Source organism: Engystomops pustulosus, chromosome 4, assembly GCF_040894005.1.
Source record: "Engystomops pustulosus chromosome 4, aEngPut4.maternal, whole genome shotgun sequence".
Classification (NCBI taxonomy): Eukaryota; Metazoa; Chordata; class Amphibia; order Anura; family Leptodactylidae; genus Engystomops; species Engystomops pustulosus.
The window spans coordinates 192,261,931-192,322,878 of NC_092414.1; the positions used below are offsets into that span (position 1 = coordinate 192,261,931).

General features: G+C 45.1%; 3 protein-coding genes across 7 annotated transcripts in view; 1 reads left to right on the plus strand and 2 right to left on the minus strand.

Moving 5' to 3' along the window:
* The window catches only part of LOC140125737 (CD209 antigen-like protein C), a 14,648-nt gene extending 952 nt beyond the window's left edge, over positions 1-13,696 (minus strand). Inside the window, exons 1-11 of one of the 2 annotated variants that reach the window (XM_072144593.1) lie at positions 13,371-13,696; positions 9,963-10,079; positions 9,271-9,321; positions 8,203-8,241; positions 8,022-8,072; positions 5,297-5,416; positions 4,776-4,817; positions 4,613-4,690; positions 2,129-2,182; positions 1,386-1,534; positions 935-1,038 (exon numbers count right to left, since the gene is read on the minus strand). In XM_072144593.1, the coding sequence (XP_072000694.1) occupies positions 935-1,038; positions 1,386-1,534; positions 2,129-2,182; positions 4,613-4,690; positions 4,776-4,817; positions 5,297-5,416; positions 8,022-8,072; positions 8,203-8,241; positions 9,271-9,321; positions 9,963-10,079; positions 13,371-13,404 (839 nt within the window). In that variant the 5' untranslated portion in view covers positions 13,405-13,696. Of the gene's footprint in view, positions 1-934; positions 1,039-1,385; positions 1,535-2,128; positions 2,183-4,612; positions 4,691-4,775; positions 4,818-5,296; positions 5,417-8,021; positions 8,073-8,202; positions 8,242-8,468; positions 8,540-9,270; positions 9,322-9,962; positions 10,080-13,370 lie in introns of those variants that run through there. The other variant, XM_072144594.1, reaches the window with a different exon arrangement.
* A 7,805-nt stretch (positions 13,697-21,501) lies between these two features.
* On the plus strand, positions 21,502-50,639 carry EVI5L (ecotropic viral integration site 5 like). 4 transcript variants are annotated; one of them, XM_072149105.1, is made up of 20 exons: positions 21,503-21,655; positions 27,485-27,645; positions 30,963-31,128; positions 32,461-32,685; positions 33,260-33,334; positions 33,418-33,543; positions 36,342-36,485; positions 36,574-36,663; positions 37,399-37,496; positions 37,576-37,636; positions 39,775-39,828; positions 40,180-40,212; positions 41,185-41,325; positions 41,588-41,716; positions 42,164-42,304; positions 42,391-42,528; positions 43,946-44,092; positions 44,272-44,367; positions 44,451-44,546; positions 46,102-50,639. In XM_072149105.1, the coding sequence occupies exons 2-20, from the start codon at positions 27,485-27,487 to the stop codon at positions 46,387-46,389; spliced, it is 2,409 nt and encodes an 802-aa protein (XP_072005206.1). In that variant the 5' UTR covers positions 21,503-21,655; the 3' UTR covers positions 46,390-50,639. The 4 variants fall into 4 exon arrangements, with proteins under 4 accessions (XP_072005208.1, XP_072005206.1, XP_072005205.1 ...); XM_072149104.1 differs by having other exon boundaries at positions 21,504-21,655; positions 42,391-42,549; XM_072149107.1 differs by lacking the exon at positions 42,391-42,528 and having other exon boundaries at positions 21,502-21,655.
* A 452-nt stretch (positions 50,640-51,091) lies between these two features.
* On the minus strand, positions 51,092-58,678 carry TGFBR3L (transforming growth factor beta receptor 3 like). The gene is made up of 8 exons (XM_072149108.1): positions 58,396-58,678; positions 56,745-56,884; positions 56,118-56,246; positions 53,805-54,110; positions 52,674-52,812; positions 52,566-52,598; positions 51,303-51,413; positions 51,092-51,224 (listed from the first exon to the last, which is right to left on the minus strand). Exons 1-8 carry the CDS (start codon positions 58,514-58,516, stop codon positions 51,193-51,195), a joined length of 1,011 nt encoding a protein of 336 aa, XP_072005209.1. The 5' UTR covers positions 58,517-58,678; the 3' UTR covers positions 51,092-51,192.
* Between the last annotated feature and the right edge of the window lie 2,270 nt (positions 58,679-60,948).

A 60,948-nucleotide genomic window follows, 5' to 3' on the forward strand; every position in this document is an offset into this window, starting at 1 on the left:
TCCATCAGGCCAGCCCTAAGATTACTGCTAAAGCAGTTTCTACCCTCCCCAGCCCCAAGTTCCTGAATCTAGGCTGTGAGGTTCTGAACCCAACTGCATTCAACCAGCTACCTGAAACGTAGGCGGATAGGACCACTACCTCAGCCTGTTATAGTTGCTGCGTTAAAGTCTTGAAATAAAACAACTGTAAGTTTGATATTTTACATCTTGTCTCCACATGTGATTTCTGGCTGCTGTTAACATCATGAGCCTCCCCTTTACCATCTACCTGGGGATCCCTAACTCACACATCCACCAGGAGTTCCCCAGGGGTGAGCTATCCACCACCACCACAATCTAGCTACTGATTTCTCACACCTTCTATGATCACGATACATGAACTGCATCAAGGATTTAAAGGAAATGTACCATCAGGAATCAGAAGTAGATCTGATGATAGATTCCTCCTGCCAGCCTCAGCCCTAATCTGTATTTGACTAGTCCAGAAACCTTATGTAACTGCATAAAAACTTTGGGCTACATTTATCACAGCTTGTACAACTAAAAACAAGTCAACAAAATAGTTGACGGTGTTTTTTTTTATATACAGGTGGTCCCCTACTTAAGGACACCCGACTTACAGACGACCCATAGTTAAAGACAGACCCCTCTGCCCCCTCAGGTGAAGCTCGTTGGATGCCTTAGTATAGTCCCAGACTGCAATGATCAGCTGTAAGGTGTCTGTAATGAAGCTTTATTGATAATCCCTGGTCCAATTACAGCAAAAAATTTTAAAACTCCAATTGTCACTGAGGCAAAAAAAAATTTTGGTCTGGATCTACCATTATAAAATATACAGTTTCGACTTAAATACAAATTCAACTTAAGAACAAACCTACGGACCCTATCTTGACCCTATATGTATGATATATAAATCCACACATTTATCACTCACGTGAACACTGGGACTGTTCCATCCACCCAAATCCAGGGATATCTATTGTCCTTCCTGAGCCCAATCCAAAATCTCTTATTCCCAATTAATGGCCGGAGAGCATCCTGGGAAACAGAAAAGGTGATAAACATAAATGAGACAAATTATGAAGCCTAAACATTTTGTTCAAGCAGCTGACGGGTGTGGGAGTAAGATGCCACCACCACCTCCACCATCCATCTATTGACTAATAAATCTGTTATATGAAAATGGGGGAACCTATTAGATACTCCTCTCCACCCACCCAGTGGACAATGCACCTGATACACTCAAAGGCTTGAGCTCCTGGCATAGAATTTTGCTGTAGCATTTGCCAGGTTGCGGCACAAATTGGATAACTGACATAAAAGCCATGATAAATGCCACCTAATCTGTATAGATAGATCTCCGAATAAGTCTTTTTAGAAATTACCAATTCCTTCTTGCTAGTCAGGATAAGGAGAGAAGAACTCATCTTTCTACACTCCTTCTGTGAGTTCTCCCAAGTTTGATGAGATGAAGAGAAAAAATAGCAACTTGAATCAATTCGGGTCCACTCAGCCGGACAGGATGTACAGAGACCTAGGGATCAGATTGAGAAGATGAAATCACAATAAATCTAGTAACACAATACAGAAAACAGAGAAGAGGATAATGCAGGTCATCCCCTATGTAAGCTCTGCTCTGCAATGTATAGCACCTCCAGAAATGGTCACTGAGGTGCGGCCTCAACACTCCCTATAGCTATTACTAGTACACAATGTGACTGTCCCATGGTGTGAGAAGTATAAATGTATATACAGGCAGTCCCCTACTTAAGGACACTTGACTTACAGACGACATCTAGTTAAAGACGGACCCATCTGCCCCCTATGACCTCTGGTGAAGCTCTCTGGATGTTACTATAGTCCTAGATTGCAATAATCAGCTGTAAAGTGTCTGTAATGAAGCTTTATTAATAATCCTTGGTCCCATTACAGCAAAAAAATTTGAACCTCCAATTGTCACTGGTCTAGAACTACAATTATAAAATATACAGTTCCGACTTAAATACAAATTCAGCTTAAGAACAAACCTATGGACCCTATCTTGTATGTAACCCAGGGACTGCCTGTATTAAATATAGTGAACGGAATAAGAGAAAGGAAGAACATGATGACCTCTTTGTGGACTCACCCAAGGATCTTTTAATGGATTGTACTTCTGACTTCAGGGAAGCGATTTCATTCACTGTAATATACAAGAACAATTTGGAAAAAAGGATGGGCTAGTTGAAATCCAACATCTACTGTGGAGGAAGTTTGAGAGGTTTGTACAAAGGGGTGTCTACCACCATCTCAAGTATAATGTTTTTCTGGCAATATCCCCCACCGGGGCCTAGCCTTTTCTGGGGCCCTGGTGGCAGCCAGGGACCAGAATACCGGAGTGGCTGGAGGTTGCGTCCTGGGCACGCTGATGTCATGGTGCTTGGTATGGAGACCAGAGGGCTCTCCTGAAGCCTGGCAGGTCTCCAGCAGGTGGTGTGCAAGAAATTATATAGAGGGAGAGGCTGGATAGATAGATGGGGGCGCCCTTGATGGTGATACAGCCGTAGCAGGGACCAGACGGAGGCAATGTTGTGCATAAAAGTAACTTATAGTTCTTTATTCGAACCAACAGCAGCAACAGGCTAAACGATTCTTTACAAGTGCAGGTTACCGGAGTGATCTTGGAGAGGAACCTCAGGAGTTTGGTCACCAGCCTGGTAGAAGGTGCATACTTCAATAAATAATAGGAATTTCACAGCACTCCTTGTATAGTAGATAGTGCCAAACTAGGGTCCCAGCCCCATTCATGTATAAAGGATGGAAGATGGCACTCAATCAATTTTGATGAATGAATGCTTTTATTTTTGTACAAATCCACTGAAAAAATTGACGTTTCGGTCAGAAATAACCCTCTCCAGATGCGGATTGTACTCGTGCAGAGAAAGGAGTGAGAGGAAAGGAGCGGTATCCGTCGCTCTGGACCTAAGCTGTGCGGCAGCCACGATCTGGTCTCAGTGTCATGGTAGTAGATGCAGGCTGGGATGTAGCTGTGTCCAATGCTGGAAGCTGCAGCTTTGTCCTGGTAGTTCTGTGTCACTCAGTGTAGAGTTGTTGAGGCCTAGGAGGCCTGTAGCGAGAGCTTGTGCTCTGAGATGGTGCTTCTCTGTCAAGAGCTGGGCCTAAGAGAGCCAACTCCTCCCCTGACTAAGGGTTTTGTTAATCCCTGGTATCACTCTCCAATCCCACTCCAGTTACAATAGTAGAACATCACTAGATGATAAACATTAAATATTATTAAGCCTTGCCTATTCAGGTAGTATCTACCGCTGCACAATTACCTCTGTACATGTATAGTGTCCTGCAGAGGAGCTGATCAGACTTTCTACTAGGGGAACACACATATTAGGGGCTTATTCACAACAACTCCTCTGCCTTGCATTGGCAGGGGTGTTGCATACTTCATCATAAAAAATATTTTTATGGCCATTTATGAGAAATTCTCATTGTAATCTGTATGCAAATGGGGCAGTTGGTTCCCCAGGTCATCTCCTTAACACCTGGAGCACTGCTATTCCTGCTTGGTCCACTCTCCATCAGATGAGCAGGAGATTTGTGAGAAGCAGAAGGTGACACGGAGAGAAGGAGCTAGTAAGATGGGAATAGCAGTGCTTCAGAGGTGCCCCAAATGTATATCTACCCACAAATTTTACAGTTTGGTGGTGGTGCATGGACTCTCTTTAAAGCAAGTTAGTTAACATTTTTGGATCTCTTTGGAAATGTAGGAGGAAACCAGAGCACCCAGAGGAAAAGTTTGATTATGTGATCATCACGTAAGTCTGAAACATGTTAAAATGGAAAATTATGGATTACCAATAAATAACTGAACTAGTCCTTGATCCTTATTGCTTTCTGAAGCTTTAACTAATGTGGATTAAGCCACCACTTGGTTATGGCCACAGTATAAGTCATGGCCACCACTGTGAGGTGCTTCACAGTCAATCAGGGAAGTTGGCCCTCACTTTACTCTCAATAGCTCTTGATAATGGGGTAATAGACTCTTTAAAGGAAATCTACCATTTGTTTTTATGCATTGTGAAGCAAACATACCTTGAAAATGCTGTAGCTACACTGATGCAGAAATATATCTTGTTTAATCCCTGAACTGAGGGGTTTTGCTTAAAAAACTATTATAAAATTCATGGCCTTGGGAAAGCTGGGTGCCCTGGCTGCCGTACATAAACACATTACTTCCACATACACAGGAGCAGCCTGAACTGTCCAGACAGGACTAAGCAATCTGAGCTGGATGACTCATGCACAGCAGCTTGGGGATGGTGCAGCTATTGATTACTTCTGCCTGTCAAGGAAAACACAGTGCTGGGCTTATGCAGGGCAGGGCAAGGCTGGAGCAGTCCATAATTAGGGTAGGGCAGCCACAGGAGCGACAGAGCCTCAATATCATAATTTTATAATTTTTTTATAGTTTTTTTTAAGCAAAACCACTCAGTTCAGGGATTAAACAAGATATGTTTCTGCATCAGTGTAGCTACAGCATTCTCAAGGTATGTTTGCTTCATAATGCATAAAAACAGTAGGTTTCCTTTAGGTCAGACAGATGAAAAGTTCCACTTGCCCAGTGAGCGATTGACCATTGTCAAGTCTTCTTTCCAAGTTTCTCTTTCCTTCTTGGTTGAGTCCTGGATCTGGGAAGCTGCGTGGGAACCAGAAACAGGTAAGTCTCAGTGACTTATACACAGGTACATATAACATACAATTAGCAGATAAGTGCTAGTCACCATTCTTTTTCAGCTCATTCATTTGATTGAAGATGTTGGAATCTGAAATTGATGAATTATTTGCTATGTTATATATTTGCTATAACATGTCTATTAGGATTTGTATAGAACATGACTTCATCTTACACAATGACATATGATACATTTGACTACCTTGTAAGAATCATAGGGAACATGTAGAATGTAGAACAGCCCAAGTCTACCTCACCTCACAACAAACTTTGCAATAATCAGTAGTGCAGTGTGTACACGCTCTTGTGTCATTGTGTTACTTTCTTTTAACCCTTATCATTTCTGCAGTCTGTGTCTGTGCATTTGCAGATGTCTCAGAGCTATTGGGTGGAGACCTAGCAGCTGTCACTCACTTCTCCCCCTACCCTCTCCATAGACTTCAGCATAATCCGACACTTCTGTAAGCATCTAGGAACGGAAAATCCCCTAAACCTATTTGGAATAAAGTCCTCCATCCTACTCTCCAGCAGAGGTGAGTTAAGAGATCCTCAGTCCCAGAAAATACTCACAATAGATAAACATGATGCTGACCAGAACAATCCACAAGAGAAACATGAGAACCAGGTAGAACATCAGAACCATGTTTTTTGTGCAGTGCCATGTGTGCTTCTTCTCTGTGGTTTGCTCCACTGAAATACAACAAAAGGTCAACCGAAGTCATTAGAAGGATAAAACAGGGCTCTCTTGGTGGCAAAAAAATAGTACTTACCTCTGTCCTGCAGCTCCAGTACCATCACTACTGGTTCCTGCTGCTTTGCCCTTCCTAAATGTCTCGCACCCCACAGACATTAGTAGGGGAGGTCAGCCAGACAATCACTGGTGACTGCACTGCCTCTCCTGGTGATCAGTGATAGATGCAGGAGGTAAGTACTGTTTTATCAAGTCACTGATCTCTTGGACTGTTCTCTTGAAATTTAGGCTACCTGCACACGATCATTGTTTTTCAAGGGGGTATGAAAGGTAACGAGTATTGGAAACCAGTGCTTTCTATAATAAATGAACTCAAGGAGCAACCAAATCAACTGCCCATCCCTTATCCCCCCACCCACCCCAAACACAAAAGTTGCCCTCCCAAGCCATACTGTACTCTTATTTCATGTGTTTACGTCTGCGTTCCTGCCTATTGCTATATTCACACTGCCGTGAGCCCGCCTCACCGTAGCACGGCGGGCACACGGCAGTGCGGGGAGAGGAGGAGGAGGTGAGCGCAGCTCACCCGGGCCCCGCCCCTCTCCATAGCGATTTATGGCCGCTGCGCCATAATACAGGAAAAGATAGGACATGGCACCATACCGCTCCCGTAGGGCGCCGCGCGCCCATAGAAGTGTATGGGGGACGTATATCGGACGTATATACGTCCCCCATACTGTAGTGTGAATGTAAGTGAATGTAGTGTGAATTATAACAGTCACTGTCAAAATCTTCGGCTTTATTCAGACAGAAATGGTCAGGCTCTGAATCCCACAGTGTGGTGGCTGGATTTCACGTAATGATGCACAATGCAGGGATCGGACTCCAAGCATCATTGTAATATATGATACAGGGAGTCCCTGCATGGGACAATAGCACCCATTCCCATGGAACAATAGAACCAAATTGTTATCAGGGTTATAGTACGGCACAGTTGTCCGTAGGCTTCTTTTAGCACTCCCCCAATTCCCACAGAGCATAGGACATACACTGCCAAAGTGTTTTTGTATAAAAAATAGGTTTTGCATAAAATAGATATGTTATATAGTACCTTTCAATACCATGTGCTGTGTGACTAGGCACTCGTCAGCTGGGAGTGGCTGGAAAGCGGCATTGTTGTCCGCCCCCCACCCTTAGGCAACTGTTCCTCCATGTGTCCTTTTCAAATAAATGAATAACTCCCCACACTCGAGATTGGCTGTAGAGGAGCAGGGGGCGTCGCTAAGCCAGGTGATGGGAGTTATTCATTTATCTGAAAAGGACACATGGAGGAGCAGTTTCCCAAGGGGGGGGGGGGAATGTTCCTCTATAGCCACTCCCAGGGGATGAGTGCCTAGTCACACAGCACATGGCATGGAAAGGTACAATATAACATATCTTTGTTTCTGCAAAACCTATTTTTTATACAAAAACACTTTGGCAGTGTATGTCTTATGCTCTGTGGGAACTGGGGGAGTGCTAAAAATAAAACTCCTGGTGACAGGTTCCCATTAACGTGTTTCGCTCCTCAAGAAACTCAGGCAATAACTCCCAAATGTTTAGTATTGAGTTTGATGCATAAACAGTATATGTTGAGCTCGTGAGCTCCACCTATTGGTGGCTGCAGGTTAGCAGACCTTTAGCATTTAGAGAAGTTGTCCAGTAACTGTAGAAATGGCATACTAACAACACACAATCACAATCACTAGCTGTATCTATGACTTATTAACAGCAATCAGGTCACTGATATGGTCTGTGACTAATGATACAAGCCAGGGATCAGGAAAGAAGCAGCACAGGAGTAACAGCATCTCTAGATAGGACCTGTTGACATTTTTAGGGTGACCTCTGATTCACATGTGATTCACATTTGTTAAATATGCAGGTTTTAATATGGAAATGCAGTGGAATTTGCGCAGATCTGCATCAAAACATATACATGCAACTTTGAAAAAAAAGTTTTTATGGATTCTATACAAAGAAATTTGCATATTTTATTTTATATAAAAAAATTTTAAGATTTCTACGGACAGTATTGGCTTACAGGCGGTCCCCTTCTTAAGAACACCCGACTTACAGACGACCCCTAGTTACAAACGGACCTCTGGATGTTGGTAATTTATTGTACTTTAGTCCCAGGCTACAATGATCTGCTCTAAGTGTCATCAAAGCTGTCTGCAACTAAGATTTATTGTTAATCCTGGTTCTTATAACAACCCAAAAGTTTAAAAATCCAATTGTCATTGAGACTAAAAAAATTTGTCTGGGGTTACAACAATAAAATATACAGTTCCGACTTACATACAAATTCAACTTAAGAACAAACCATCAGAACCTATCTTGTATGTAACCCAGGGACTGCCTTTATTGATGTCCCTCAAACAAGAATAAAAATAGTTATATTTTCCACATTTTATAAGAAGCAGAAGCCTTAATACAGATGTGGGAGTTCCCCCCGGATGTACGTGCTTCACACCAATCTTTCACACGCTGACTATCACACTATGTAAATTGGGAATAGTTCCTCTTTTAGTAGGTCACATTCCGGTTCCTGTGGCTCCTCACCTGTCTGCTCTCTGAATGCTGCATTTACCGCTGCTGAGCTGAAGTCAAGACCTAAAAGAAGATTGTTAGGAAGAGGAAATATATGCCTTTAAAAAATATATTAAAAAGTTTGTCTTATGTATGAAAAGAAAAGTTTAGCTTGGCGAATATTATTGTTTCACCTCTAAAGGTGTTTTCTTACCTATATTCGGCGGCTGGAAGGACATAGCTGTTCTTGATCCTGACAATGAAGAGCAAAGACCACACAGTGATATCAATATAGACAAGGAATGAAAATGTTATCAATTGGTTTCCCATGATATCAGAGACCACCACTAATCCCATTGACAATTTTATCCAGAGAGAGATAACTTAAAGGGGTTGTCCACATTTATCACATAAATAATATGGTTTTCGTAAGGAAAAGTTATGCAATTTTCCAATATACTTTCTGTGTAAATTTCTCACGGTTTTCTAGATCTCTGCTTGCTGTCATTCTATAGAAAGCTTCTATGTTTATTCCAGTGGATAGAAACCTGTCCATGGTCATGTGATGTCACACAGGTGCACAAGCTAGTTAGTATCACACGGCTCTGATTACTCTCAGTGATAATAACGAGCGGTGCACCTGTGTGACATCACATGACCATGGTCAGATTTCTATCCACTGTAGGTAAACATAGAAGCTTCCTATAGTTGGACAGCAGGGATAACTTTTCCTTACACAAATCATATCAATTACTTGCTGAACATGGACATCCCCTTTCAGTTTAAAGGACATCTATCAAAAGCAAGCATGATAAACCAGGCACTGTGTCTAAGGTGATCTTCTTATATTTATTATTTATGGCCTCCTCCCATCTAAAATAAACTTTTCAAATTATGCTAATGAGCCCCTGATGAGGGGATGTTACAAGAGCCCCTCTATGCTGTAGCTTCACAGTCTGTTACACTGTCTCCCCTTTTCCCTCACACAGTGGGATGGGTAAGTGCTCCTGTGCAGCTACAGCATAGAGAGGCTCTGGTAACACCCTGCCAGAGCCATTCCGATATATTAGCATAATTTAAAAGTTGGTTTTAGAAGGAAGGATGTATATATAATATTATATATAATATATAATCTAATATATTATATATAAGATTATTACAGTCCCGGTGCCTGCATCTATGAGTAAATGTCCCTGGTTTATCAGGATGGATTTTTATGGTAGATTTAAGAGCAATATCACTAAATCTACTAAATAGTAGATCACTGTCCCTGTATTCTTACCATGAGTTTTGGTTTTTGGTCCATCCAAAGAGTTTGCAGATTTGTCCATACCTGAAGGGTATAATTTGGCAATAATTCGGGTGAACATTAGTGGTTCTTGGCTCAATTAAAAATATACTACCCCCACCACCACCACCCCTGATGTTTCCGATCCCTACATCTCTGTAAATAACTATTATACATGCTCAAGGGTGGAGTAGGACCACTACCCCCTACAAGTCTGCAGTCAGTTCCTACATATGGTACTAGAATCAGCTTCTTGGGGAATAGAGGATTTGTCGCTTTTGTCTGCTTTCAATGTGCAGTTTCAGGACCTTTAGAGGACCTTCAAAGGTCCTGAAATGGCTCTTCTGTACACGTGTATTAAAAGCATGAACAGATCTATGAGGATTTTATAGGTGAAGTCCCTTCTGAGTATAAAATTTGGTGGGTGGTTTAGGTGACCATGGGCCCCGGTCGACCGCTGAAATTGCCCATATTATAATCCACAGCTATAGATGCTTAGATGTTATCCCTTTCCATAGATGCAGGAAATGATGGCCCTATAAAATAAATTACTTATAATAACAGTTGTCAGAAAAATATGAAATGTATCATCCAGGTACAGAAGAATCACACTGTACTGTGCATGTGTGTGTCATGTGTGATATATAGAGAATTCATACATTTATTGTATATTTGTACATTGTTACATTTTAGCTGCAGGTCTTCTCCTATGCCTTTGGCTTTGTTTCCTCCCTTGGATCTTTCGGGAATAGCCGGCACTTTCCTGTTGTCAATCACATTCTCATAGTCATCATCATCATCTCCTATTCCACATTTCAAGGATAAGAAGACACGGAGAAACATTATCAAATCTGATGAAGTATTGAGGTCAGATGATTACAATCAGCCACGTCCCCACGTGCAGTGCAATACCTGGAGCTGCCATGAAGCTAGTACAGTATATAGGGGCTCATTTACTAAATGTAGCGCACGCACTTTTCTCAGACTGTGCACCTTTTTCGGGGCTAAAACGGCTTGGACAGGTATTTAACCCCTTAAGGGCACAGGGTATTTTCGCTCATTTCTTGCTCTCCATCTTCAAAAATCCATAACTTTTTCATTTTTCCGTGTACACAGCTGTGTGAGGGCTTATTTTGTACGTAACTAATTTTACTTTCCCATGACTAAGTTGATTAGACGAAACGCATAGGTCTGTGCTATGTTGTCCATGTTGCTGTATGTGTTGCCTTGCATTTTTAATGAAGATGAGCCGCTGGCTCATTGTAACGAATCTGCAGAAGCCGTGCAGTTTGGGGTCAGGCTACCATGGCAACCGATCGTCCCCCCCCCTCCCCCCCCGATGATGTTCGGGGGAGCGACGATCGCAGGTAACATGGCGACTTTGCCAGCGGCAGGGAACAGGTTAACGCCCGCGATCGGTGCAAGCACTGACCGCGGGTAATAGCGATTGGTCTTTGCTGCAATATGCAGCAAAGTCCATCTCTGTATGAAGAGGGCTCAGCCCGTGAGCCCTCTTCATACACCCTGCATAGCTCCGTGTGAAGGGGTTAATAGGTGCGCTGAGATTTTGGCACACGCAATGCGACACAAATTATGGGACGGGCCGTCGGACGATCCGACTGATTTGGACTGAGCGCAGGATTTAACTTTTAAATTGTGTCACACACCCTAGCACTAAGATGCACCACTAAAAAGATGGTGAACTCTGTCGGACCTGAGCGGGGAAGCGACATATTCATGGTTTCAGGCTCACGATCTTGGAGAATCGCGGCACAGTGCATTAACGTTGGAGAAAACACTTTCTGTGAACTCCGGTGACCCTGTAAGTAAATGAGCCCCATAGCATTCTATGCTGATCAAAGAAAAGGGGGCAAATATTGTAGCTGAAATGCAGACCCTAACATTTTGTAACAACATGGCTAAAACCTTTCTAATATTACAGCCTGATATCTCATGGCCTAAGAAATACATGCAGGAGGTTGTGAAAGTGCATCTATACAGTGACATCACTGTGTGTATTATCCCTGTACTGTGACATCACTGTGTGTATTATCCCTGTACTGTGACATCACTGTGTGTATTATCCCTGCACTGTGACATCACTGTGTGTATTATCCCTGTACTGTGACATTACTGTGTGTATTATCCCTGTACTGTGACATCACTGTGTGTATTATCCATGTAAAGTGACATCACTGTGTGTATTATCCCTGCACTGTGACATCACTGTGCATATTATCCCTGTACTGTGACATCACTGTGTGTATTATCGCTGTACTGTGACATCACTGTGTGTATTATCCCTGTACTGTGACATCACTGTGTGTATTATCCCTGTACTGTGACATCACTGTGTGTATTATCCCTGTACTGTCTGTGACATTACTGTGTGTATTATCCCTGTACTGTGACATCACTGTGCATATTATCCCTGTACTGTGACATCACTGTGTGTATTATCCCTGTACTGTGACATCACTGTGTGTATTATCCCTGTACTGTGACATCACTGTGTGTATTATCCCTGTACTGTCTGTGACATTACTGTGTGTATTATCCCTGTACTTTGACATCACTGTGAGTATTATCTCTGTACTGTGACATCACTGGGTGTATTATCCCTGTACTGTGACATCACTATGTGTATTATCTCAGTACTGTGACATCACTGTGTGTATTATCCCTGTACTGTGACATCACTGTGTGTATTATCTCAGTACTCTGACATCACTATGTGTATTATCACTGTACTGTGACATCACTGTGAGTATTATCTCTGTACTGTGACATCACTGTGTGTATTATCCCTGTACTGTGACATCACTGTGTATATTATTTCTGTACTGTGACATCACTGTGTGTACTATCTCTGTACTGTGACATCACTGTGAGTATTATCTCTGTACTGTGACATCACTGTGTGTATTATCCCTGTACTGTCAAATCACTGTGTTTATAAGGGTGATGCCACACGTGGCATTTTGAACCCGTTTTTGGTCCATTTTTAAGCAGTCAAAACTGGTCAAAAACGGATGCGTTTTTCAAAAATGCATGCGTTTTTTAACAGAGTGCTTAAAAACGGACCAAAAACAGGTTCAAATCGCCATGTGTGGCATCACCCTTACCTCTGCACTGTGACATCACTGTTTGCATTATCTCTGTACTGTGACATTGCTGTGTGTATTATCTCTGTACTGTGACATCACTGTGTGTATCATCCCTGAACTGTGACATCACTGTGTGTATTATCTCTGTACTGTGACATCACTGTGTGTATTATCTCTGTACTGTGACATCACTGTGTGTATTATCCCTGTACTGTGATATCCCTGTGTGTATCATCCCTGAACTGTGACATCACTCTGTGTATTATCCCTGTACTGTGACATCACTGTGTGTATTATCTCAGTACTGTGACATCACTGTGTGTATTATCTCTGTACTCTGACATCACTGTGTGTATTATCTCTGTACTGTGACATCACTGTGTGTATCATCCCTGAACTGTGACATCACTGTGTGTATTATCCCTGCACTGTGACATCACTGTGTGTATTATCTTCGTCTTGTGATATCACTGCGTGTATTATCCCTGTACTGTGACATCACTGTGTGTATTATAACTGAACTGTGCCATCACTTCTGATCTCTGTAGTTTTGTATCTCTTTAACTTGCATGAGTATCACACGACCCCCAGTTCTTTATTACTGCTAATTAGTGCAGCTCCTCGTTAGGATACAGACATGGCGCAGCACTGCATCCTACAATATGCAACAATATCACAGGCGCATACAAAGAATATGGCTGCTTGTCACGACTTCCTACACAGAGGTGTAAACATTTTGGGAACACACCAACATAAATACCACACATTATCACATTTCGCAGTGCAATCATATATCATCACAATGACATAAGTAACATACAGACCATATAGTCACAATGGGCCCGAGACCTTATTGCTACATTCAATCTGTAACACTTGGGTGGAAAATCCCCTTTAAAAACTTGTCAACTCAGAGACCAACAAAAACAGCTCCCCCAATAATCAGCAGAATCCCCACTAGCCCATCATTTATATTCTCCCTCTTACCTCCTATCCCTGAGCTTCCGTAAATGTTCTGCATCGTGTCCTATCCTGGTCTTGAGGAACACAATAACTTTTATAGTTTACCCAAAAGTCGGGACCTTCATGTTATTATCTTCATCTAAGATTCCATATAATGCATCACTTTTTCTTCTATTGGCAACCAGAACTCGGCTATATACTGATGAGGTTGAAAAAGACCGAAACAGCCTTGTCAGCTAATGGACTCGAACAAGATAAGGTCCAAGTTGTGTCCTTATTGTACGTGGTAGATGTTCCTTCTAGAAGAGGGTTGCTTGTTCTCACTGCACTTTCTCTTCCTGACAACGACTACTAGAGCATTAAAGCCAATCACACCCAACAAGAAGAATTCCCCCGAGATGATGGCTCCAGTGGCAGTAGGTGGTAAAACCGTCATAACCTTCTTCCACTTCTTCTTCTCCTCCTCCTCCTTAATGGGTTGTTTTGACTTTTTGAAACCACTCATTGTATCACAGACTGAATTCAAGAACAAAACAACCCTTTCATGTAGTAGTAACAAGGGTAACCTTACTTTTCTTTTACAGCCCTCCCACAGGCCACCTATAGATTTTTTAATAAACTTAGACAACCCCTTTAAAGAGGCTTTTCTGGTCTTCAAGTGATTTTTGGGGAGCAACTGCTGCAACTTCCCCTCCATGTATTCTTTCTCTATTCCACACCATCCCCCTCCCACCCCTGCCTGCTGAATGCACATGACAGGAAGTTGGGAGGGAGCTGGATGAGTGTGGGGGAGAGGAGACTGAGACACAGGCACACACAGGCTGCTAAAGCTGCACAACCACCCGCCCACCGAACACTTCCCACACACTGCTGGCAGGGAGCCAGGTGATGTGAAATAAAGTTTTATAAAGTGCTGAAATGATTCAGAATGCTAACAAAGGCATTTCTAAAATCAGCATAGCATAAGCTAACTAATTTAGCTAAAAAGGTTATATTTCCAATCCCCAGAATATTAAACTTGTAAGCCTACCTGGCACCCTGGCTGAAGGAGCAGGGTGTCCCAAGGGTGTGTGCTATTCATGCAAGTCAGTGTGTCTCTCACCTCATGTCTGCTATAACTCATCGCCCAAAGGGAGGGGGACAAGGGGCTTCCCTGCAGACATGAGGCAGACATGAATAGCACACGCCCTTGGGACACCCTGCTCCTTCTGGCAGGGTGCCAGGTAGGCTTACAAACTTCATTTTGTATGGATTGGAACTATGCATTTTTTATCTAAAATCAAGTTTGTATAGTGCTATGGGAACTTGTTATTAGGCTTATTAGTGAATCTGATGACAAGTTCTCTTTAAAGGGAACCTGTCACCAGACAGCTATATTTCACTAAGTACAGGTTCTTATACACACTGGTAAGTGGATTGTAGACACGCTTTTATTGTACCTTAGTCTTCAGTTGTTTGTTTAATAAAACTTCTTAACCCGTTCACGACCCGTGACGTAATAGCACGTCACGGGTCGGCCGTGGGTGCATGGAGAGGGCTCACGCGCTGAGCCCTCTCCATAGCCGGTAAGTCTTTGCTGCATATTGCAGTAAAGGATTACCGGCAACACCCGCGATCGATGCCAGCACCAATCGCGGGTGTTTTCCCGCTGATCGCCGCCGACAAAGCTGCCATGCGCCGCCATCTTTTTGAGGATCGCCGCTCCCCATGAAGTCATCAAGTTAACCCGAGGCTACTTCGGGTTAACCCATGCATTACAATGTGCTATCAGCACATTGTAATGTATGAATAGTAAAATACACATATACTGCCATACTGTAGTATGACAGTATATGATAGGATCGTGCAGACACCCTAGGGTTAAAGTACCCTAGGGAGTCTGAAAAATACTAAAAATAAAAATAAAAAAAAAGTTAAAAAAAAATTATAATAAAAAACCCTAAAAACTCAAATCACCCCCCTTTCCCTAGAACTGATATAAATATAAATAAACAGTAAAAATGGCACTTTTTTGTCATTTAAAAAAATTCTTTAAAAAGTGATCACAAGGTCAAACAGTCCTAAAATTGACAACATTGTAAATGTCATCAAAATACGCAAAAAACTACACCACCCACAGCTCTGTACACCAAAGTATAAAAAAGTTATTAGCGCCAGAAGATGGCAAAATCCCCAAAAACATTTTTGTACAGGAGGTTTTAATTTTTTTAAATGTATGAAAATATCATAAAACCTATATAAATTTGGTATCCCCGTAATCGCACCGACCGAAAGAATAAAGTAGACATGTCATTTGGGGCGCACAGTGAAATCCGTAAGATCCAAGCCCACAAGAAGACGGCACAAATGCGTGTTTTTACCAATTTCACTGCATTTGGAATTTTTTTCCCGCTTCCTAGTACATGGCATGGAATATTTAATACCATCTCTATAAAGTGCAATTTGTTACGCAAAAAATAAGCCGTCACAAAAAAAAAATGAAAATGAAAAAACAAAAAAGGGCCAGGTCCTGAAAGGGTTAAAGAGGACCTGTCACCAGATTTTGACCACCCTGATTAACAATGCTTGCTGATAAAGGATTACAAGTCCTCCCCATATCACCTAAGATTAGCTGCCAGTGGGGCTCTGTTCCTTAATTACAGGAGTTTGTGGCAGTGAACCACACCCCATTATTTTGACTGACAGCTCTGTGTCTCTTCAAATCACTGCCCTGCCTCCCTGTACTTAGGGACTGTCTGCTAATATTCAACTACAGACATATAAAACTCTATGGGAAATGTTGGGAAAATGATTGGAAATGATGGAAAATATTGTGTCAATTTTTTTTATACGGTGCCTTTTCTTACATTCATGTCATGTGACCGCTGACATCATTGCAGGTACGTTAGCCTTCTAATAATAGCAAACTGTACACCATGTATGTGATTACATGAAATCACAGCAGCCTCCATGGAGGATGGAGAGGAAGATGGAGTAGAAGTCCATGGAGGCTGCTATGACTGTGACCAGTAAGGAGGCATAAGCATGGGGAGGAGTAGATGGGAGGGGCCAGTTGAGCAGGACACGCCCCCCCCTGATGCCAGGTAATATAAAATAAAAGGTGATTTATGTGGATGTAAGCAAAACAATTTTTAGCTAAAAGAAGGGGGTCAGTCAGTTAATAGAGCTCTATAGGAACCTGCCACTGGCTGTATATGTGCAAACATGGTGAGAGGTTTCCTTTAAACTTTATGTGGCTCCATGCCAGCCTCTTCCTGAAAGTCCTGGGGGCGTCTGAATTTAAAAATTTAAAAATGTAACGTCCGCATTCTAATTAGCATATTTAATTCCCTCCGCGTCCCGGTTTAACATAGAGCTCCACCTATTACACTACAGGCACTAGTGCCATTCTATCAGTGGAAATAGACATGACATACAGGGGACCACTGACAACAGTAGACACCACCTGACTGTTCTTATAGGCTAACACTCCAGACTGCAATGAAGGTTATTATAGAGATGTTACATACTAAACATACTGCTGTTATAGGGAACACTTCAGACTACACAACCAGAGAGAAGTTATAGGGGGAGGTCCAGACTACACAGCTTGACTGCTATTAAAAGAGGTGCCTTCCCTCCACAACAAGACTGCTGTTATAGGGGGCGTTCAACACTACACAACCAGAGTGCTGTTATAGGGGGAGGTGTAGACTACACAGCCAGACTACTGTTATAGGGGGAGGTCCAGAATACACAGCCAGACTGCTGTTATAGGGGGAGGACCAGACTACACAGCCAGACTGCTGTTATAGGGGGAGGTCCAGACTACACAGCCAGGCTGCTGTTATAGGGAGTGGTCCAGACTACACATCTTGACTGCTGTTATAGGGGGAGGTCCTGACTTCACAGCCAGACTGCCGTTATAGGGAAAGGTTCAGACTACACAACCAGACTTGTTATAGGGAGAGGTCCAGACTACACAGTCAGGCTGATGTTATAGAGAGAGGTTCAGACTACACAACCAGACTGCTAATATTGGGAAAGGTTCAGACTACACAGCCTGACTGCTATTATAGAGGGTGGTCCAGACTACACAGCCAGACTACTGTTTGAGGGGGAGGTCCAGATTATAAAGCAAGGCTTCTTTTATAGGGGAGGTTCAGACTACACAGCCAGAGTGCTGTTATAGGGACACGCCCAGACTACACAGCCAGACTGCTGTTATAGGGGGAGGTCCAGACTACAAAGTCAGGTTGATGTTGCAGAGTACACAGCCAGACTGCTGTTATAGTGGGAGGTCCAGGCTACACAGCCAGGCTGCTGTTATAGGCGGAGGTCCAGACTACTCAGCCAGACTACTGTTATAGGGGGAGGTCCAGACTACACAGCCAGGCTGCTGTTATACAGGGTGGTCCAGACTACACAGCCAGACTGCTGTTATAGGGGAAGGTCCGGACTACACAGCCTGGCTGCTGTTATAGGGGAAGGTCCGGACTACACAGCCAGACTGCTGTTATAGCGGTAGGTCCAGAATACACAACCAAGCTGCTGTTGCAGAGTACACAGCAAGACTGATGTTATAGTGGGAGGTCCAAACTACACAGCCAGACTGCTGTTATAGGGGGAGGATAGGGCTACTCAGCCAGACTACTGTTATAGGGCGAGGTCCAGACTACACAGTGACACTACTGTTATAGGGGGAGGTCCAGACTACTCATCCAGACTATTGTTATAGGGGGAGGACCAGACTACTTAGCCAGTCTATTTTTATAGGGGGGTGGGCCAGACTACACAGAATGCTGTTATTGGGGGATGTCTCGACTACACAGCCAGATGATTGTTTTAGGGGGAGGTCCAGACTACACAGCTTGACTGCTATTAAAAGAGGTTCCTTCCCTCCACAACAAGACTGCTGTTATAGGGGGCGTTCAACACTACACAACCAGACTACTGTTATAGGGGGTGGTCCAGACTACACAGCCAGACTACTGTTATAGGGGGTGGTCCAGACTACACAGCCAGACTGTTGTTATAGGAGGAGGTCCAGACTACACAGCCAAACTGCTGTTATAGGGGGAGGTCCAGACTACACAGGCAGGCTGCTGTTATAGGTGGAGGTCCAGACTACACAGCCAGGCTGCTGTTATAGGGGGAGGTCCAGACTACACAGCCAGACTGCTGTTATAGGGGGAGGTCCAGACCACACAGCCAGACTGCTGTTATAGGGGGAGGTCCAGACTACACAGCCAGGCTGCTGTTATAGGGGGAGGTCCAGATTACACAGCCAGACTGCTGTTATAGTGGAAGGTCCATATTGCACAGGCAGGCTGCTTTTATAGGGGGTGGTCCAGACTACACATCTTGACTGCTGTTATAGGGGGAGGTCCTGACTTCACAGCCAGACTGCCTTTATAGGGAAAGGTTCAGACTACACAACCAGACTTGTTATAGGGAGAGGTCCAGACTACACAGTCAGGCTGATGTTATAGAGAGAGGTTCAGACTACACAACCAGACTGCTAATATTGGGAAAGGTTCAGACTACACAGCCTGACTGCTATTATAGAGGGGGGTCCAAACTACACAGCCAGACTACTGTTTGAGGGGGAGGTCCAGATTATAAAGCAAGGCTTCTTTTATAGGGGAGGTTCAGACTACACAGTCAGACTGCTGTTATAGGGACACATCCAGACTACACAGCCAGACTGCTGTTATAGGGACACGCCCAGACTACACAGCCAGACTGCTGTTACAGGGGGAGGTCCAGACTACAAAGTCAGGCTGATGTTGCAGAGTACACAGCCAGAGTGCTGTTAAAGTGGGAGGTCCAGGCTACACAGCCAGGCTGCTGTTATAGGCGGAGGTCCAGACTACTCAGCCAGACTACTGTTATACAGGGTGGTCCAGACTACTCATCCTACTGTTATTGGGGAGGTCCAGACTACACAGCCAGACCGCTTTTATAGGGGGAGGTCTCCAGACTATTCAGCCAGACTACTGTTATAGGGCGTGGTCCAGACTACACAGACTACTGTTGTAGGGGGAGGTCCAGACTACACAACCAGACTGCTGTTATAGGGGAAGGTCCAGACTACACAGCCAGACTGCTGTTATAGGGGAAGGTCCAGACTACACAACCAGACTGCTGTTATAGGGGAAGGTCCGGACTACACAGCCAGACCGCTTTTATAGGGGGAGGTCTCCAGACTATTCAGCCAGACTACTGTTATAGGGGGAGGTCCGGACTACACAGGCAGGCTGCTGTTATAGGTGGAGGTCCAGACTACACAGCCAGGCTGCTGTTATAGGGGGAAGTCCAGATTACACAGCCAGACTGCTGTTATAGTGGAAGGTCCATATTGCACAGGCAGGCTGCTTTTATAGGGGGTGGTCCAGACTACACATCTTGACTGCTGTTATAGGGGGAGGTCCTGACTTCACAGCCAGACTGCCTTTATAGGGAAAGGTTCAGACTACACAACCAGACTTGTTATAGGGAGAGGTCCAGACTACACAGTCAGGCTGATGTTATAGAGAGAGGTTCAGACTACACAACCAGACTGCTAATATTGGGAAAGGTTCAGACTACACAGCCTGACTGCTATTATAGAGGGGGGTCCAAACTACACAGCCAGACTACTGTTTGAGGGGGAGGTCCAAATTATAAAGCAAGGCTTCTTTTATAGGGGAGGTTCAGACTACACAGTCAGACTGCTGTTATAGGGACACGTCCAGACTACACAGCCAGACTACTGTTATAGGGATACGTCCAGACTACTCAGCCAGGCTGCTGTTACAGGGGGAGGTCCAGACTGCAAAGTCAGGCTGATGTTGCAGAGTACACAGCCAGAGTGCTGTTATAGTGGGAGGTCCAGGCTACACAGCCAGACTACTGTTATAGGGGGAGGTCCAGACTACACAGCCAGGCTGCTGTTATAGGCGGAGGTCCAGACTACTCAGCCAGACTACTGTTATACAGGGTGGTCCAAACTACTCATCCTACTGTTATTGGGGAGGTCCAGACTACACAGCCAGACCGCTTTTATAAGGGGAGGTCTCCAGACTATTCAGCCAGACTACTGTTATAGGGGGTGGTCCAGACTACACAGACTACTGTTATAGGGGGAGGTCCAGACTACACAACCAGACTGCTGTTATAGGGGAAGGTCCAGACTACACAGCCAGACTGCTGTTATAGGGGAAGGTCCGGACTACACAGCCAGACTGCTGTTATAGGGGAAGGTCCGGACTACACAGCCAGACTGCTGTTATAGCGGTAGGTCCAGAATACACAACCAAGATGCTGTTGCAGAGTACACAGCCAGACTGATGTTATAGTGGGAGGTCCAAACTACACAGCCAGACTGCTGTTATAGGGGGAGGATAGGGCTACTCAGCCAGACTACTGTTATAGGGGGAGGTCCAGACTAAACAGCGAGACTACTGTTATAGGGGGAGGTCCAGACTACTCAGCCAGACTATTGCTATAGGGGGAGGACCAGACTACTTAGCCAGTCTATTGTTATAGGGGGTTGGCCCGACTACACAGAATGCTGTTGTTGGGGGAGGTCTCGACTACACAGCCAGATGATTGTTATAGGGGGAGGTTCAGACTACACAACCAGACTGATGTTAAAGGCGGAGTTCCCGACTACACAGCCAGACTGCTGTTATAGGGGGAGGCCCAGACTACACAGCCAGTCTGCTGTTATAGGGGGAGGTCCAGACTACAGACTACACAGCCAGACTGCTGTTATAGGGGGAGGTCCAGACTACACAGACTAGTGTAGATGGTTAATGACTACACAGCTAGACTTCTGATGTAGATATGATATGACGCAGGACCGTTGCTGCTATATACACTTGTCTAACACATTGATTATTTTAGATAAAGAGAAATATTTCATTCTCGCTTCTTTATTGGCTCACTCTTCTGTCATTTAGAAAATAATCGTTATGCTATTGGGTAGAGGCATCCGTGTTAGCCCAGCCTTCTCCAGTAAGGCAAGTCGCTAGTAACACACTTATCAAGTCCCACCCAGCTGTCATTTTCATGCCTTTCTATTGGTCACTATCCTCACAGTCGGGTTCTCTGATTGGCTCTACTTCCTTTCCATAGAGCTTGTTGCTAGTCCCGCCCCGCTGTCACCGGTTAAGTCCTTGATTGGTTTTGATAAACGTCAATCGCTTGAAGGTCGCAACCCCATTGACTGGGTCTGTGTTGGCGTAGAAAGAAGGCGGGGCGATGCCGTGTGTCTGATTTCTCCGCCGTTCGGTGCTGGAGAGCCCCGGGGAGGGAGGAGCTGCGTGACAGCGCCGGGGCCTGAGGTGAGGACATGGCGGCCAATGCTGCGGTACCGGACGCTTGTGTGTAACCTAATGGGAGTGGTGATGGGGTGTGTGGGTGTCACTGTGCCCGGGAGAGGGCGTGTCACTGGTGATGAGGACGTTATCATTACAGTCAGGGTGCCGCATGCAGATACATGATGCCTTCTGACGTCACTCATCAGCTCGCTGGTTAATGAGGTCATAATTAGCTCCTCAGAGCGCCCTTCTGACGTCATGGTGCGCCCACCCCCCGCCCGGGCTCCTCCACATCCTCTCCTGAGCCCACCTGAGGCATCAGCCCTCCTCTGCATGGCTGCCCTCCTCCACCTGCCCTGTCCTAAGCCACCTCTCCATTGCTGCCCTCCCCCTACCTGGCCTGTCCTGAGCCCACCTATCCATGACTGCCCCCCCCCCTACCTGCCCTGTCCTAAGCCCACCTATCCATGACTGCCCCCCCCCCTACCTGCCCTGTCCTAAGCCCACCTATCCATGACTGCCCTCCCCCTACCTGCCCTGTCTTAAGCCCACCTATCCATGACTGCCCTCCCCCTACCTGCCCTGTCTTAAGCCCACCTATCCATGGCTGCCCTCCCCCTACCTGCCCTGTCCTAAGCCCACCTATCCATGGCTGCCCTCCCCCTACCTGCCCTGTCCTAAGCCCACCTATCCATGGCTGCCCTCCCCTACCTGCCCTGTCCTAAGCCCACCTATCCATGACTGCCCTCCCTCACCTGCCCTGTCCTAAGCCCACCTATCCATGACTGCCCTCCCTCACCTGCCCTGTCCTAAGCCCACCTATCCATGGCTGCCCTCCCCCTACCTGCCCTGACCTAAGCCCACCTATCCATGGCTGCCCTCCCCCTACCTGCCCTGTCCTAAGCCCACCTATCCATGGCTGCCCTCCCCCTACCTGCCCTGACCTAAGCCCACCTATCCATGGCTGCCCTCCCCCTACCTGCCGTGTCCTAAGCCCACCTATCCATGACTGCCCTCCCCCTACCTGCCCTGTCCTAAGCCCACCTATCCATGGCTGCCCTCCCCCTACCTGCCCTGTCCTAAGCCCACCTATCCATGGCTGCCCTCCCCCTACCTGCCCTGTCCTAAGCCCACCTATCCATGACTGCCCCCCCTACCTGCCCTGTCCTAAGCCCACCTATCCATGGCTGCCCTCCCTCTACCTGCCGTGTCCTAAGCCCACTTATCCATGGCTGCCTCCATCATCTTCTATGTATCCTTCCACCATCTCATCTGTAATCCAATTAGTATCAGCATCTTTAGTGTCCACATCTATCTCTAGTATCATGTGTGTCCACATCTATCTCTAGTATCACGTGTGTGTCCACATCTATCTCTAGTATCACGTGTGTGTCCACATATATCTCTAGTATCACGTGTGTGTCCACATCTATCTCTAGTATCACGTGTGTGTCCACATCTATCTCTAGTATCACGTGTGTGTCCACGTCTATCTCTAGTATCACGTGTGTGTCCACGTCTATCTCTAGTATCACGTGTGTGTCCACGTCTATCTCTAGTATCACGTGTGTGTCCACGTCTATCTCTAGTATCACGTGTGTGTCCACGTCTATCTCTAGTATCACGTGTGTGTCCACGTCTATCTCTAGTATCACGTGTTTGTCCACATCTATCTCTAGTATCATTTGTGTCCACATCTATCTCTAGTATCATTTGTGTCCACATCTATCTCTAGTATCACGTGTGTGTCCACATCTATCTCTAGTATCATTTGTGTCCACATCTATCTCTAGTATCACGTGTTTGTCCACATCTATCTCTAGTATCATTTGTGTCCACATCTATCTCTAGTATCACGTGTGTGTCCACATCTATCTCTAGTATCACGTGTGTGTCCACATCTATCTCTAGTATCATTTGTGTCCACATCTATCTCTAGTATCATGTGTGTCCACATCTATCTCTAGTATCACGTGTGTGTCCACATCTATCTCTAGTATCACGTGTGTGTCCACATATATCTCTAGTATCACGTGTGTGTCCACATATATCTCTAGTATCACGTGTGTGTCCACATCTATCTCTAGTATCACGTGTGTGTCCACATCTATCTCTAGTATCGCGTGTGTGTCCACGTCTATCTCTAGTATCACGTGTGTGTCCACGTCTATCTCTAGTATCACATGTGTGTCCACGTCTATCTCTAGTATCACGTGTGTGTCCACGTCTATCTCTAGTATCACGTGTGTGTCCACGTCTATCTCTAGTATCACGTGTGTGTCCACGTCTATCTCTAGTATCACGTGTGTGTCCACGTCTATCTCTAGTATCACGTGTTTGTCCACATCTATCTCTAGTATCATTTGTGTCCACATCTATCTCTAGTATCACGTGTTTGTCCACATCTATCTCTAGTATCATTTGTGTCCACATCTATCTCTAGTATCACGTGTGTGTCCACATCTATCTCTAGTATCATTTGTGTCCACATCTATCTCTAGTATCACGTGTGTGTCCACATCTATCTCTAGTATCACGTGTGTGTCCACATCTATCTCTAGTATCACGTGTGTGTCCACATCTATCTCTAGTATCATTTGTGTCCACATCTATCTCTAGTATCACGTGTGTGTCCACATCTATCTCTAGTATCACGTGTGTGTCCACGTCTATCTCTTGTATCACGTGTTTGTCCACGTCTATCTCTAGTATCACGTGTGTGTCCACGTCTATCTCTAGTATCACGTGTGTGTCCACGTCTATCTCTAGTATCACGTGTGTGTCCACGTCTATCTCTAGTATCACGTGTGTGTGTATCTATCTCTATCCCTATTTTTTGGCACATATCAGGACCATATCCCTTGCTCCGGGGACGGTGTAACAGTCCACTTTGATGAACTCCTTCAGTCTCCCTAGAATGTGCTGAATATATTTTGGTCGTTTGGTCGCTTGTTGATTGTGTATTCAGTAATGAGTCACGTATGAGTAATGGCTGAGGGCGCAGGACGTGCCCATCCTGGGAAGAGAGTGAATTCTTAAAGGGGGAGTCCAGCCACAAGCATTGAGAGTGATTGTTCCAGGATTAGATAAACACCTCTCTCTTCTATAAGCGGCACTACACCTGTCTGTGGGTTGTGTCTGCCTCGCTCTATTACTATGAGATTCAAAAATGTAAAAAATTCTACTTGTTTTTTGCTACCACTGGGAATGGTAACGGAGCACCTTAAAGGGATGCTGTCACCTGAGTTACCCCATTTATTTGTTATGTATTAAAAATCCTTGCCTCCAAATTCACGTGAAAACGAGCAGAGAAGAGTCTTATTTGCGTGAGATTAGTCAAGTTTAGAGGCAGCAGCTGGAGCGTCATTTCAGACACCTCTATATTCTGATCTATAGCACCTACAAACATGCTCCTGGTGTCATAGTAAAGATAAGAATCTCATCTTTCGGATTGCGGTGCTGTGATCTACAAAACCGTCGATAAAGGCAGGAAGTCGATTTTTTTTTTATCTGCGGTTCCCAGAACCATAACCCTAATTTGATCTAAAAGATGAGATTCTTAAATAAGTATTCTGTAAACTTGATCCATGTCATGACAGTCTCCTAGAGACTCCTAGTCATGTCATGGGGCCTGATCACTAAAGTATTGTGGTCCCACAAAGAAATGACCCCTTACACATCGTCCTACACGTAACAAAAAGTTATGGGTGTTAGGAAACAGGACAACCCCCAGGTTTTTTTTTTTTATTATTATTATTATTCAAAAGATTTTACATTTAAAAAAAAAAATCTACTAAATCCCAATAAAACCTTTTATATGGTTTGTATTTCGGTGAACACACTGACTCAAAGAATAAAGTGAAGGAATCGTTTGGAGCACACGATGAAAAGCCTTAAAAAAACCCACAAAAAATGGTGCAAATACATCCTTGGTCAATTTCATCTTATTTGGATTTTTCTCCAGCTTGCCAGTACATGGCATGGAAAGTGACATTAAATCATGACCGAGCTCTTAAACATCTCTGTGCATGGAAAAATAATAAAGTTTTGGATTTTTAAAGAAGAGGTATAAAAAAAGAAACACACAGACAGGTTCCCTGTATTTTCCCTGTGACAGGTTCCCTGTAATTGGTCTCTGTAACACATCATAGGACTCTGTTGTCAGGAGGTTTACTTATTTTTTCAGGGGTTGCCAATCTGACCTCCCCAGTCCTTATTCCTTATGCAGGGGCTCATAAATCGGAACATTGGGCCAATATAGACAGAGGACATTCATCTTGCTGTGGAAGGTTATATCAGACGCTCTCTTGGGGTATTGGGGTCTCTTGTGCCTCTGGTGAAGCATTTGTTGGAGCTCATGGATCCAGTCAGCGCCAATATGAGGCTCAGGGTCCACATAACAAGAGGAGGCGGGGGCTTACATTTACTTTGAGTTTGATATGTGTAGAAACAAGCAGACCGAACTTCAGGATCGTCGTCCTCTGTTCTTCAGCTCCATCCAAACTGTCACATAACCCGTCACTGTGTGTATTATCCCTGTACTGTGACATCACTGTGTGTATTATCCCTGTACTGTGACATCACTGTGTGTATTATCTCTGTACTGTGACATCGCTGTGTGTATTATCCCTGTACTGTGACATCACTGTGTGTATTATCCCTGTACTGTGACGTCACTGTGTGTATTATCCCTGTACTGTGACATCACTGTGTGTATTACCCCTGCACTGTGACATCGCTGTGTGTATTACCCCTGCACTGTGACATCGCTGTGTGTATTACCCCTGCACTGTGACATCACTGTGTGTATTATCCCTGTCCCTCCATCTCCTCTCTGGTACACAGTTTCTAGGCCTCATCTTTGTGTCTGATGTTGGATGATAAATGTGTTGGATCATTACTGACGTATATATATGTACACATCACATAACAGAGGGCGCAGTAATGGCGGCTGCTTTGTATAATATCAGGAATTCTCGTTATCCTTTATAATTAATCACCAGCAGGAAATTCTGTCACAGGAAAAGTAAAATTTATGTTTTTGTTTTGCACATAAATGAAATAAAATCCCGGTGATAGAAACAGCGTGTTCCCTGAGGCGCCTTCGTGTCCTGCATACTGTACGCCTCGCATTACTATACAGATGAAATGGGTCAGGCCACCCGTGTGCTGCCACCACTGAATTTAAAGGGGAACTCCACCCTTGTATTTGCATCTTGGAGAAGCGGAAAGCAGGAGGAAGGAGTCTCCCCTGTACATGGAGAATCTGCACCGATCAGATGGACCTTAATGCCCACCAGGCGTTCGATCAGATGTGGCGATGAGATCAAGGACTTTTGGGGTTTATCGGAACCACATAGCAATGTGGCAACATCCGGGCACTGGCGCCTGTTTTGCTTTTGTCAGATTTTGTACCATTGGATTAAAGATCCCTGCTTAGGTCAATCACAGGCCTCAAGGGTGACTGCTGCTGAGACCAGTGAATGAGTTGCTGATTGTGCAAGATGTCCCCTTTGGAGTCTGTGATTGGCCTACGGCAGGAAGAGAGGGGTCAAGGATGAGTTTTTAGTTTGGTTTACTCTACGTTACGTTCGTATAGTCGGACAACCCCTTTAATTAGCACTGTGGGCCATATATTCACCCCCCAGGAGGTCCTATCAGCTTGTGCTCTTATAGAGGAGCATTTTCCAATGGTGACCAATCAGATTCCAGGTGTCATAGTTCAAAGGAATTTCAGAAAATGAAAGCATATACCTGATTGGTTGTTCTGGGTACCTTATTACAACAAAGCTTTTGTTTCTACTACTACTACACCCATCATGTCATGCTGGCTTGCCCCTCTTTTTGTTTCAGATGAGCACTCTGGCCCCCCTCCATCTCGCAGACATGGCCAGTCCGGCTCTCAGTCCTGACGACTCGTCCCTGTCGGCGGCGGTGAGCGTCTCGCCCTCGGACTCTGAGAACCTCAGCCCAGATGAATTGGAGCTGCTCAACAAACTGGAGGAGCAGAACAGGTACCCGGGGCGGCCGGGGAACATTCATAGGGCCACATACATCAGGTGTGAAAGCCGTCATTTATTCGCAATGACCGGTGCAGTGCGGGGTATTGTGACTTCTCTGCGCAGGGGGTGTCATGCCGTGCCGTGTATGGTAAATGTGCCCATTGACCAATACAGTAATCTGAATTGGGTCAGGTCTATACAATGACCCAAACATGGTCACTGTGAGGCCACAGCCTTAAAGTGATGGTACCAACTATTTAAGTATCTGCAGGATAGTGGATAACCTTCTGATCGGTGAGGGTCGCATTCAATCACGAGAATGGGACCTGCAGCAACACAGAGCATGGGGTCCTGTACTCACTAAATACGCATGTATTCTGACGCTCCATTCACTACTATGGGAATGTCAGAAATCGGCAACTTCCAGGAACTTCGGCACTCACATAAACGGGGATTGGAGGTGCTGGAGATAACCTGAGCGCTGTTCTCCCCAATTTACGACCCTCCCATAGTATTGGATGGAGAAGCAGAACACTAATTGTTTAGTAATAACAGGACCCCTAGTTCTCTGTATTGCAGGGGATCCTGTTCTTATGATCGGTGGGGTCCCGGCAATCCGCCCTTACTGATCAGCTTGTTGTAACCTAAACACTTTGCATTTGAAGTATATATAACTTGTCCAACATCTTATAGAAGTGGTGTCCTACTTCCAGATATTTTTGACTTCCCTGTAGACTTAAAGGAAATCTTTCCTCAAAATCCATCATGATAAACCAGAGACATTACTCATAGATCCAGACACTGTGACTGTGGTATTTGTTATCTATGGAGATGAAGTTATGTTACTGAGCCAGAATGGATCTGGGGAACATTTCCATGGCCCCACCATGCTGCAGCTTCACAGGCTGTTACACTGTTCCCTTCCCTCCTGCTCACTCAGCATTTCCCTCCTCCTTCGGCATGATTTAATATGACACAGTCGGAGGGTTTCATGCTTCTCCACAGTATAACAGTCCTTTAAGCTGCAGCACTGAGGGGCTCTGGTTACACCTCCCCCTCCCAGAGCCATTATGGCTTATTAGCATAATTATAAAAGTTGATTTTAGAAGGCGGGAGGCCATGGATAACAAATCTAACAAGATTACAACAGTCACGGTGCCTGGATCTATGAGAAAGTGTCCCTGGTTTATCATGATGGATTTTGATGGTAGATTTCCTTTAAGTTCTCAGAATTTTCTTATCTGACAGACCGCATCTGAGAAGTGTGATTGATTCAATTGGGAGAAAAATACCCCAAGTGATTTACAGCTGAGAGATTGAGAGGAATGTGAGAAATCAATGATTAAGCTGCGGCCTCTGGTTTCTGCTTAGTCTGATGGATCTCGAGTCGCAGGTTATTGTGCGGGAATCAGATGTGTGAGGGAGAAGGAATGTGAAGAGGCCCTCCAGGACAGGGGTATTCTAGGAATCTTCTATGGATAACCTCTCCTTCACTTATTATGGGCCATTAGATTGGTTTGGGGTCACCTGGCACCCCCTGGGATGCACACCTATCTCCATAATAGGAGTTGGGGTCACTCCCGTACCCTAATAAAAGGAGTCCTCTACCTCATCTGCTGTGAATGGAGAAGCGACTTTTACGCGCTGACTTGTCGTCATATTTGGATGAAATAAATGAGACCTTTTGGGGCGACATTTGACTTGTTTTGGTCCTGCAAGGTTTATAGAAACGTATCTGAAGAAGATAAGAGAATTTCTCCTGGTTTCTTGGGTTTGTTAAGCCATCGATGTGGGTGGAGTAGTTTTGGGGACTATTTCCATGTATATGCGTGGATGTGACACATCTCATAGTTCACCTTCCAAGCGTTTCCCCGCGTGGCATGAGGCTGGCACACACAGATGGAGCTTGCCCGTAGCGGGTATGAATGTCATGTTTGATTATTTCTGTACAGAGCTCATTAAAATGTGCCGGGACCTTGGGCTGAGACCTTCCATTGCTGCGAGTGTCTGAGAAAGTCAGCTGCGATCCTCCCAGCAGGCGGACAATGGCGCACAGAGCGTGCGGCCGGGCGGCTTTCATCCTCTGCACAATGTCCTCTTTCAGACACACAGCGCAGACTGGCTTCTCTTCCGATGTCATTCATGCCAATTAAATCCGGCATTCATTACCATGTATGAGGCGGAATAGTGTATAGGATCCATCAGCTGGACGTGTAGTATGTATGGGGGGCACATATCACAGCACGAGGCAGGGGGCAGCCATGACAATACTGCTCAGCATCTTACCCGTGTTAGTACGCTCAGGGGGTTACTTGATTTTTATAAAAGCCGCGTACGTGACGGACCACCCAGGATGCCTTCTACTGCCATCACTTTACTGCGTTTTATCCTTGTCGCTTTTTCCCTGGTTCCTCCATGTCTGAAGAAGGTCCCTCACTGGGTCAAAACATTTGCCTCTAATAGGGGGCGATGTATCAGTAAGCAGACTCTTCACACCAGTTTTTTAGAATGTCTTGGGAGATTTTTGGATGACAGAATTACCATAGTAGCTTACACCGCTTGATAGATGTGGTACATGAGGTGATGGGGGGGGGGGGGGGGAGTTTATATTGGTCTGACGAGGTGGAGGAAGAACATTGGTGCGAGTTGCGCAAATATTTAAAAACAAAATTGCACCTAAAAAAAAATCTGCATCGGATAAAGGACAAAAAAGGCAAAGGAAAAATACAGATAAATGACCCCTTGATGTCGATTTTGGGACTTTTTAGTGAAAAGCCACAAATTTTCTACATTGGGGAGGATTTCATAAACTCCAGCACCGTGCACCAGCTCTTTATGGGGCTGATTTATCAGGGCTTGTATACCAGTTGTCTAGTGTACAAGCCCTGCAATAGTCGCACAGCCCGGAATTGTGACTATTTACCACCTGGTGCATGGAGGGGTACATCCCGGATTGTGAAGTCGGCTGTGCACTACCCTATAGCACCATTTTATGCCAGGCCGGACCACTGGATATATCATCAGGCCGGAGCCTCCTGATAGATTCGCGTGACCGGACAGGCGGGGTTAAATCTTCATGTGATGCTAGATCTTCCCCCATTAGGCTCAGCCTGGTGCAGGTTCTGTCTGGCACAGAATTCCTGCACCATGAACTGGTGCAGAGTAATAACATTGTCAGATGGAACAATAGGAGTGAGGGTCCTGCTCACAAGAGCTGACAATCTATGAGATCCATACACTGGAGCCTTTCACTAGAATACCTGATGTTGAGGATGTTTCCTGATTCTCATCGTTCCTTGACTAATATTGTTTCCATTTGTTTGCTGCAGGCTCCTTGAAGCCGACTCCAAATCCCTCCGTAGTGTGTCTGGATCCTGCAGGACCAGTGTCACCTCCCCGGGGCCACCACCTCTGGACCAGGACAGCTGGGAGCTGTGGGGACGCATTGTCACTCACTGGGAGGAATGGACCAGGAGGAAGGAGAAGCTGCTGAAGGTCAGTGGGTTTGGGTTACAATCCCTGGAGGGGACAGGTTTCCATTATGTTCTGGGGATGTATTACATTACAGGACAATGTCTCACATCATTAACACTAATTGTCCTATTACTGTGCGGAGTGTAAGACTATCATCCTCATCCTCCTCCTGTGTTCATGGATAGATGATAAATCCCAGACATGTATCATTGTACTGGTCTATGAAGATATCTCTGCACCTTAACTTATATACATGCAGGCAACTAGATAGTGATCTGACTGTCACCGGCTAAGGATCTGTCCGTGTGTCTGCAGCTGAAGTACTTGTGGTTCTTAAAGGGGTTATACCAAGTGAGATTGTTATGTCTTATCCACACGCCCTGACTGCTGGGATTCCCTCTGATCATGAGAAAGGGGATCCTGCTCTCACAAAATGATGGAGAGACAGGTGAGGTATGTGTCCTGTAGCTATGTTCAATTCTATGGAAGTCTTGGAAATTGCTGAGCACAGTGCTGGTGTATCTCCAACACTCCCACTCACTGGAGATACCTGAGCACTGTGTTCAGTAACTACCAACTATCCCATATTGAACAGAGGAGAGGCGAGAGGCATTTACGACCTGTCACTTCATCGATTAGATAGAAAGGGATCCCCTGTTGTTATGATCACTGGGGTTCCGATAATTAGTACATCCTGTGAATAAGGGATAACAAGACAACCCCTATAAAGGGAGTCTCTCAGCTCCAAAATCACTCCACACATAGTGTAGGACACAGCATCAGCTTTCCAAATACATTGAGGGAGATTTATCAATCTGTGTAAAAGTAAGCATGTTCTTAGTTGTCCTAGGCAACCAATCATAGCTCAGGTTTCATTTTACCGGTGCTCATTATATTTTAAAGGGGAGCTGTATTTGGTTGCCATGGGCAACTAAGAACATTCTTACTTTTAGACAGCTTGGTAAATCTGCCCCATAGTTCCTTGTTACCTTCGATTGGTCATTTTAGACAAAGAAATGATATATACATTTATATATGTTTTTATCTTAATGCAAATTAGCCCCTTGCTACACTGGGGCGGGGCCGCACCTGCTGGTTCCCTGGAGGCGGGGCCGCTGGTGCAACAGTTTTTTTTTTTTTAATATATATATATATATCCCTCAATTATATGGTAGGTGTCAATCATTGTGATACATGAACCTTAAAAAAAAAAAATGGTGCACCCCCTGCCACCAATGTACCAAGAATCTTCAGTGCCACAACATCCAGGAAGCAGTGAGGAGTGACGGGTAAGCTTATGAAGTGCCATACATAATGGCGTATCGGGTCTGTCATTCTTATTGTGTGTGGCAGGAGCTGATACGGAAGGGGATCCCTCATCACTTTCGGGCCATAGTATGGCAGATGCTGTGCAACGCGACGGACATGCCCGTGAAAAAGCAATACGCCGACCTCCTAAAGATGTCGTCCCCATGTGAGAAGCTGATCCGAAGGGACATTGCTCGTACCTACCCCGAGCATGACTTCTTCAGGGGCCAGGACAGCCTGGGGCAGGAGGGGCTGTTCAATGTCATGAAGGTAAGTCATGGTAGTCACATGCACATGGATAGATTGCTGAACTTCATTCTAGAATAATTCCAAAGGTCTGCAAGGAATCTCTGCAGTGATTGGATGATCAGCCTTTGCAGGGATACTCCCCTTACTGGTACAGCCCATTTGGCAATTTACAACATATGTCACGCCATATAGATAAAGTGGTTACATTTTTGGCTGTGATGGTCTGCAGAATTACAGGCAGTCCCCGGGTTACGTACAAGATAGGGTCTGTAGGTTTGTTCTTAAGTTGAATTTGTATGTAAGTCGGAACTGTATATTTTATAATTGTAATCCCAGCCAGAACTTTTTTGGTCTCTGTGACAATTGGATTTTAAAAATGTTGGGTTGTCATAAGAATCAATATTAACACTAAAGCTTCATTACAGACACCTGTGATAACTGTTACAGCTGATTATTGTAGTCTAGGACTAAAGCACAATAAATTACCAACATCCAGAGGTCCGTTTGTAACTAGGGGTCGTATGTAAGTCAGGTGTTCTTAAGTAGGGGACCGCCTGTATCCATAGAATTCATCATCCAGAGCTTTGTTTCCTAGGCCTATTCGCTGATAGACCGAGAAGTGGGTTACTGTCAGGGCAGCGCTTTCATTGTGGGCCTCCTTCTCATGCAGGTAAGTCATTGTGTGTACACTTACCCCTATACACCCATCTACACTGATCATATGATAGCCCTCTCTCACATCCATTGCTCCAGATGCCGGAGGAGGAAGCGTTCTGCGTGTTTGTGCGGCTGATGCAGGAGTACAGGTTACGCGAGCTGTTTAAGCCCAGTATGGCTGAGCTCGGCTTATGTATATACCAGCTGGAATATATGTTACAGGTAAGTCGTGCTCCTTACACAACTCCCACAAATAAATACAGTATCTTATCAGGCACTTTACAATCTTTCCCAGAGATCTGTCACAGTGCAGCTGGGGCAGGGCTGTATCTTCTCGGTGCTGCGGGGGCAGGGCTATTATTTTCTCGGTGCTGCGGGGGCAGGGCTATTATCTTCTCGGTGCTGCGGGGGCAGGGCTATTATCTTCTCGGTGCTGCGGGGGCAGGGCTATTATCTTTTCGGTGCTGCGGGGGCAGGGCTGTTATCTTCTCGGTGCTGCGGGGGCAGGGCTGTTATCTTCTCGGTGCTGCGGGGGCAGGGCTATTATCTTCTCTGTGCTGCTGGGGCAGGGCTGTATCTTCTCTGTGCTGCTGGGGCAGGGCTGTGTCTTCTCGGTGCTGCGGGGGCAGGGCTATTATCTTCTCGGTGCTGTGGGGCAGGGCTATTATCTTCTCAGTGCTGCTGGGGCAGGGCTATTATCTTCTCGGTGCTGCTGGGGCAGGGCTATTATCTTCTCGGTGCTGCTGGGGCAGGGCTATTATCTTCTCGGTGCTGCTGGGGCAGGGCTATTATCTTCTCGGTGCTGCTGGGGCAGGGCTGTATCTTCTCTGTGCTGCTGGGGCAGGGCTGTGTCTTCTCGGTGCTGCGGGGGCAGGGCTATTATCTTCTCGGTGCTGTGGGGCAGGGCTATTATCTTCTCAGTGCTGCTGGGGCAGGGCTATTATCTTCTCGGTGCTGCGGGGGCAGGGCTATTATCTTCTCGGTGCTGCGGGGGCAGGACTATTATCTTCTCGGTGCTGCGGGGGCAGGGCTATTATCTTTTCGGTGCTGCGGGGGCAGGGCTATTATTTTCTCGGTGCTGCAGGGGCAGGGCTGTTATCTTCTCGGTGCTGCGGGGGCAGGGCTATTATCTTCTCTGTGCTGCTGGGGCAGGGCTGTATCTTCTCTGTGCTGCTGGGGCAGGGCTGTGTCTTCTCGGTGCTGCGGGGGCAGGGCTATTATCTTCTCGGTGCTGCTGGGGCAGGGCTATTATCTTCTCGGTGCTGCCGGGGCAGGGCTATTATCTTCTCGGTGCTGCCGGGGCAGGGCTATTATCTTCTCGGTGCTGCCGGGGCAGGGCTATTATCTTCTCGGTGCTGCCGGGGCAGGGCTATTATCTTCTCGGTCCTGCCGGGGCAGGGCTGTATCTTCTCGGTGCTGCGGGGGCAGGGCTGTATCTTCTCGGTGCTGCGGGGGCAGGGCTGTTTCTTCTCGGTGCTGCGGGGGCAGGGCTGTATCTTCTCGGTGCTGCGGGGGCAGGGCTGTCATCTTCTCGGTGCTGCGGGGGCAGGGCTGTCATCTTCTCGGTGCTGCGGGGGCAGGGCTGTCTCTTCTCGGTGCTGCGGGGGCAGGGCTGTATCTTCTCGGTGCTGCGGGGGCAGGGCTGTATCTTCTCGGTGCTGCGGGGGCAGGGCTGTATCTTCTCGGTGCTGCGGGGGCAGGGCTGTTTCTTCTCGGTGCTGCGGGGGCAGGGCTGTATCTTCTCGGTGCTGCGGGGGCAGGGCTGTCTCTTCTCGGTGCTGCGGGGGCAGGGCTGTCTCTTCTCGGTGCTGCGGGGGCAGGGCTGTTATATTCTCGGTGCTGCGGGGGCAGGGCTGTTATCTTCTCGGTGCTGCAGGGGCAATATCAATATCAAGAAGTTGGAAAACCTCTCTAGTGGTAGGATGGAGGATGTTGTTATGTTGGCATCTTTTTACAAGCCCCACGCCCTTCCATTATTTATAATGAGAGAAATAGGGCAGCAGTCCCCGTATTTTTCCCCCTATAAATATCAGTAGTATGGAAGCTTCTCTTCTGTAAATGGAACCCTAAGGAACGGATGTTGAATGTAAGACCTTCCATTGTCTTCCCATATTTCATTTCTGGAACGCTCTTGGTTTATGGAAGAGTGTAACCAAAAATGAAAGACGGAGAGGAGACTCAGGGGTTTTCCATGAACCCCGATTGGCTGGGATTGATGTGGGGGGAAAATACACACTGGTTACCCTGCTCCGACTCCTAATTCAATCTGTTTTTTGGCCTGTTCCTGTCCCGAATTTTGGGGGGAAAAGGGAGGGGGGGTCACAAGGTCTACTTCAGCCAATGAGCAGGTCATGTGTCCTTCCCTTAAAAATCCATCATGATAAACCAGGGACATTACTCATAGATCCAGGCCCCGTGACTGTGGTATCTTCTTATATTTGTTACCCATGGTCTCCTTCTAATATCAACTTTTAAAATGATGTTAATAAGCGCTCTAGGGGTGTTAATAGCTGCAGCTTCGGGGGCAGTTACACTCTTCCCCTCCCCTCTGCTATCTCAGCACTTCCCCCTTTCTCAGCCTGATGTAATCTCACACAGTGTGAGGGTGAAGTGCTCCTGCACAGTGTAACAGCCTGTGAAGCTACTTTTGGCTTATTAGCTTAGTTATAAAAGTTGATTTTAGAAGGAAGGAGGCCATGAATAACACATATTAGACGAACACTACAGTCCCGGTGCCTGGATCCATTAGTAAGTGTCCCTGGTTTATCATGATGGATTTAATGTTGATATGATGGATATGTTGATATGCTGCACATATTGGGGGTGTACATCTATGTAGATGGGGGTTTAGATCCATATAATGCTCCTATGACAAGGCTAGAAGTGTAGTCAAGGGAATACAGGAATATCGGAAGCGCAGTCAGTGTAAGAGATGACGGGACACATATATAATCGTATACGTCCCTCTGTAATGTCCTCCCCAGCCATGTGTAATGAATCCCGGATAATCTGTTTTGCAGGACCAGCTCCCGGAGCTAAATCTCCACTTTCGTTCCCACTGTTTCCACACGTCCATGTACGCCTCCTCCTGGTTTTTGACGTTATTCCTCACTACGTTTCCCTTACCTATAGCCACTCGTGTGTTTGATATCTTCATATATGAGGTGAGGGGCTGCTGTGACCACTCCGTGTGCTGCCCACTGGTCACGTCTGTGATTGCATGTGACAATGACATCTGGTGTCTCCTTACAGGGGCTGGAGGTCATATTCCGGGTGGGGATGGCTCTGCTGACTGTAAATCAGACTGAACTGATGCAGCTGGACATGGAAGGGATGTCCCAGGTAAGGATCTTTCTATAAGCGGGCTGTATTGTTAGCTTGGGATAATAGAATTAAGTCTCAAGAACTGCCTGTGGCCTTGCCGTCTGCCTTGAGGTCTGGGAAAGGGGGTCTTCATTGCCTTTAGGCCTTGGAGGTCTTCCTGAGATCTCGTAGGTTGTGCTCCATGTCTTGTGGGTCCTTCTAGAGGTCTAGGTGGGGGGGTAGCTGCCTTGAGGTCTCGGGTGCTCTGCCTTGAGGTCTCGGGTGCTCTGCCTTGAGGTCTCGGGTATTGCCTTGAGGTCTCAGGGGGAGGGGGGGGGGGGTCCTGCCTTGAGGTCTCAAGGTTTCACATGTACAGAGTTAACACATACAGAGAGCTACAAATAGAAATTTCAGCATATCCTCGCTATATGGCGCTTCACCGGAGTGGATATTTACTTGTAGATTTTGGGGTACATTCACATCTTCCCAATGCTTCTCAATGGAGTGTTATGGATGTGCTGTAGTTCCTATGAAGGTGTCATGTTCCCTACCAGTCCCTACTACATGTGACATTATAGATGTATATAAAGTGTTTTTCCCATAAGACATTTGTACCCCAGCTACAGGAGTGCGGCCCCCCATTACGTTCTATGGGGCTGGGTAATATCTGGATCCTGCCAGCCCCCTAGAAGTAAAGGGGCATCGGTCTAGGATACAGGTGCAGTCTGTCTTGTTCCCCGAGACATCTGTGTAGTAACGCGCTGCTATTTTCAGTACTTTCAGAAGGTGATCCCACATCAGTTTGACAGCTGCCCAGATAAGCTGATCCTTAAGGCTTACCAAGTCAAGTACAACCCTAAGCGGATGAAACGGTATGAGGATAACCCCCATTCTCCCAGTAAGGATTACCCTATGGCTGCGAGCTGAGACGTGTGTTGGTTTTCTCTTTAGATTGGAGAAAGAATATGCAGCCATTAAAAGCAAAGAGATGGAGGAGCAAATTGAGATCAAGGTGAGCGCCATGAATGTCTGACAACCACCTCCTTCTATAGTGACTGCCGGGGTTGTCAGTCCCTGTCCATATAGATGGCGGCCCCTCCTCTGTAGGACTTGCGCAATGAGCGCCAATCACATCACAGTTATCAGCCGCCGATGTTATCACTTGTTACATTGTGTCTGCAATAACCTTGTCCCTCTAAATGCTGGAATGAAACCCAATGGAAACTTCACACAAGCAAATATAGAAATCACATGGAAACTTCTCAAGTGTCAGAACTTGTGGGTTGTGCTTAAAGAAAATCTACCATCATGATAAACCACATAGATCCAGACACTGTGACTGTGGTAATCGTCTTATATTTGTTATCCATGGCCCCCTTCCTTCTGAAATCAACTTTCAAATTATGCTAATGAGCCAGAAGGTCTCCTGGGGGGGGTGCTACCAGAGACCCCTCTGTGCTGTTGCTTCACAGGCTGTTACACTGTCTCGTCCTTCCCCTCTGATTCATCAGCACTTCCCCCTCATGGATACCACATATGAGACGCTTACAGTTAGTGCCCCTGGTTTATCACGATGGATTTGCTTATTGTTTTGGAGCATTTTTTGTCCTCTGAAGCTTTGTGCCTAATTCGTCTTTGAACTGCACCAGGTGGCAGATGTTGGCGCATGATGTATCTCCATCTGCCCCTATATGTTTGCTATCATTGTTTAAGGGAACCTGTCACCAGATTTTTCCTCCACTAAACTACTGCCCTCCTCAGGTAGAGATGTCAGATGTCACCAGTTTACCTATAGAAATCGATGTGAAAATGTCACATAAGATCTGGTGTAACACAATGGGACAAAACCATAATACATGAAAATAACAAGTTTTATTGGGTATGCACTAAAAACAGTTAAAACCACACCAAATCTCAAATGTGCTCACATTGGTCATTGTATGAACCCTCAGACCAAATACAGTCCCCACAAGTATAGGTCTATATATTAAAGTACAAATGATCATATACACCAATTAAAAATGCTATAATAGCAGAAGTAGTAATACAAATGTATATCACACAGTCCTTGTTAGTATGGGGGGGGGGGCTGCATGAGGGGTTCACACACAATGGGGCACATTTACTAAAAGAAGTGCGGTCTGTACTATGTGCAGTTGCCTGTGTAGTGTGCAGGGGGCGCCAGATTCAGGATTTCTGGTGCCCGTTCTTCATGAATCTGGCATCCCCTGCACTGCCAGAGTGCACCAAAAAGAGTTTAACATGGGTAGTAAAGTAGACCCACTATGTTGTGGTTTTTAATATTTTAGTGCATCCCCTATGTATTATGGTTTTGTTTTTCACCAGATCTTATGGTTTTAGTCTATGGCTTGGTGTGCTGGTGCAGTGCTGTTGGTCATTAGCGGCCATTTGTTTACCAGGTATAATGGTTTAGTCATATTTTACCTGAGATGCAGGCAGTTAAAGACATGGGGGAGATTAATCAGCAATGTCTGAGGTAAAACTGTTCTAGTTGCCCATGAAAAGCAATTAGAGCTCAGCTTTAATTTTATAGCCGTGGGAAAATGAAAACTGAGCTCTGATTGGGTACCATGGGAAACTAGAACAGTTTTACCTCAGACACTTCTGATAAATCTCCCCCATAGTTAGGAATGTGAGCTGCAGATAAAGATCCAGTTCCCTCCTACTGTCTGTCTCTCAGGTTCTGTTGCTCACAGAACCATAAGCCAGATGTGATCTGAAAGTGAAGACTCTTATCTTCAATATAACTCCACAAGCAAATGTATTACAGAACCGCAGAGAGGAGTATCTGAAGTGATACTTCATCTGCAGCCTTTAGACTTGACTCATCTCAGGTAAAATATTACCCTTCTCTGCTCATGTATAATGCCAATTATGTAGTAGAGAAAGGCACAAACCATTGGTTTACTTACAAACCATGGGGTTGGGCGAGAACGGGTAAATCAGCCTCCGCTGGGTGTAGAATTTTTGAGATCTGACGCGGCCGTGCATCAGATTTATGACAAGTCCTGTGTGAAAAGCGCCCTCCGTACAAGCATCTCAGCCACATATAGCAGGGTATAGTGTAATGTACTTTATTACGTGCCATTGTTGTACTGTACCTAACGCTTCTCATGATCGTTTATACAGCGATTACGGACAGAGAACAGACTTCTGAAGCAACGCATTGAAACGCTAGAAAAGGTAAGACCTAATAGTCCCCCACAGGTATCGTGTCCCCTCTTTCTATCTCTCCTCCCATCCCCCACTTTCCTATATAGGAGGTGTAAAGATGGCCGCCTGGCTTCCATGCTGTATACTGTTCCCATACGGAGCATGCAGCCCCGGCGGCCATGTTTCTCCCTCCTGGAGTAATTTCTTGCTGTAGAGTTGTGTCATTTACAGATGAGCTGTGGTTTTCTGTCCTGCCTCCTGTAGTGCGGTGGTGGTTACCTTTCTCTTTCTCTCTCCCCCTCCTGCTTTGTCTTTTGTTTCTCTCGCTCCGTCTCTTTCTCTCGTCCTGTCCCCTCCTCGTCTTTGTGGACCACCTCATAGGAAAGTGCAGCGCTAGCGGACAGGCTCATCCAGGTACAGTCACCGATCTTCTCGCCTTATTTGTCTTCGGGGTGGTTCCTGCTTTTTCCTGTTGTATTTTTCCTATCACATTAACATGAGGGAGGGCAGCGAGGGTTAAGATGGGAAGAGGGGTCCTTCTTAGGCCAGGTTCACACAGTGCTCTTGTCCGCCTCGAAATCCGATCGAAAATACTCCCTTTTGTCCATGGCAGAATTTTGGGACTGGTGCTCAGAACTTTCTGGGTGTGGATTATACATAATGGGACTCAATTCACTTACCGTTGTGTAAAGGGGTTCCCCGAGGGTTGAAAAACACGACAGCTTTCTTCTTAAAACAGCGCCACCCCTGACTATGGTGTGTGCCAGTATTGCAGCTCGGTTGTTGAATGATGAATGGAACTTGGTTGCAATAGCACACATCACCCACAGTCAGGACAGGAGCTGTTATCAGAAGAAAGAAGTCACCGGGGAAACCCCTTCACCAGTGAAGTCTATTAGGGTCACTAAACCATCCAAAGGTCCTTATGTCCCAAATCATCACATAGTTCAAGGCTGCAATAAAGATAGAAACATTTATTCTTCTCTTGGTCCACATTGAAGACGTCTTGGTACACCCTGGCACCTCTGCACAAAAGGTTTGGCATAAGCACAGAGAAGTCAAAGGGGCACATTAATGAAAGGCTGCGCTAAGTGCCGGCACAAGTCGGATCTATCAGGAGGCAGCGCCATATAGACGGTGCCCAGACATGGGGGATCTACACCCTGTGGTGGCCCATTGCATTATGGATAAATTATTGTACGCCTGTTTTCAGGTATGCTTTATCCAAGAGCACCAAAGATAGGTCCAATACAGCTAGATCCGTTCTTAGTGTGGATTGTGTGATCTCAAAGCAGAGAGGACCCTCTAAGGGTCCTTATGAGCAGAAAGACAGGGAGAAGATGATAAAAAGTATAGATGATCTTCTCCTTGGCTCTTCACATTCAGGGTCAGGTGACACGCGCTCAAGAAGCTGAAGAAAATTACGCTATAAAAAGAGAGCTGGCTGTAGTAAAACAGCAATACTACACCGCGACCGAGAACCTACAGAGCGCCCAGAATCTCATCCGACAGCTGCAGGATAAACAGGTAAGACAGGATGGGACTTTCAATACCATAAATATGTGTAATTGTTTATTAGTTTCCATGGCGGAGATGGTCTTTATGTTCTGCTACATAATACAATGGGTCTCCTGTAGCAAATTTAGGGCCACCTAGAACTTCCAGAATCCAGATCCATGCACATAAGTTGATCTTCATGCAGGAGAGTGGTTTTCATCAGACGCTCCATGAGTCAAAGCGATCTCATGAAGTTGAGAATAAAGTATAAGTAAACTTTCTTTCCTGCCAGAACGATCCACGTGTCTCTGAAGATCTCGTCAATCATCTGGAGTCCGAACTGGAACAGTCGCGCCTTAGAGAAGCTGAGACATTGGGGGCCTTGAAGGAAATGCAAGAGAAAGTAGTAGAGCTAGAAAAGGTGAGTGGTCATGGGCTGGGGTACATATGGCGACAATTTTAAGTGGATGACAGCTATTATACGAGCTACATAGAATCTAGTGCAATGCATGATGGTAGAGATGAGTGGACCCCTGTACCCTTTTGGGGTTCGGACGTGCGTCCCAGACACATTGCCTAATTGGAAGCCGAACAGCCAAACCAGTAAATTGGCGCCCCCTGGCCAATCTTAACCATAGCTAGATGCTAGGGATGTCAATGTGTCCGGGCAGTCAAGCCGAACCCAAACGGAAAATCGGCTAATATATAATGATGGGATAAGGAGCCCCTGCAGGGGTACTTCTGATCTGCGGGGTCACTAGGTGTCCTGGCATTAGAGTCCCCAGAGGTCATGAACTCCTTCTTAAAGACACAGGTCAATAGTAAGAATAGTTTGTGAAGGGGTTAATGGATATCTGTTTCTTTGTAGAGAAACAGTTCCCTCCCGGATGAAAGCAACGTTGCCCTACTCCAGGAGGAGCTGCAGTCCCTGAGGAAGAGGGAAGCTCATGCGCTGCAAGTCATGCGCGAGGGACAGAAGCAAGTGACGGAGCTGAGCGACCGCTGGCAGGTACCGGCCACGTCCTTATTGTACCACTAGTCATCACATCTGCCCAGAGTGTGTAGTAATGGCTCATCCTATCTCTCATTATGTAGTCCTTGTCTTCCCGGGGTGGAGGTATTTGGAAGGACTCGCCTCGTAAGAGCGCAGCCGGGGACCTACAGGACGAAGTTATGTCTTGTCGGTTACGAGAAGTCATGGCTCAGAGCGAGACGCGTGAACTTCGACAGCGGGTTCTTATACTGGAAAGTCAGGTGTACTTTCCATCTGTGATTGTCTTTTGTGCTATTTTTTTATACTGATGGACCTCCAGCTAGAAAATGTCATTTCTGTAGACTCCAGCAAGTAATCGGTGGGGGGGCCTTTATCAAAAACATTAAAAGCTTCCATATTGGCTGTTATCCAAAGGCAAAGACCACATTTCAAAACCAAAGATTAGATATGTAATATCTCTTGTGGTTCAAAAATTATAACAACAACCTGGAACGTCCCTGCAATGCACAGCTATTTGACGTGTTATATGACGTGGAACATGCATTCAATTGTCCCGAACGTGCATGAGAATCTATAAAGATTGTCTTTTATGTCAATTCTGGTCTTTCTTTACTTGACCACCTTCCCATAGGTGAAACTTGCTCTTGATCCAATATGGTGGTTTTCAAGTTGATGGCCACATACAGGACATAACCTAAAAGCTAAAGCTCCCCCTCACCTATTACTTGCTGGGGAATTCAGATTAATAAAGTTAAAAACAAAATCCTTACAGGTTTAATTTAATTAAAAATGTTACACCAGATTATTGCTCTCCGTTGTACGGATACATCTGAAGAATTCCCAGCATATCCTTGTAATGGAGGACTAGGACGTATCATGCTCATACAGAGGGATATCGTTCTGTTCCTCACCCTCCCCCTCCCCCATGAAAGCAGGGGTGTTTCTCCCAGTGATTTCACTGTCCTTTTGTGAACAGTGAATATATATATATTTTTTTTTTACTACTTATATGTTTTATGCACAGATTTTAATATATATTAAAATTGAAATCTATGCTCTCATAAGTGGTAAGAGACACTCATTTAAGGAAAATCTACCATTAAAATCCTTCATGATAAACCAGGGACACTTACTCATAGATCCAGGCACTGTGACTCTGGTAATCTTCTGATATTTGTTATCCATGACTTCCTTCCTTCTAGAATCAACTTTCAAAATTATGCTGTTCTATGTGTTCTGGCTTTACAGGCTGCTACACTGTGCAGGCACACTCCTCAGCAGTGACCACACAGTGGGAGGGAGACGTGTTCCTTCTGAATGTAACAGCCTCTGCAGATACACACCCAGAGCCATTCTGAGCTCATTAGCATAATTTGAAAAGTTGATTATAGAAGGAAGGAGGCCATGGATACATGGATAACAAATATAAGAAGATTAGCACAGACACGGTCCCTGGTTTATCATGATAAATTCTGATTGGTCTAACCATCAAAATCCATCTGAAATGAGTGTTTCTTACCACGTGAGTGTCAGAATAATGTACGTAAGACACACTGGTGTAATGAAAACTTGCATTGATGTTCAGAAACTATAATGTTGATTTGTAACTCCTGCTTTTGGAGGATCCAGTACATTGAAGCTCTGTGCTCCTTGTAGGAAGTTCTGCATGAGAAGCAGCTCTCCCGTCTGGAGAAAGAGTGCAAGGAGCTGCGCGACAAGCTGCAGAACGAGGCAGCGCAGTACAAGGCCCTGCAGTCACAGATGAGCGAGGATAAGCGGAGACATGCAGTCACTGAGTGTAAGGTAAGTGCCATTAATTCTGTATAGTCTTCATAGTCTATAAGGAGTATTGGGTCTCTCCCATATGAAGGTAGGTAACTGTCTGCATATAACCATCTGGTGATCTGATCATGAGTTATGACTGACTCCGCTCTGCTGCACCTATAGATTATAGATCTAACAATGTAACTCCATGCTTTTAGAATAAAGAGGAGGTGATGGCGGTGCGGCTGAGAGAAGCAGACAGTATGGCGGCCGCTGCCGAAATGCGCCAGAGAATTGCAGAGCTGGAAATCCAGGTGAGCAACTTCTCCGACTCCGCAGATTTCTCCCAACCTCTATAGCATCTGTTACATTCCTGCTTTATTCATCCGATTTATAGAAAGAAGAAGGGGTGATAAAAGGGAAACTCAATGACTCGGATTCCTCCCAGTACATCCGGGAATTGAAGGATCAGATCGAAGAACTGAGGCAGGAGGTAAGTCCCTAATTGCACACACACAGTAATCAGCAGGGAAGTTTTTGGAATGTCCCCTTTTATACAACCATTTATGGCGGCTGTAAGCTAGTGGTACAAACGGCAGCCATAAAAGTGCGTTGTGCACGTGTGGATAAAAGATAGAGCTTGTGATGTCTTTTGCTGCACCTATGGCCTGGCAGCACGCCTACCTATGGAGAGGGAAGGGGTGAGGATGCTACTCCTGGTTCCTGCCCAAGCATAGATGTGTGCGTGAAAGGGGTATAATATATATAGGGCTTTGTGGAAAATGGACGACATTTTGACATAAATTCCTGACCTTGTTCTGTTGTCACAACTGAAGCAATGCAATAGAAGAGTATCTAACCATTAGTTTAGTCTTAAAGGGGTGGTGTAATCAATAACATTTATCCCCTTGCAGGATAAGGGGATATGTATAATAAAAGAGGGCCCCTGATGTTGGACTCCCTAAAATCAGTAGAAAAGGGAAAGGCAAATCCCCGTTGATTTGCAGGTTTACAACACGGCTTTGTCCTGCGCTTAAAATGACTTCCATGGGACTTCCCGATTGGCTAATAGCGTGGCCCAAGCCTGGAAATGCAGAGTGGCTACGGGGAACTTGCAATTCCCCATTCTGCAGCTTGTGGGGGGTCCCTCTGTGACTGTGTAGGATGCTGCCTGTTAATGGAGGGTTTGTTTTGAAAACCTCTTTAAGCTTTGCATTTAATAGAAATGTGAAGATTGATTTGGATCTGACTTGAGCAAAACATCGTATAGTTAAAAATCAGAATTTACAGGAAATCTCCTGGCTGGTTCATATCTTATAAAGCACTGACTGAATCCACTTTACAGCCTGATGCAAAATCGGACCTTGTAAATAGATTATTTTATAATGTCCTATTTGTGAAAAATAAATATGTTTTACATACAGGCAGTCCCCGGGTTACATACAAGATAGGGTCCGGACGTTTGTTCTTAAGTTGAATTTGTATGTAAGTTGAAACTGTATATTTTATAATTGAAGTTCTAGACAAATTTTTTTCTTTTGTCCCAGTGACAAATTTTTGCTGTAATTGGACCAAGGATTATCAATAAAGCTTCATTACAGACACCTTACAGCTGATCATTGCAGTCTGGGACTATAGTAAAGCATCCAGAGAGCTTCACCAGAGGTCACAGTGGGCAGAGGGGTCCGTCTGTAACTATGGGTTGTCTGTAAGTCGGGTGTCCTTAAGTAGGGGACCGCCTGTATAAGCTGCAAGTGCTCGGGGAGGCAGAGTCGCTCCAGGATCCTGCTGCACAGGCAGTAACGTGCACCCCGGAGCACTTGCAGCTCATTAGCATATTTGTAAAAAAAAAAAGGAAAAGGTGATCCAAAATATGGATTCCAAGACCTGATCCTGCATCAGGGTGCAAAGAGCGACGCTGCTTTATGAAGTATGAATCAGACGGTGTATTTGATGCTTCGTTTTCCCATCTATGGATACATCTCTACACTTTATTCTCTATGATATTTTCCTGGCTGCATCTAAGCTCTTTTTCCCTCTCCTATTAGATCATGATCATTCGAGGTCATAAACCTTACTCGGATCCAATCTCCTTTGATGGACTGGACCTCTCGTCCCGCTCAGGGCAAGAAGACGAAGACTCCCTCCCGTCTTCAGATGAAGAGCTTCTCTCCCGACCCCTCGGGGCCTTGCAGGATGCCCTTTACCCTCACTCCCCGCACAAGGCTTGCTTCCTGCGGCCCCTCAGAAGTTCTGCCAGCTCTGACAGCGAAGAAGGTGTGGAAACCAACGGAGCGACATCGGATACCCCGCCGGAGCCTGCAGAGGAGGAATAGCACAGGGGGACGAGGGGGCTGAAGCAGAGGGGCACTGAAGGATTCCCGCTACCTTTCTGATGGGACTGCTAAACGGCTTCAGTTTTCTCTTTCAGAATGAACAATTTTCTGGTACGTAATGGGTGCTCGAACTGCTCTCACTTACCCCAGAGAAGGACCTTGCTGTTAGCTCACGGGGCGAGTACAAGATACGGAACCAGAAGCGTGAACTCACAGGGGGTAAAGCGGAGCAGTTCTCCTGTACACATCATATGTAGGTTATAACACTAAATCCGACATCTACATGCGTACGCCACTACGGGGACAAGGGGTGATGGGGCAGTTTACAGACCCATATGGAATTTGAAACTTGCACTAAAAGAAGTGGCAATACTTTTTTTTTTTTTTTTTTTTTTGCTAAATTTATTTTGAGGCAATTTACAGTTTTTGTAAACGTAATTTCTCGGAGATGATTTAGGACTTGATCTGTATTCCTGACATCTTTATACAGTATTTACCAGGGTCACGGACCCAGTCATGTATCAGAACTATTCCCTAAAGATGGGGGGGCGGCCATTATGTAAATAGTAAATGCAGGGTTCTCAGTATTTGCTCTGAAATATACATTGTGCACCCATCCGGTAAAGTGGCATCAGGTGCAGCAGAGACACATTAGGTCATGGATCAAAGGTCCACAAAATATACCTCTGTATAACTTATGGGAACACATTGTATTACATACCCATCCTGACCTCTCCTTTTAGGGGAACCACATGGTACCGTGGCATCGAGCAGGGTTGGCTTGATCTGTCCAGACACTACAATACGTAATATACTATCATCTTACTACTATGTATGGGAGGGGGTTAAAGGGAAAGTGCACCCCCAACAACTACCTGTAAGATGTGAGACCTCTTAATTCAAGGTTATTTAGGGAACCAGAGCAGGGACCATCAATATACATTGACTTGATTGCCCACAGCCTCATATCAGGAGGATATCCCCCACCTACTCCTGATACTTCCCATTTGTTCTGTATGGGAAAATACATTGATCCCTTTAATTACAGTGAAAGGGGACTGCACTTTGACCCCATGTAGACCCTTTTAGGGTGCCCACTTCAAATCATCATACCTTAAGTTGCCCCCGTGTCCATGGTTCACTAAAAAGATTGTCTACAATTCGACTCCTCCTTTCGTTTTGTAAATTTTGACAAGGTGGCAGCTGACCGATAAATCGGGTGCCTCTAAAAGTTTGCCAAACTCTGCCAAGTAAGCCTTATGGCCCTTCCCCCCGCCCCTGCAGTATTACTAATCCCCTGACCCTACAGAACAAGCGGCGTTACCCTGTACATACGTAGTATTACATAGGACTATTTTCTTTCTTACGTGTCCACGCGTGAGCGATCCACGGCTTGTGGTCTTTTTTTTATTGTTTCCTAAAAAAAAAGTTGCAAGCGTTTCCTACATCTACAAAATGTAAACTAGCCTTACGATAAATGTCGGTAGTCCCGCTGTTACAGACGTCAGATGTATTGTATAAAATGTAGAGAGGTCCCTTTAATTGTTTGTTAGGAAAGTAATGGGCTTGGTTTCGCTCAGTTGTTTTATGTCATTTTATAGTGTCTTATGGCCATGGAAACAAAAAGCGGAGACGTTTTGTATTAACATTACTTTACTCACCTTGTACTAAACTTGTAGTATACTCCAGAGCTGTGCTCTTAATTCTGCTGGTGGTTGTTAGAAGCTGTCAACAAGATCGTAGACAGACCCTCCCCTTTATTACTACACTAAGCTTATAGAGGCGCATTTTATTTGTACAGAATAAGATACTGTTACCAGAGAGGCTATGTCCAGTGCAGACACTGAGCCAGCAGGGGGGACCTGGAGATGTTACCACAGCTCCTCTGTGTTCTAGCTTTACAGGCTGTTACACTGTCTCACCTTCCCTCCTCTCCCTCAGCACTCCCCCCCCCTCCCACTGTGCTGCTGCATGACAATACACCAGGAAGCGGGAGGTGGAAGTGCTGAGAAGGCAGAGGGAGAAAGTGTAACAGTCTGCAAAGCTAGAGCATGGAGGGGCTCTAGTAACACCCCCTCCTCCCCAGAGCTGTTCTGGCTTGTAAATTTAATTTTAAAAGTTGATTTTAGCAGGAAGGAGGCCGTGGATAACACATATAAGAAGATTACCACAGTCACGGTCCCTGGATCTGTGAGTAAGTGTCCCAGGGTTATTATGATGTTGATCGCAGATCTCCTTTTAGATGACGTCAGAGCAGATGTAGCTACTGAATCTCCTATGTAATCTCCTATGTGGGCCCGCAATATATTGATTCTGGGAAGAGATACACAAAAAAAAAGTGATGAGTCCGATGTATTCATGCGCTATGTATTTCTCCTGCCCCCTAGGTTTTTGATTGACAATGATATAGGGGGCAGACCTGCATCATCTAAAATCAGCTTTATTCTTCACTACTTATTTCTGAAATCTAGAATGTAGATTCCTTATCGCCCTGATCCAATCTCCCAACATTCTGGCTTGTTCAGTGATTTAGTGATTTCTGTCCTGGTATCATCTTTATAATGACTGTAAAGGTGGGCGTGTCTGACAGCGAGCGCCTTGACTGTTACTAACAACAGCCAGCAGCAGTGTGAACACTGCCCTGCACCAAGCCTGTGATAGGATCAGTATTAGAGAAGTAAAGTACATGATGATTTACCAACATTTTAAGTGCATTACATGTAAAATTTTGATGTTCACATGTTACTTTTTTTTATGATTCGCAACAGTTTGGACAAGGTGTGGCTCCCCGGGTGGGTGGAGCTTGTGGTTACATGACGGAGGCCTACCTACCTACAGGACAATTGCTGGTCCTTGTAGAGTCAAAGTATTGAAAATGTATAAAGTCTATACAGTCCAGATCTATATATATGTATACAGTATATATTGTTGACTTGAAGTGCAATAAGTCTCCGCCTCACCGCATTGCGCCACTTTTATATCATATTTTATGGGCAGGTTATGGAAATCTGTCTGATTTCTCCGTTATCGTGATGAGTGCACTACGTCCCCTGCGAGGAGCGGCCGCGCACCCGTTGTTTATACGTGTATAGTGTGTAAATAATACTAAATGTCTACGTCTCATCCTACTGAGTGCCAAACGCATCAGAGCGGACACAAGCCACGTGCAACTCACTACCCTACAATGGTGCCAGCACCCGACTGGCATGAATGCCCGGCCTTGTCAGGTTAGAGTAATGCTCTGCAGGAACAAGCAGCATTGAGAGTGTAGAGTGATACTATGCAGAAATGAGTAGTATTAAACTAGATAAGAGTGCTCTACAGGAACAAGGAGCTTTTAACGAGGTAAGAGTGATGCTCTGCATGAATGAGAAACATTGAGAAAGTAGAGATGATTCTCAGGAAGGAGAAGTAATGATAGAGACTAGAGTGATGCTCTGCAGGAACGGGAAGCAGCATTGAGAGTGTAGAGTGATGCTCTGCAGGAACGGGAAGCAGCATTGAGAGTGTAGAGTGATGCTCTGCAGGAATGGGAAGCAGCATTGAGAGTGTAGAGTGATGCTCTGCAGGAACGGGAAGCAGCATTGAGAGTGTAGAGTGATGCTCTGCAGGAACGGGAAGCAGCATTGAGAGTGTAGAGTGATGCTCTGCAGGAACGGGAAGCAGCATTGAGAGTGTAGAGTGATGCTCTGCAGGAACGGGAAGCAGCATTGAGAGTGTAGAGTGATGCTCTGCAGGAACGGGAAGCAGCATTGAGAGTGTAGAGTGATGCGATAAGTCCATAACAATGGAAGTGGAGCAATGATCTGCAAGACCAATGCACGAGGGGCTGTGGGATTTGGTTTTATTCCCTGGATGTACATTAGAGTTTTGGAGTAGTGACCAGATGGTAATAGGATGATGCTCTGCAGGCTTGTTGGTGAGAAGTGATGTTCTGCAGCCAGGTTAGTGTCTGTAGGTTTGGGGTCCCGGCCTGAGGATGATTGCCGGTGGCTCCACCGATTTAACACTTTGCACGTTTTTGTTTCGCTTTGTATTACTGAATGGACTTTCAGGGTTCCTCTGATGGAGAGAACGCTCTGCGGTTGTGTCGGCTTCTACATGTTGTGATGTAAGGGGGCCACATGCTGCACCCCCTTCTGCACTTTTACCCTGGTGAATATGAACCACGTGGCTGGGGGGGGTTATTGTAGTGGCTCCGGGGGCCACCGCTTCACTTTATTCAATAAATACATTCACATTGATACTAATTTTCTGTCTGTGTCCTTATATACTGCATGCGGTGGTGGGTACATGGGTGAGGGAGACATCACGCCTTACTATAATCCAAAACCAAAATCGAGCAAAAGGAACAGAGTTAAATGGAAATGATCCTTATAAAAAATAATGCATTGAAAAAAAAAAAAATCTGCTCAGCTCCTCCTGTAAATAGGACACTGTACAATCTACTCAGCTCCTCCTGCTCTATAACATCCTACCTGTAGATAGGGCACTATGTACAATCTGCCCATCTTCTCCTGGTGTATAACATGCTGCCTGTGGATAAGACTATGTACAATCTACTAAGCTCCTCCTGCTCTATAACACACTGCCTATCCCTATAGCTAATCTGGAATTAGTGTGTCATAAAGTTGAACAAAACTAGCAACAAGCACTGAAGAAATTTGAAAAAAAATGCATATATTTTCAGATTTTCACTGGGTACTTGGCAGATAATCCTTTATTCTATAGCTATAAGGTCAGGTACAGGGTCATTATATAGAATGAAAAGCATTGACACGGTGAGAATATCGCCCTACGTCTTCATGAGGCCGGTGTCCTCTGCGTGATGGCGGCTGTGGAGAAGAGACAAGATTGTCAGATGTAGAAGTCACATGACTATTTAGCACTATACATGAAGAAGCCATAGTCACCCGTCTTGCTATGAATACACCATAGTCCAGCTGTCAGGATCATCCCAATGAAGAAGGAGCTGACGGTGACCCCAACCGCTCCGGCGATTCCTACACCATGTACAGTAGGTTCTGTAAATATAGAGGTCTTATTAGAAGGCAAAATAGATCTAGCGGTAGAGCTTGACACATGGGATTTAAAGAATCCCACAGCCGCCACAAGGGGGCGCTCAATGCATACATATAGTCATCCAGCCATCGCTGAATACATGTTGTGCCACAGCTCTAGGATATATTATACTGAAAGCAGGCACTTGACCAACCACAGACATATTGCTGTATTGGAAATATGTCTGGGTCCTGTGGTTGAGGGCAAACGTTGGACCCGCTCTACTCTCAGCAAGCGCAGGATAGGCAAGTATCACATCAGTGTTGGGCCTTCAGAAAGGAACCTGACAAACATGAGAACCCCCAAATAATGGTCATGGAGGGCGGCACGGTGGCTGAGTGAGTAGCACTTCTGCCTTGCAGCGCTGGAGTCCTGGGTTCGAGCCCCACCCAGGTCAACATCTGCAAAGAGTTTGTATGTTCTCTCTGTGTTTGTGTGGGTTTCCTCTGGGTCCTCCGGTTTCCTTTCACACTCCAAAACATACTGGTAGGTTGTAAGGCGCTATATAAATAAAGAATTATTATTATAATATGGACAAACTTTCTAGAACGTACATAGGGTTAAATGGAGAAGCGGCATGTCTATACAACCCCTGCTCCATCCAAATTCGTGTGAACATCGGGAGAACCCAGCAGTTACACCCTCACTTCTGATAAATTTTCCACATTGTGTCAGAGTAAAACTTCTAATTGCCCCTAGAAACCAATCAGAGCTCAGCTTTCATTTTCCCACAGCTGTTTATAAAATAAAAACTGAGCTCTGATTGGTTTCCATGGGCAACTAGAACTGTTTTTCCTCTGTGGAAGTTTTGTCAGAAGTGTCTGAGGTAAAACTGTTCTGGTTGCCCATGGAAACCAATCAGAGCCCAGCTTTTATTTTATAAACAGCCGTGGGGAAATGAAGGATCAGCTCTGATTGGTTACCATGGGCAAGTAGAACAGGTTTACCTCAGACACTTCTGATAAATCTCCACCAAATGTTTACCTATTCTGCAGCCTATATAAGCCCCGCCCTCTATAGAGCACCCTACCTCCACACAAAAAAAAAGGTACAAATAGCAGTGGTCAGGATCGATCTCTGACAAGACCCTGACTTGTTTTCTTGCAGGTTGTTACCTTGATGTTGGAAAACAGGGAGTTTCTTGACACCTAAAACAGAAACAAGAACTAAGTAGGATTATTTTTAGGGTTTGTTACACTTCATTACAGAGGAAGAATACGGACCTGTGCCGGAGCGCCATACGGGACGGGTGGGGGCAGAAATGGTGACCACAAGAGGCTGAGTCACTATACGCTGGAGCTCAGGACGCAGAAATAGGGGTGCAGCGCTCATGCGGGTGCAGAGCTCCTCAGTATTATCACACTTGGGAAGAAATATTAAAGAATTATAAAAAATAAAATACATAGGATGAAGCGACCTGACCTGTTCTCATCAGTAAGCTGCTAACAAAAGGGTCCATCTGCTTAGACCCCCATAGATCTAGCTAAATCGTCCCCGTAGCACCCACATTTTCCAGGTTAGTTGATGGTAATTAGCATTACTGGAGCCCCTCCGTGCTGTAGCTTCACTGGCTCTTACACTGTGCATTAGTTACACTTTCCCCTGTTTGCGAAGCTACAGCACTGTGCACCAAACCACCCCAGTAGCCTTTCTGGCTCATTTGCATAATTCTTTAATGGGGCTGGCCACTTTCACTCATGTTTTTTTGTAATGTGTGTACTTTTGAGGGCAGGATTCCCTACCTTTATCTTAAAGGTAGATGTCCTTTTCATCTATATGTACCTCTCTCTCTCTTTCACAATCTTTCCCCACTGACAGGGACAGGAAGAGGGCAGGGAGCAGGATTCATAACTTCTGCTACAGTTTCTCCTATACAGCAGAGCTCAGATACGTAATCAAAGAAGCATTGAGGGTCTGCACACAGTACAGAAGTAAATCACTCAAACAGTCAGGGATTATCCACATGGAAGTAAAGCGACTGGGCAATTTATGTAAAACAGTAGCCAACCCCTTTAATAGCAACACATCCCGTAAACACGTAACATCATAAAGTAATACCTCCTCCCATACACCCACAACCAGTCTCCTCCTATTTTCTCTGTCATAGATTTGGAGACACAGATAGAGTTATAGGAAATATGGCATAGCACCCAGAAAAGCAGGACAGCAACCGTTCAGTTCTGGTCGGTTGGGAGGTATATTGTACATTGAGAGGCATAGACTTTAATTCCCTACCAAGTCCCTAATAGGGTATAGGAAATTGGTTTGCAGAATTAGATAACTTTATAGGAGACAGAAGACGGCACAAAGTAGTAGGATGTTTGGATATAGAGGAGATGCTAGAGCGCACTTACCTCTGGAATATTCCTGGGACTACCACTAACATCACATGAGGTTTTCCTGGAGCACAACTGGACCCGGCAGTGCAGGAATTGTATAGAACTGTTGTAGAAAGGGGCAAGCTGAAAGTCAAAGGTCTTTGTCATCAAGGTCTTGGTGCAAACCAGGGGTGGGGCCAATGTTAAGGACACGCCCACATCAGCTGGACAGCCATTCACAACCAACAAGGTGTGGGAATAATCAAAAGGATCCGATGACGGGGACAAAGAACACAGAGCCAAAGACAGACCGATTGATGGCGGAGCAGCAGAGAGAGACACCTGTGAAATCAGAGGTTAAAAGGTAGGAAATATTTTAGGTCAACAGATAACAAACAATAATAAAATAAATATTATAATCAATTGTAAAGCAAAAGTACATTTTTTTTGCATTCTTGGAGTAAAATTTCTTGGAGAAGATTTCCAGGCTCCTTTATTATTCTGACTTAACTTTTCGGTAGTGAGCTCCCCCTAGTGGTGACTTCAAGCAGACAGAATTTTACAGTGTAAGGTTATAGTTGGGTAAAAGAATGTAAAAAAAAAAAAATATGGAGCTCAGCCCCATAAAAGTAAATTCTAAATGTGGTTTTATTAATTTGAAAGACTCTTGAAGAGCCTTTATCATGTAAGGAAAGTAGCTACAAGTCAATATAGATATGGCATTAGACGTTTCCTTAGAGACAAAGATTGTAATATTACTGAAGGATTCATATCAAATGAACTGTTATTACATGATTTTTTTTAGAAAACGGTTCAATTTGAGTTTTAGCGTATTTGCCAATGGTGGATTATCATATAACCAGCTTAGGCACCCAATGGTACCATGACCGCTCATAGCACCAGAGACATGATGCACAATGCACATTTATCATGGTTATTTCTTCCTGACAAATTAATAAAAAGCAATCTAAGGCTTCTGCTTCTGTTTTGCAGAAGGACCTGCACAAGGTCATGTGACCACTGCAGGTCCTCAAGCCAGATAACATAACAGCAAGGAAGAGTTGAATTTGCTGTATATATATAAAAGTATATGAGATCAAGTCAGAATTTATTTAAAGGGGTATTACAGGAATCAGCATAATTCATATACAAATGGGTCCTTAAAATATAAGCCAATATGTAATTAGTTATTTAAAATTTTGCTCCCCTTAGCAGAAAATGCTGGTGACAGACTGTAATGGAGAATTAAAATTCTACCGGCCCTTTAAGCAGTCCAAAAAATGGCCGCTGGTCACATGTCCACATCACATGTCCTGCACCTACCTGGGCAGCTCATGTGATCACCACTATGTTTAGCTGTAGTCAGTTGGTTGCAGTGCATCCCGTATGGCCGGTGTTTTGGTGATGGCAGTTACACATCATTACTATGGTAACAGAGCAGGACAGTAGGTTGGATCATCACCGGGAGCAGAGCATAAGAGGGAGGAGGAGTTACTGAGAACTAAAGGATCATGGGACTTGAAGTTTCCAGTGGCGGCCATATTGGTGATAACTCCTCCTATGTTAGAGAGGCCATAACATTTTGTGAATCATGAAATCAAACTATTTAAGCTCCATTTTGTGACTAATGACATTGAGTTTTGTTACATTCATTTATTCATAGCATCATGGGTTTTTCTATCAGATGTTCATATTCCTGGAATGCCCCTTTAAGGAACTGTCCTAGATTTTGTATCTAAGGGGTCTGGTCAGTTTTGGGGTCTCTATAAAGATGTGTCTGTTATAGTACAAGATCCTACAGTCTCATATGAAGATAATTGGACATTATTCAGGGTCCCAGCCCTTAGGCGAGCGAGAACGGTGACGCCCAGTTGTCAGTCCTGGGAAAGAAGGGTCCTGAAAGGTTCTTGATGGTAATGGAGGGGAGTGATTAAAGTTGGACCGACAGAATTGGACCAATTCCCTTCTCGATATTGGCGTCAGTCACCGTGACAATAATAATAATAATAATAATAATAATAATAATAATACTTTATTATCCCAGAAGGGCATTTAAAGTGTCACCTCAGCAATACATAAAATTGACAAGACAGCACATATATAAAAACTCACATAAAAAGGAACACATATACAATAAGACAGAGTAAAAGCACCAATACACATAAGTAAATAATTAGTTAAATAGATTATAAAAGTAATAAAATGGAACCGATATTTCCAATAACACCTCTTGCTTTATGGTCTAAAGTGTCAGCAATATCACATGGACATTTCCTTGAACACTAAAGGGCCTTTTTGCTTAAAGGAAATCAAAGACACAGACATGAGAGAGAACATGTGTTGCCTGACCTCCACGTGTAGCTTGCTTCCTACTTTCACACTGCACATGCTGCCATGTTCACACGGTCTCTCCGGCCCACGGACCAGCAACTGGACAGCCACAGAGTCCAAGAGGTTGTCTTCTGATGGACAAGGGATCTATAGAGATGGACATAGAGGTGTTCAGTGAACAAGCTGTTGAGGATGACCTATATCCACTGCACAAGAGACATACACTAGGCTTCCAATTATCTTTATGCACTTGTAAACAGGATACACATTGGTGATATCATAGGTAACCAGACCATATGGCCACCTACAATGGGGCCCATGATCATGAAAGGGGGCCCAGCATAGAACACAAAACAGAAGCCACCAGTAGGGGGAGTTCACTACACAGTAATTACTACAGATCCTTTTGTGTTCTATAAAAAAAGAGCTCCTCCTGGTGGTGGCTATAGGAAGCAATGAATGTTGAACTCTGAGCACACGGACCAAATAAATGTATATTAAAAATATATGCAATTCAGGACGCTACATTATGAGGCTTTCAGGAGACTTTTTTCCCTACATACAAATGTTTCTAACTCGTCAGCCATGCCACATTATATGTTCTGCTATGGGGCCCCATAAATTCTGTGACCCCTGGTTACTTACTTCACGCTCTTTCAAAGCAGTGATAAATTTGTTGTTGGGATAGCGGCATGTGATAAGAATAGGAGAAGGAGATGGAGTCTGTGAGAGATGCTTTAAACGAAAGGCTCTGGAAACTGCAGGATTCAGCCAAGGTGGAGGACCTAAACCCGAAAAGAACACATTACATGCATAGCTCATATAACAGGTTAGGTTCTTCAAGGACTGATTTAGGAGAAGAGGCGGTTCCAGTCTGAAATTTAAGGGGACGGTACACTCTGTGCCCAAAGCATTTACGAGGAGAGGTAGTACCACCTGTGCCTACAACGTTTACAGGTCAGGCAGTACTTTGAGTTCTTGCAAAATCACTTCTAGTGAGGCTTATTATGCGGTTTTATTCCCATGTACACAGTTATCAGCATCATAAGTGAATGGTAGAAACAAAGAGTTAGTAAACAATGTACATACATCACAAAGAAAGGGACAACTATTATTGTTGTGCCTAACAAGAAAGAGTAGGAGATGGTACTATCTGCACTAACAGCAATTGTAAACAGACAGAGGTTGTACTATCTGTGCCTACATCATTTACAAAGGTAAAGAGTGGGAGTCAGGACAAGCTAGGTAGATCTGACAAGAAGGCAGTACTATCTGTGCGTACATCATTTACAGGGATAAAGAGTGGGAGGCAGCACAAGCTAGGTAGATCTGACAAGAAGGCAGTACCATCTGTGGGAGGCAGGACAAGCTAGGTAGATCTGACAAGAAGGCAGTACCATCTGTGGGAGGCAAGACAAGCTAGGTAGATCTGACAAGAAGGCAGTACCATCTGTGGGAGGCAAGACAAGCTAGGTAGATCTGACAAGAAGGCAGTACTATCTGTGGGAAGCAGGACAAGCTAGGTAGATCTGACAAGAAGGCAGTACTATCAGTGGGAGGCAGGACAAGCTAGGTAGATCTGACAAGAAGGCAGTACCATCAGTGGGAGGCAGGACAAGCTAGGTAGATCTGACAAGAAGGCAGTACTATCAGTGGGAGGCAGGACAAGCTAGGTAGATCTGACAAGAAGGCAGTACCATCAGTGGGAGGCAGGACAAGCTAGGTAGATATGACAAGAAGACAGTACCATCTGTTCGTACATGATTTACGAGGATAAAGAGTGGGAGGCAGAAGCTAGGTAGATATGAGAGGAAGGCAGTACTATCTGTGCCTACATCTTTTCAAGAGAGAGAGAGACAGGACTATATGTACTTACATGAGGTTACTCAGTAATGCACCACTATTTCTTCCTATATTGGGGATGGGGAGGCAGTTCTTTCTGTAATTACACCATTTACACGGAGTGCCAGGATAATATAACTATCTGCACCTACATTATCTGCAAGAAGAGATGGCCGGACACTACTACATGTGCCTACATGACAAGGAGATGGAGCATCCGTATCTACATAATAAAGGGAGGCAGTACTATCTATAACAAGCTGCGGAAGCGCTAATTATACTCAAATCAAAACTAACGAGTCGTCCATTTACCCGTTTGTCTTCTGCACAGCGACACAACAGTGACTATTGTTATAAGTAACTGGGTTTACCCTGCATGGAGAGTTGTGTGGAATAAGTAACTGAACTTACTACACAGTTCTAGACATTAATCTGCAATACGAATAACACTTACCTCTCACTAGGCCGACACACAAATACAGGATGATCAGGGCACTCATGTCTCTGAAAGGGAAGACACAAAAGCAATCCTGGAGAATCAGTGAACCCAGACCAGAAGCGGTCCGATCAGCCATTACATCTATTACAATCTTACTCAGAACTATCAGGTATCAAAAGATCAAGCAGCAGACTCCAACACCGGGACGTCCAATGGTAGAGCATTTACCTGGAGCTGCAGACTATTGCTGTGTGTGTAGCCTCGCTCTGTAGGCAGTGGACTACTGTCATCCCTTAAGTCTGGCTATACACCCACGCCTACACCTCGCTACCTGTGCCCTGTCCTTCATCCCCTTCTCCTATTACTGCCCATGTACTCGTCACTGGCCTTGTCCTGGCTCCTGTATTTAGGAACAGACAAAACACGACTAATCTACATGTATAGTAAGCAAGCAGCACGGCTCAGGCAGGGATAGGATATAATAATAATTCTTTTATATAGTGCACACGCAAACACAGAGAGAACATACAAACTCTTTGCAGATGTTGACCCTGGGACATGAACCCAGGTCCCCAGCGCTGCAAGGCTGTAATGCTAACCACTAAGCCACCATGCTGCCCCGTATTTAAATATATACAGAGTATTCCATAATTGTCACAAAAGGGCGACAAGCTGGCGTTGGATCCGTTTTATTACAATAAATCCCTGGACCTCCTGTTAATTACCGTATAATCAAAAAGCACCAAGTGTTTCGCGCTCGTAACGACTGCTTCATTGGGTGTTTACACATTATAGTTCACATGCGACTTTATAAACAATAAAACCCAGAGGATGTCTTGATCCTCTCCAACAGAGAAGTTTGCGTATCAGATCCCGGTGACCTTGAAATCACAGTCATATTGCCATTGATCCTAAAATTAGACGTGCACATGGTCAGTCTGGCGACCTATCAGTAATAATGATTATTCTTTATTTATATAGCGCCTACAGATGACCCAGCACTGCACAGAGCTTAGCCAAATCGTATCAGTAAGGCATGGAGCCATGGAGGGCACAGTAACGAAAGAGTCTCTATTGTAAGACAAGTAACTATTATTCCATCGGATACGTCATTTGCATTCCATAGGACAGTGATGGTGAACCTTTTAGAGGCCGAGTGCCCAGACTACAACAAAGACCCGCTTATTTATCACAAAGTGCCAACACAGAAATTTAATTTGTGATTTATACTCCCTTCTCTGTCACAGCTTTCATTGATACCAGCACCTGAGGACACCAATAAAGCAGAAAATAGTCCCAGGTAGAGCTGTCACTTTAAAATAGCTCTGTGCACAGCAAGTCCTGGGCTGTCTGGGGCTGTAGGAAGATACCTGGAGTCCTCTCTGGAGATGGCCTGAGTGCCCACAGAAAGGGCTCCGAGTGCCACCTCTGGCACCAGTGCCATAGGTTAGCCATCACTGCCATAGGAGATTACATTAAGATTTCCAATGAGGCATTGGCTTACGAGGTGCGGGTCCACCCACTTCCGGGCTTTATGGTTTTTACGTTGCATGTGCATTACAATGTTTATACCCCTGATGAAGGTCGCGAAACGGGTTGTGATTTTTAATTGATTATAATAAACAAGAGAAAATCTCTGCATCACGAGAAGGTGGGATTTATAGAAGAAACGGATCCAGTGCATCTTTATCGTCCTCGTCGACTTCTAAAATTACTACTGTCCATCCTGAGGAGGCAGGAGGACTAGATTCTTAAGGCTGTTTGCAGGAGTTTGGCTTGGTAGCAGAACCATACAATATATACAGAAGGTACGGAAAGTATTCAGACCCTTTTACATTTTTCACTTTGTTTCATTGCAGCAAATTGGCAAGTTCAAAAAAGTTCTTTTTTTCCCCCATTAATGTACATCATGCACCTCATCTTGGCAGAAAAACAAAAAACAAAATGTAGATATTTTTGCTAATTCATTAAACAAGAGAAAAGGAAATATCACATGGTCATAAGTATTCAGATCCTTTGCTGCGACACTCATATACAACTCACATGCTGTGCATTTTCTTCTGATCCTCCTTGAGATGGTTCTACTCCTTCATTATGGTCCAGCTGTGTTGAACTTGATTAGGAAAGGTACACACCTATCTATATAAAACCTCAAGCTCACAGTGCATGTCATGGCACACGATAATCAAGAGGTCTAAGGAACTGCCCAAGGAGCTCAGAGACAGAATTGTGGCAAGGCCGGATCTGGCCAAGGATACAAGAGACTCTGCAGCACTCAAGGTTCCTAAGAGAACAGTAGCTTCCATAACCTTCACCTGGAAGAAGTTTGGGGCAACTACAACTCTTCCTCCACCTAGCCGTCCAGCCAAACTAAACAATCATGTGAGAAAAGCCTTGGTGAGAGAGATGAAGAAGAACAACCCCCCCCAAGATCATTGTGGCTTAGCTCCAAAGATGCAGTAGGGAAATGGGAGTCAGCCATTACTGCAGCCTCCAGCAGTCAGGGATTTATTCTTTCGACACAAAGCTTCCTGACAGGCCCAGCCAGAGCGCGAATCTAAACCCAAC

Bases quoted from the DNA above. Each gene is read 5' to 3' on its own strand.
- EVI5L (XM_072149104.1), top strand. From the start codon at position 27,485: ATGAGCACTCTGGCCCCCCTCCATCTCGCAGACATGGCCAGTCCGGCT. The intron at 31,129-32,460 runs GTCAGTGGGTTT...TGTGTGTGGCAG, and splicing joins GGAAGGAGAAGCTGCTGAAG to GAGCTGATACGGAAGGGGAT. The intron at 37,637-39,774 runs GTGAGCGCCATG...TCGTTTATACAG, and splicing joins AGGAGCAAATTGAGATCAAG to CGATTACGGACAGAGAACAG.
- TGFBR3L (XM_072149108.1), bottom strand. From the start codon at position 58,516: ATGGCTGATCGGACCGCTTCTGGTCTGGGTTCACTGATTCTCCAGGAT. The intron at 56,247-56,744 runs GTAAGTAACCAG...CCATCTCTATAG, and splicing joins CTGCTTTGAAAGAGCGTGAA to ATCCCTTGTCCATCAGAAGA. The intron at 52,813-53,804 runs GTAAGTGCGCTC...TTTCTTCCCAAG, and splicing joins GTCCCAGGAATATTCCAGAG to TGTGATAATACTGAGGAGCT.